Source organism: Falco peregrinus, chromosome 3 (assembly GCF_023634155.1).
Source record: "Falco peregrinus isolate bFalPer1 chromosome 3, bFalPer1.pri, whole genome shotgun sequence".
Classification (NCBI taxonomy): Eukaryota; Metazoa; Chordata; class Aves; order Falconiformes; family Falconidae; genus Falco; species Falco peregrinus.
Genome location: NC_073723.1, coordinates 46373531 through 46445619, shown reverse-complemented (window position 1 = coordinate 46445619; position 72089 = coordinate 46373531). Strand labels below are relative to the sequence as shown.

The 72089-nt window shown below is 40.6% G+C and overlaps 1 protein-coding gene across 2 annotated transcripts; it reads right to left on the bottom strand.

The window, feature by feature from the left end:
- Positions 1-21745: 21745 nt before the first annotated feature.
- CA8 (carbonic anhydrase 8) lies at positions 21746-68640 on the bottom strand. Of its 2 annotated transcripts, XM_055799996.1 has the most exons (9): positions 68483-68639; positions 67954-68145; positions 63874-63998; positions 44718-44813; positions 42259-42321; positions 40831-40879; positions 38089-38201; positions 31534-31706; positions 21746-22411 (listed from the first exon to the last, which is right to left on the bottom strand). In XM_055799996.1, the coding sequence occupies exons 1-8, from the start codon at positions 68559-68561 to the stop codon at positions 31572-31574; spliced, it is 852 nt and encodes a 283-aa protein (XP_055655971.1). In that variant the 5' UTR covers positions 68562-68639; the 3' UTR covers positions 21746-22411; positions 31534-31571. The 2 variants fall into 2 exon arrangements, with proteins under 2 accessions (XP_055655971.1, XP_055655972.1); XM_055799997.1 differs by lacking the exon at positions 44718-44813 and having other exon boundaries at positions 68483-68640.
- Positions 68641-72089: the final 3449 nt, after the last annotated feature.

Genomic DNA, 72089 nt, shown 5'->3' with positions numbered 1-72089 from the left:
AATAAATCAAATTATTTCCCCAAGTCAAGTATGTTTTGCCCAAGAAAGTAAATGTGGAGTCATCTCCCCATCTTTACGTCAACCCATGGGCTTTTTCATTGTAGTTTCTCCCCCTGTCCTGCTGAGGAGACAGAAGTGATTGAGCAGCTTGGTTGGCACCTGATGGCCAGCCAAGGTCAGCCCACAGGTATATACAAAATATTAATTAGCTCTCACTCTGTAGAAACCCTTTCTATTACACTCTAAGAGAAATATGGATATGAATTGAGAGTAAGAAGATTCTAAAAAAAACTAGCTCAGCTTTTATGCATGAGTAAAATGACAGGAGTATTCAGAGGAAAATGTGTGGTGGTATTAGCAAAGTATCCATGCCACTAAATGTTACTATGAAATAAAACTTGATAAACTGCTTGTGTTTGCTCAGTAAATCAAACTAGGAGACTACTATTTAAGTGAAAAGGGAACACATAAGAAAAATGTATAAACTTGCAGATCTGATGAATAAACAAATTATCAGTTATGACGCCAGTTAGGTATTGTTAATGTAATTGAGACAAAATTGGAAATATATTTTGGAATACATTCACTTGAAGGGAATTATTAATTAGTTTGTGCTTAGGTATGCTTTGCTTTAATTTGCTGGGAAGAAATTTTAACCAAACTTTTCTATTTACTTTTTGCAAGAAACTATTCGTCCAACAAAAAATCAAGAAAACCCACAGGTGTCTATTTTACACAGTAGCTGTCACATATGTAAGAAGATAATAAACAGGTAAGGAACTGGTCAGGTTATACACCTGAGCACAAACAGACAACTCAGAAAGAATGACACATTGTCTAGAAATTATCTTGGTGGAAGCAAAAAAATCTGAAATCTTCTGTAAGATTGTACAAATGACGCAAATAAGATTCAGTAAATAAACTACCTCCTACATTCAGATTGGATCTGTTCTTGCTTCTGAGGAGGTCAGGAAATATCCATGCTTTTAGAGCCCAAGGGAAGCTATTTTCTCAAATGAAGAAGCAGAACTCTTGGATCACACCTGTGTACAAGCAGGCATCCACATGTTTCAGTAAATCAAAGATGTGAGAAGTCTTAGTTATTCGTGCTCTCACAGAAGACCCTCTGTCTCCTGCCACCCAAGCTCCACAGATACTGAATGCAGACAATGATACCCATCCTCACACCTCACTACTAGGAGGGCAGATGCATAAGCAGTAACTAAAAGCTTTGTAGCTGCAATGAATCAGGCCAAAAATACCAGGCTGTTATTCCCAGTTCCTAATTTTCAGCTTTATTTCTCACTTGACAGGTAGCAAAATATCTAACCCCAGACTCTGCAGCGATGCTAAGGTGCGTTGGGTGCCAGGGCTCATCTCCAGCAAGGAACACCTGCAGGTGCTCTACCTGCTGAGGTGATAAGCAGCACTGCACAAATATCATCAGCTCCACATGCTCTTTCAAAGTACACAAACATGTGCCAGCTCCTCGGAGAGCCACAATCCCAGGGGTCAGTAGATTGCTGCCCAAAATGAAACAGCAACAGGCTGCCACAAAAAGCAAAACAGGTTGATAGATCTAACTGACCGTGATAATCCTCCTTCTAATTTGGTGAGTTTCACTAACAGATGTCCTTTACCTTTTTTCCTGATGATATCACACATAATAAAAACTTTTGTGCACTTGAATTAATGAGATCACCTAAAGAGATCACCTCTAGTGCCCACTTGGAGGGATCAGCTGAAGAGATCTGTGCTGGTTCGCGGCATCTCAGGCTGCATTAGACAAATGACAGCAGGCTGGATAAACTTCTCTTAGGAAAGGCTCAGGTACGTCTGCTACTAGTGGGGAGTTGGGCAGGTGATCTCTGGTTGATATTTTCAGCCATGTATTCTAAGATTTTGGGAAATCTACTGATAACATCCTTTTCTCTGTAACAAAGGATATGTGGGCTCCAGAAGGGCAGTGAACAGTCTAAAAGTGAAAATATTATCACTGGTGAATGATCTGCCTACTGAAAAGCCTAGATGTAGACAGCCTGTAACTCTCTTAACTCTTCTTAGTGAAAATTTTTATTTAATTTTAGCTACCTTTTCTTTTTAAAGCTCAATTCACTCACAGTTAAGTGGCTCACATTCCAGATTCGTAAATAGCTCGTCTGGTAAATACGGGAGAGATGCTGGCAGCAAGCACCCACCTTCAATGTTTTGATTAGTTCTGCTTGGCTTGTATTGTCAGTTGACTGAATGTACGATTGTGCACATTAGATAGACTAATGTCTTTATGGTGACTGGGCAATTATTTAACCACTACATTGTACCCCAAACTCCATCTTTCCCAGATAAATAAAATGAATCTGTTATTATCCATCCAAAGTAAGGCAGAATTATTATCACATACATATAACTCATAGGAAGACATAATAACACACTTTTAATATGCTTCAAGTTGAACTTGCAAATGCACACCCTGCTGTGGAAAGAACTCCACACAGACATTTTACACTGGGTTTCAGGAGGTGTCGTTCAAAAGTACTCAGAGTCTGTTGGATCTGTAGATACTCTTGAGTCTCTAAATCAGGCCCTGCTTACTTGAGATATCAGTAAAGGAAAGAAGAGGAGGAATTCTGTAAGTCTCCCAGCAAAGGGTGCAGAGCTGTTCAATTATTTGTAAAACGTTGGGGTTTTTTTCAAGTGGTGGATAGACTAGTTCCTCAAGATTGTGGGGCCGAGGGAGACAGACCACAACCTGCGGTATGTCACAGCAATCAGAATGCAATTTTAGTGTTCCTCTGTGCTGAAATAATGTACAAAAAAGAAAACATGGGTAAAATCCATCATAACCACTGTGAGGATTAAAAGTAACTTGAGCGAATGGCCCCAACTCCTTATAATTATCTTTTGAAAGCATTTGAAGACAAAAGAAAAAAAAAAACCCAAAAAAACCCCAAACTAGCTCCAGAACATCAGTGCTTGTTTTTCATGACATGTACCAATCCACAGCGTGGGGTGCGGGAGGTGGGGCGTAGACCAGGTGATCTTTAAAGGTCCTTTCCAACCCAAACTGTCCTGTGATTCTATGATTTCTGAAGTATCTTCACCATTTTTCTGAACTCCTCTGCAGATAAAACCTCAGCTTGAGCCTTGTAGGTGTGATGGTTCTAGGAAACCAGGCACAACAGGGATAGCGATGCTGTGTCACTGAGGCACCTGATCTGTACCTGAGCTGCACCGCTCGTCTCTGAGCACTAAATGAAGAGAGGGAGTCTCTCCAAAAGCAGGAGGTTAATTTGGTGTCTGAGACTGACATCTTAAATTTGATGAATAAGTAAGGTAGTGTGTGTGGTCTCATCTCTCTCTTGCTTTCCTTTGTGTTTGCTTGCATTCTCAGGCCATGATTAAAGCATTGGTTGAAATAACTTGGGGTTTCATAAAGTGCTGGTTTAAATGCAGAAACTATTTTCTATGAGCTATGCTGACTGTTCATTCAAAAGAATGGAATGCTGAAAAGATTCATTCTTTACATCAAGTTAAACTTATCTGGTCCATCTTTCATCTGCCTACTGAGTTTATCAGGATTTCATAATAACAGAAAAAAAAATTGTTAAATTAATTTGATTAGAATTGGTAACAAAAGTGTTCAAAACTTTCTTACCCCTCCTTTTGAACCATGCTGTCAAAATAAAAAAGATCAGTACTACAAAAATGTATCCTTATTTTTTTAATAATCTGTTAAAAGATTATGTTAAAAAAAATATATCTTTGAAGTAGCTATAGCAGCTACTGCTACTGAGTTACTTTATGTAGGTGGGCTCCCAGGCTGTGCACAAGCTTGTTGAAGACAAGCAGACGGTACCTGTGCTTTGCAATTCTCCTTGCGTGTATTTGCCTGCAGGATTGGCACTGTGTCTCATGTCTCTGAGAAATGCAACTGTTCCAGGAAAAAAAAAGAAAAAGGTGTATTTCCCATTTATCACTGTTGCTTTAAAACTTCAGAATCTGGCAGCAATATGAAAAAAATATTTCACTTTTTGTCAGTGTTCGTTTTACTGCTTTTTTGGAGATGTGGCAGCAATTTGCAATCAGACAGCTCAGTGCAGTTGGAAATATTTAATTTCCAGAAAGTGCAAGTTCTGGGCTCCTGTGGAGTCCTAAAGCCTGAAGCTAATATATAGGCCCCAACTTTACTTTCATTTAAGTTATTGGCAAAATTCCCGTTGACTTCAAGTGAAGCATGATTGGACCAGTTTCAAAAAAGGAGTATTATTAGGTTTAACATTTTAAACCCACAAACATAAGGACCAGACTTAACATTATTGTGATTGAGCATTTTATTTTCAAATGCATTTGACAGTATATTCAAACAAAGAAATGTGGCTTATCATTTAAACTTTCACATTGCTAGGTTGAGCAAAATGGGAGCTGCTTTCAATTAAATAATGCAATGAAAAGTATCAGGACCGAATTGCATTTGGCAGAAGAAAATACTGTATTTATCTCATTGTAATCCATTCATTGGTTTATGGCTCCAGAGTCCTCAAGCAAATATCATAAATCCACATGACATCCTTGCATGTTCTAGCAGATATTGCATTTGGGTCTCGGAGTTAGCTGAAAGATGTGTTAAAACTCATGTAACCTGGCAGCTTCTTGTCAGCCACCCATCTGAGAAGCCTCAGAAGTGCTAGTGATTACAGTGAGGTTTTGGATGAAGCTACGTACCAGAAATTGGCTCCAGATATGTCCATTACAGAGGAGTACACACGAAGTACAACTGAAATCCACAAGCTAACTGAAAACACTTTGGAGGTTTCTGGCATCACCATTGTGAGAGAAATGCTGTTTTAGGGACATGTATGTAAAGTCCAGAGCTAAAAGCATTTCCAGAATTAAAGACTGCTCTAACCAGCTCTGTCTGGCACCATTTACCTGACTGATGGAGTTTCTTAGGCGTTATCCTACCCTATCGTATCCTGGGAGCAGGGTGTGCCTACCCTTCAGTTGCACAAGTGACAATGCCTAGTGGCAGACACTGTGCCAATAATGAAAGGGTGAAAGAGATGTGCACCAGGTGCTCCTGAGGACAATTAATTGGATCCTGGTTTGACTATAGGTACAGTTCAGCAGGGAAGAGGAGGGAGCTGCAGGCTTTCCAAGCCCTGTGTAAAGGCTTCTCTGGAGGATGCTCTGCTTTAAGGCCCAGGCTCAGGAGGTGTGGGACTGCACGGCTGGGTCCATGATGGCAGCAAACAGCAATTACTTCATTGCAAGGAATGGCTGGACTAGTCCAGTTGTGCCTGGCTTTCCAGTCTCTTCATAAACAAGGACCTCAGAAGCAATCTCTTCATCAAGCTGCCATGTGGATCCTCTGGTGTCTGCTTACCTAGTGTTTCTGGCTGTAATCACAGAATCACAGAACAGCCAGGGTTGGAAAGGACCTCTGGAGATCATCTAGTCCAGCCCGCTGCTACAGCAGGTTCACTGTGTCCAGGTGTGTCCAGGTGTGTTTTGAATGTCTCCAGAGAGGAAGATTCCACAGCCTCTCTGGGCAGCCTGTTCCAGTGCTCTGTAAAATACTTGCTTGGTGTACAGCTGGGCACAGAGGGTCCTGTATCCAGAGGATACCTCCCCCTACCACACCAGTGTACTGGGATCTGTGCATGAATGGGCTTCTGAAAGGACAGATACTGTCAGGCTCTAATCACAAAAAAATACTAATATTTGACCTGTGCTCTTCCACTATGCCTTAGATGTTGACTGGGGTTTGCTTGCGTAGTTGTGTATAGATATGTATAAGACTTCTATGATGTGTTTTATCTCCTTTTATATTATTCAGATAAGGGAAACAGAAGATTCAAAGGCAGTCTAAGTAGGGATGTTATATCCTAACTTCTTAGAGTTAAGGGATTTCCAACAAAGTACCATGAGAAGTTTCTGATGCCAGCTTGTAAACAGCATGGGCCAAAGGATTTGTGCTGCCAAGGGCTCCAAATTCCCTCTCTATCTGCTTTCACAGATACAGAGGGTGAAGAATGACTTCACATTTTCAAAGGAAGTGATCAAGGCACCTGATGTGTTACAGGTCTGCCAGGGGCTCCCACAGTCATGGGCAGATACTTAACACTGGCCCTGAGAAGACAAGTATGAAAAAGTGCTCAGGATTTGCTTATTTGCCATTAGGAAGAAGTAAGAAAATACTTGTTTTATAATTGGCTACTCAATAAACAAATTTACTGCAACATTCAAGCTTCCTACTGCTTGCATGGTGATTTCAAATTGACAGGATTAAGTGGCTAGTGATAGTACCAGTAACTGAAAAATTGTATGAGTAAAAAATGAACCCTAGCACACTTCCAGCTGAAAGAACCTGATTGTGCTTTGGAAGACGAATCTGTTCATCCACTGCTTTCTACTACAGCAATTGCAGATGTTGTAAGCACTGTAACTGAAGGAAAATTATTCTGCTAATTTTTATACTGACAAGCCCATTCAAATAAACAATAACTGCAATTTACTATATATCCAGAGTAACTCTTCTCTGCAGACTTCAGCATAGACCAGTGAGTCTTTCCTTAATCCATTTGATTTCATGTTTGTTTATCATAATATGGAGAGGTCATGTACTGGGTGAAAAGGTCGGTTTAGAAAGTTAATAACTCCCACATCATTAGATGAGACTTTGTGCCTAAACAAACAGAGTCATAAATGAGTTAACAAGTCAAAGTCCATTCTAGGAAGGGATCACAACCACATAGCTCAGTTTATCCATGTAAGATGAAACTCATTTTCATTTCAGGGTGCGATGGCAAATAATTAATTTTAAAATATATTTTTAAAGGCTTGATCCCATCCCACTGAATGGGGTAGTTTGCCACTGAACCAGACACTGAATCATCAGAGCCAGACCATTAATAAGTCTGAAAATAATGAATGCAGAATGCTTATTCCTGAATGTTTCGCTACATTATACGCTTTCAGAATGTACATATTGAAGTACACCTGTGGCTTCCTAGAAATATTCAGTGCCTGTATAAGGGGCAAAAATGCTGGAGGGAGATTGATTAGTTTTTTCAGTTAAAAGTGTACACTTTTTCTTGATACAGGATGTAAATGCTAAGTAACCTTTGACATTTCTCTTTGAAAAGATTATAGCTCTTTCTCTAAAACACCAGTTTTAAATGCTGTCTTGTTATCTATAGTTGATGCTTTTACCATTCCTTTTTATAGCAACCATTTTTCAAATGGCTTTTGAGTCAGTGCCTCAGTCTAGTAGCCATTGTCTCTTTGAACAATCTTTATTCTGCCCAGTGCCTAAATTGCTGACTAGCCCAGATCTAGAAGATGAATTACTGCAATGAAACATATTCAACCATCAAAATGGCTGCTGCCTGTGCAAGAAACTGCATTAAAGACTGGAAGTGGCCTAGCCTAATATTCCCGGTATTATGATGTATTCAAGAAATCAGAAACGCATTTACCATTTAATATGTTAATGATTCAAGAGCTGGTGGGATAAATGCATCAGAAAATACAGTGTGCAACTTCTTTGCCTGTCCCCCTATATTCTCTTTTTCATGAACTGTAGTTTACACTGAAATTTTCTGTATCTATACAGAAGTTATGCTACCTCTGCCGGTAAATCCCGCTATTCTAATCTGTTTATGTGTTGATCCAGCAAAAATGTGCTTGGTACATCCTCTGGTGGCAACACTTGGAAACATCAGTTGGGTGTGCAAAGAACCAACTCTATATTCTGTCTTCGTGTATTAGAGCTGCCTTTTCCCTACTTAGGCAGAGGAGACCTGGTGGGCAAGAGGGTCCAGAAGGAGCCATTAGGGAGCAAAAGACCACCTCCATTCTAAACGGGGCTGCCCTAGCACAGGCTGCCAGCCACAGGGCTGTCTACCACACAAGTTCAGAGAGCCACGGCACGACCACACCACAGCTCTCTGTTTGCAGCTCTGTGCCATCCTGCTGCCTCAAACTATTACACTTTCAGGGAACAGAAGCAAAGTTGTGTGAGTCTTGGTTGTGGTTCATTTTCCCTGAAGTGCCCCTCATGCCCGAGGAAACCGCAGTGCCAGTTTTTGCCTGGTGCTCAGGCCAGGCACAGGTGGCAAAACCCCATGCCAGGGAGACAGGTAATACAGAATCATAATATCATAGAATGGTTTGGGTTGGAAGGGACCTTAAATATTATTTAGTTCCAACTCCTCTGTCATGGGCAGGGACATGATATATATAGATGAGAACACATTCCCAGCTCTCTGTATTTAATGCAAACAGGACAAAGCAAGGATTATTGAAGCAGTTTTCCACTAGGATGGACAAGCTTGACTGAGCAGAAGGTGACAGCCTGGCTGTTGAGAACCACCACGTGAGGTCACCTCACCTCTCCCTGCTTCTTCTTTCCAGGCAATGCTCCTCCTCACTGCTGAAAGCCAGTAAGCAGGACAGTGTCACAGATTAGTAATGTGCACAAGGAATGAAGAAAGAGCTATGAAATAGGTGTGAAGTGATACTAATTTCAAATTGGCTAGCCCATGATTGCCTGAAGAGCATGTGTAAATAGCTCCTTTTCTGGTCAGGAGGTTTTCTGCTTTACTCAAAACATAATTATTTGCTTTTCCTCTCTCTTACTCTTTTTAACTTCAGGAGATGGGTGACATACAAAATGTTTTATTGTACTAGTTTTCACTCTAGCAGTGAAGGGGGGTGTTACTGCTTAATCAGCTGCTTTTCTCCCCAAGACACATTGATGAGGCCCATGAAATCAAGCTGTGCACGTATTTCAGTCCTGGAGAGTAGATTGTTCTGAGGGCTTCTTCTGTCCCCTGGGCTGAGCCCCGCGAGGGAAGCAGAGAGGACGGGAAAGAGGGGCATCGGGAACCACCAGGAGGTGGTGCCACATGGGACTGGTAGCACCTGGTCATCACTTGCACCGCAGTTCTCAGGTGGGATGGTGGCTTCTCTGTACCACAGAGATTACAGATTAAACCAAAGTGCCTGGTGCAGAAAATAGCAGAAGTGGGCACAGATTTTCTTCAGAGGACAGGGCTGTTGGCAGACGAGCTCACAGCCTTGAGGTGGGTCACAGGCTGTTAGGCACAGGAGAAATTTCTGTGTCCCTGCCTGAGGGTGCTGTCAGGCCTGCCCCTGTCCCCAGGGAGGGGCCTGATGCTGGGACAGGGGCTGTCCCAGCACCCCTGGCTGTTCCTGTCTGAGGTGGTGGCACATGACAGGCTGCCAGGCTCTGCCCTGCCACCCCAGGGAGCCCCCAGTCCTCATGGTGCCCTGCTGCACTACCATGTGCCTACCCTGAAGGACCCAAGAAGGATGGGGAAAGGTAGGGGAACATGGTCACTGAAGCTGAGCATGGCTAGCCCAGAGGAAAAACCTTCTAAGGAGACAGGGAAGGCTCACATGGGAAGCTCCCTAAATCAAGTTATACAAATACCCATCAGCCACACTTTCCTCAGTGCTCATAGGACTAGTCAGTGCAGCTCAACATCCTTGCGGTTTTACAGCAGCAGCAGTCTTCGTGTACAGCAAGGGGAGAGCTCTTCTGGGAACAAATGTTCTTGTCAAGCCTGCTTGAAGGCACCCCATCAGACATCACCCAAGTAAGGCCCATAGAAGAGAGGATGAATCATTATTTTGACTACCCCACATTTCAGTGACCCAGGAAGGATCAAGCACTTCCAGCTCAAGAACTGGGCACCTGGATCCAGCAGTGAAACTTCAGACCTCCATAAGGTCCATCAGGGACACTGAGGCGGCTCTGCCTTTCTCTCCCAAAGCACAAGCAATCCGGCTGCAGGTAACAGTGAGTTCATCCATTTCCAGCCATGCCAGCAATCCCTTTTTCAAGAGACTGACTACATGGATAGGCAGAACCAATGCTGTTTTGTTGTAACATACTGTGAACAATCAGTAGGTAGTGCCTGAAACTCTAATATTTAATTATTTATTTGAGCATTTAACTATTTGGACAAATATTCATTCAAACTGCATTATTAGAAGGACAAACTATTAGATACTCTGGGTACCAGAAAGTCTTACTGCAGCTCTGGCAAACCTGTGCAAGTATATAACAAGCATGACAAGCAGACAATAAATAGCTTCCAGGCCATATCCTACTGCTCAGAGATGACTTGCCTGAGGTACTATGTAAGAGACAGATCCTGAACAGAGCTTTGAAAAAGTTAAACATTTGAACTACCCCTACTGATTCTGTAGTACCTGGAAAACAGGAAACAAAGAGAGATTTCCTGTTTAAAAACAAGAGATTTGTGAGTCAGAAGAAGAGAACAGACCCATTTGTCCTGCAGCTCCAGCTGCAGGACTAACAGGAGTGAGAAAGAGTGGAAACTTATATCCAGCAGGTGATCCCTGAATATGCACAGAGGTAGTAGACATTTTTGCTACATTACAAAGGTGACTTGTCATTTTCAGAGAAAAGTATTACACTTTGGCTAAATCCAATCCTTATACCATCAGATCAAGAGGTTTTATGCACTGAAGTGGGTAGAAAGAGATAAATATTTTTCCCAAGAAGTGCATAAACACTTTTATGTGTCATTAATCACCCATTTTATCAAAAGCTTCTAAAAGTAAAAAGATCTTTGTCACTCTTGGTGCATCCACAGAGATTCCTGTGTCCCTGTTGGAATTGGTCAGCGCCCCTTTTTGGGTCTTTGCTTAAGACCCATCACCTGGTTGCAGTGACAGGAAAGATACTGGATTTGTTTTGACTGATTTATGTCCTATTTTCCTTCTTATCTTCTCACTCAGCTGCCCCCTTAATTGTATACCTAATCTGCAGGCATACAAATGGGCAAGGACAACTTTTATCTCATAAAGTTCAAGCTTCAGCGTCAGTTGTGGCTTTCCCATGGTAGGGCTGGAGGAGCTTTTCTTTAGGTTACTCTTTTTTGCAGTCTCCGGTGCTGGTGGTAGTCTCTTAGACTGCATGTCCATCTTGTACCTGGCTGAGGCACAAGCCCTGGATGTGCCAAGCCTGCTAACCCCTTGCAAGAGTGGACTGCCTCCAATGGCCAGATGCAGATTTCAGCTGGCAAGCATCAGGCAATGGAATTACCCTGTGTGGCGACCATCTCTCTTATCCACGGCTGGTGCCTTACCCTAAGCTACAGACATCAGCCAGATGTGGGAGGCAGCACTGGCAGCCCCCACCTCCCAGCCAGGCTGACGCTGGCAGCCACACCACTCAGCCTGTAGCACAGCAATGGCAGAGGAGCACTCTCGCAGATGGGTTGTACACAGGCAGCTGTGGATGCCTGCCTCTCCCTGATAAGACCGGTGCTTGCCTAAGCTCCTCTTTCTGTTCTGCTGGTGGCTATCTGACTGCCAGCATTGGGGGAGCAGAGGGCTGCTGAGCCAAGCCGAGCAGCACACTCACTTTCTGCCCCATCTCTGCTGGCAGAAGGGAACAGGCAGTACTGTCTCCTGGTGAGGTCCAGATGAGTGACTTCTCCTCCTCAGTCCATAGGAGAGTGCCCATACCCCCGCCTCCTACAAAGCGGTTTTCCAGAAGGGAAAGAGCAGCAGAGCCCTCTCATAGAATGCTCCAGGGGTGAGTTGCAAATATCAAATGAAATGCAGCTGGGAGCGGTGTCCTGGGGCAAGTGTCTCACCAGCCTCTCCCTACAGCACAGTATAGATCAGCGTGCTGAGCTAAATATCCTCGGAAAGAAGGGTCTCAGGGAGTGCCAAGACTCAGGTTGAGGATGGCTGTTTCTAATCTAAAAGGTCTGCCAAGGTTCAGAGTGAAAGGGTGACTCAAGGTACAAACCCTAGACATGCTACCTAAACGATGTGTTGACTGTATTGGCCACACAACATTGTATTGCTGGATGCTTCACGTATTTTCTATGACGGGGCCTTAATATTAAAGAACAATGGGAGGTTATTGAACATAATGTGGATTAATGAAGGAATTTCTACCGTCTGGGTTGTTCAGGGATTGGGGGAAATTACCTGAAGGATTCTTTCTGGTCTTAATATCAGAAAGTTTATTACATTCTTGACACTGGCGTTACTGAGGCTGTAGTTAGACAAGATGGTAAACCTGTTTTAAGATGCTTATTACAAGATCAAAAACCCTGTGGCCATATGACACAAAACACTAAAACAACTTCAGTCTGTCAGTTCAAATTTGTTCCAAATATTCTGAATTCTTAGTACTACTTCAATCTGTCTTGACAGATCAGTTTTTAGCTCATCCTGCCCACTCTAATTTTATGCTGAATACACATCATCTGTTTACCCATAGCTGGGATAAAGCCTGGCATATATCCATACCCTATACCCTGGCTAATTCATCAGAAATATGCCTGTGCCTCATTCAGATCAGATTTGTACCATGGGGTGATCCAGGAGCACACAGATCTTATGCTGTGGAAACACAGCCTGTGTGTGCCCTGTTGACAGAAATGGTATGTGACAGAAAGAATCTAGGAAGAAAGTGAAAAGTATAAAAGCTGGAGGAAAGCTGATGAGCAAAAATTAATGAGATCTGACTTAAAAAATGAAAAAAAAATTTAAAAAGCACATGACACAGAAGATGCGAAACAAAACAGTTACACCTAGTACCAGAGGTAAAGCATTGAGAATATGGATTAAAGGAAACGCAGGACTAGGCAGAAGGTCAATGCAAGGTTCTCAACTTGATGAAGGAATTAACTGGGTGAAAATCTGCAGTCTATTGTATGAAGACCAGGCCAAATGGAGTGAATCTTTCCGCTTTAATGTTGTTGATCGTAAGTAATTACAAGTCACCGGTGAAGCAGTCTGGATTGCGCATATGGACTTGAATATATTTTTACTACAGCTCTGAATGTAAGTCTGTACAGCTGGAAACAAACAGGAAGAATGCTCCGATAAAATGGGAGGACTCTATCTGGAGGAGATGAAGAAAATCTCATTAAAATATAACGAACGACAATTTAAGAGACTAAGCAGATAAAAAATACCACATGATCTCATTAAATTAGTAATTGAAAAACTCTTGAGAGCAGTTTTAGACTTGACAGATTTCTAACTCCTTTCTTTCCTCTAGCCAAAAGTCCTCCTCTTGACAGGTGCCACTGCTTTGTTTTGGGTGAAAACAGCTCTACCCCTGCATGTGGACATCCATCACAGCTAAAATGTCAGCTGGAATTCATTGATGGGAAGAAGACAATGTTTTGATGGGGTTTTTTCTCTCCTTCTGGCTGCTAGGGACATGCATAAGGAAAGTGAGGGGAACGGGGGTATCTCATCACCTGGTCTCTTGCTGCCTAATGAGCCTGCCAAAATTGAAGATATTTGGGTTCTTCCTTAGAAATTGGTGGGAAAGCAGCATAATTAAGAAAACTGTAAAAGCAATATCATCTATCTGTAGCTAGATGTCTTCCTATATGAAAAGATTACCAAAGTAATACCAGATTGCTCTTTTTTTAAGTGGCTAATTAGCAAGAGGAGGTGTGTATTCAAGATCACAAAGTCTCTCCTATTTAGAGACAGTAATGTCACATTATCACCCTCTTCATTTACGGAACAACTGTCAGATACTTTCTCAAAGAGCATTAATATCTTGCCTCTCTGTCTTTGAAAAATAAAAAAAAAAAAATCAACTAAACAAGGGCAGAATGCACATTGGTCTAGAAAGGAGCTGGATACTAAACAAAAAGAGAAATTTAGCTGACAAAGGTGCTATAGAACATGAATAAAACTGGTTGAAATTTTAAATCTTGGTAATTTAGGGTATTCTGACATAATTCAAAATTCATTCTGGTTCAGAAAAATACTAGAAATGTCAAAAAGGACATTTTTTTTCCTTGCAGGTCAAACAAAGACCAATCATTCAAGCGCTTCACTGATTCCTTACTTTTGAGACCCCAAGATTATGCACACTGTAGGCTCTTCTCTCAACACCAATCATCTGCTCAAAATAATTTCGGGGGGGTTTGAATTAAAAAGAGTAGGTGTTACTGTACAGGAATGCAGTGAACACCACAGTTTATCATTCACAATTCAAAAAAAAGTGGCAATGGCAACCTATCATTTGCACCTCCACTTCTTGAAAACAGAAAAATCTCCTTGTCACTCTGTCCCTCAGCTTCATGAATTTGACACTCACTGTTATGGACAGTGAAAGAAAGTTTCTGCAGCTCATAATGACAAGACACCAATCAGATCTTCCTTCTCTGCATTTACCAAATGAAAAGGGTGTGAAATGAGCTTGTTAGCCTTTTAGTGATTAAAAACAAAGTTAATTGTGATGGAACACTAACCACAATTATGGTAATCAACTCCAAAATGAGAATGAATCTTTAATATTAGATTCAATTTTGTTAATGAGAAACTGGATTTAAGAACTGTTACTTGATTAACTAACCAAGAGATGTAAAGAAGCAGGGAAAGCCTGAACATAATGCACCACACAAATCCTTTTGGGAAAGGGTAAATACTATAATACCAAGTAGCACGCAAAAAGCAGCTGTGCTCTTCAGCCATCCACTACTAAATGCGTTTTGGAAAGAACGCACACCAGCAACGGAAAGTGTCCCATCAGGAGAAGCAAGAGGAGGTTGTATCTTGGAGCAAGCAAACAAAAGCAACATGATACAGGTGTCAAGAGGCTTTGGCAGGAGGAGGCAGAGTTCAAATTTAAGGGCTATAGGGCATGGTTAATCTGCCTCTATATTGGTGCTTATTTGAGGCACTGCAGGTACTGCCTTGCATAAACCAGTAATTTTCACAAAATTTCTTCACAAACTCCATTTGTTCTTAACCTATGAACACACACAACAGGGACCTCTCAAGCTGGGTGTCTAAACTCAAGCAATACTTGTTTTCCAGGCACTAGCAAAGGCCCTGAAAGCATAAGATACTTTTTCTCCCCATCCCATTCTTGGCATTTCAGCCCAGCTAGCACCTAGGAAGGGCTGCCGATCACTGAGCCTTGGGGAAATCCTGTGAGAGGACCATTTATGCCAGACAGATATGTAAACATCTGCCCATGCAGCACACACTTAGGCTGGGCTTTCCTATTGTTAGGAAAGATGTGTGTGTTGCTTTAGCGTATTAAATTATTACCTTGTCTTTATTACTACAAAGGAAGTCCTTGGGGACCTGGGCTCACAGCTCTCAGTTTTGCATTTCCTAACAGCACCAACTGCATTAAAATCTAACAGATGAGCTCCATTTTGCGAGTAAGAAGCAGCAAAAACCAGTGGGACTCCCTGAAGAGTTGGAAGCAAACCAGCACCGGGACTCACAGTGCTCCTCAAAGCCACTGACGGCTCTGCTGCCGCTGGCCCCAACACCACAGACATTTCTGATGCAACCATGGCGATGCTGGAAGGGCAGTGTCCGGAGCCACAGTGCTGAGCTGGGGCCTGCTGGGGCTGCAGCACTGACTTGTAACCACCCTTGCTCCTGGGGACAGTGCCACCACAGCTTGACTTGCCACTGTCTTTGTGGCGGGTTACTGCTGTTTCGTGGTGCCACTTGACCATGCTTAATTGGAATTTGATGACTTAGGTAGCAGCAATTTGGATTTGATTTCTGACGTTTATTTGTGAATTTTATCTGAGTAGATGTGATCTCAACAAATGGCTTAATCTACAGTTTTCTTTCCGGTTGTAGTAGAAAACAGCCTCAATTTTCACGTATGTAATTTTTCTTGCAGATTATGTCTTTGCTCAAAGGCCTCTCCTTGAACAAGGGGCATAGGTCACAAAAAACAGATACCAAATTATAATAGAGAGACATCTGCAGATACAAATATTCTTTGTTTGCTCTTTATGCTGGGGATCAAACCCTGCCTGAAGCTCTATAGTATGCAGACATCTAGTGGTTGGATAATATAGTGCAATTAAACATCTTTACAGGACACCTGTAATAATTTTGCGCAGTCACATCATCATCTGAAGGCCAGATACCTTGGGTCCTGTTGAAAACAGGCTCTTTGGCTCTGGAAGTCCTATATTCATTCATTACAGCCCTAGTCACAGATATTTTGAGATGCTCTGGCCTCGTGTGTTTCTAGGATTTCATTTTAAATTGTGTGGAACTGGGGTGGTCACAACATAAAATGCCAGGAAATCAGTAAGGTTCAAGATGCTGCAACACATCTGCTAAATCGCAGCCTATATTTCACACTGAGACTCATGCACTTGGTAATCATTACTGGCTTCCCTGCCAAGAGCACACAGCTCTCAGGGTTTTTTGTGTTTGTTTTTTATTTGTCTCTTGAGTAAACATCTCCTTATCTATGTGAATTACTACATGTTTCTAGGCCATGAATAAATCTTTCCCCTACCTTTGGTTTGCTTTTTTTTTTTCTTTTTGCTTAGCCACACATATGATTACCCCACTGAAGAGACCAAGCCTTTTTCTAATTATGATTCAAGACAATGAAATTCACTTCCAACTGACCTATAGTGCATCCAAAAAAAAAATAATCTGGTATCTTCACAACATGAGGTTAAACACATGTTTTCCAGAACTGCTTTACACCTGCTATTTAAAACACAGCTGACATATTGTATCATATGCAGTTGTATGTGTTTCACTGACATCACAGCTTTCATCTGTTTCACGCTCACCCCTGTCAGATGTTTACATGGGAGGCACTTCAGAAAGCACTGTTTGTAGTGCGTTTTTATATTAAAGCCTAAGGGAGGCAAAGAGTTTATGTCTATGTCAGATCAAGATGTTTTTATCTCCATGTCACAAACATCGCCTTACATTTTAAGCACAAGAGTTGCTTATGTGCTTGAAGGTCCAGTCTTCTCAAGTGCTGAAGAGTCAGTGTTTGAGATAAGGATTAGTGCCCGAGGATGAGCAGCCAATTCCCTGGCACTGGTGGGAGAGGGGCAGGAAAGCAGCAGTCTCGAGGAACAAGGCTTGCTAGATGTGATCTCTAATCATCGATTTGGGAGCCAGCAGTAAATCAGTCAAGCTGGGTTTACCCAACCCAGAACAGAGGGCTTCCAACACAAGTGAGTTGAGATACAAGCACAGCAGGAGTATTTCCAGCCACACCCCTGCTAGAGAAAATGACGCTTCAGGAGGTTTCTTTATGCTGTTTTTGCAGTATGCTATCTTTACGCTTTCTTTTTCCTTAAACAGCTCATTGTGTACTTTATAGGGCAAGTTCTTTTCAAGTTTATCTAACATTTCCCCTTCTCATACCCCATGTTCAGCTGTTTGCCTGATATCTGGGGAGGAGAAGGGCCTCTCTGGATCAAGATGGGGTCAGGCTCTGAGGAAGGGCAAGCAGAAATAAAGAGCTGCACTGCCACTGTACACAGCATGGTAAGAACACTGGTGAGAAGGACTTGAAGATACTTAACAGAAGGGAGACAAAAAATGACCCAGCACTGAAAAACAAACCTTGAAGTAGCAGTCATCATCTCAGCAAACTGATCAGGGAGAAGACTGAACAGGTGACCTGACTGCTGAGTCAATGCTGGGTTTTTAACTTTGCAGGTAAGGTCATAGCAAGTTCTCCTGGACGACGTGTTGCAGATCAATACAAAGAGTATCTCTCTAACACGGCTGACTGCTGGGTCTTTTTCTTATGCCTGGCATCATATGGATAGACAGTCTGTGATCAGAGAGCAGTCCTCACAGGATACAGGGCAGAAGGCATTCGCAACGTGAGTGTAAAGGTAAGTTCATTAATACCTCCGAAGCATTCAAACAATCTCCTTCCCCATAAGAAAACAAATTATTATGTCTTCAGAGCAAGTTCTAACAACATTCAGTGTAAAGGATCTGGGACTGAATAATGAATAATGGGGGAAAAGAGAAGGGAACAGGACTTATCTGTTCATTAAGCAAAGGGGAAATATCCAATTATACAAATACCAACAATATACGTACAGTACTGGTGAACTGATGTTAGGAACACAGTCTTCATACTAGAATTTACAAACTTCAATTAGAAGTCCTAAAGCTCATTTTAAATCGGCCTTGTTTAAAAAATAAGTTTTTCTATGTATAGCATGCTACAAGGATGTGCTTACAATGACAGGTTTCATAAATAGATGTCCACATAAACACTGGCAAACACATCCTGTATGGTTCAGACTCAGGAGATGCAGTAGATGGTTTTCCAAATGCCTGATATTTCAGCAGGCAGCACTCATGTACAAAGGAAGAACACACCTCAAAGCCAACTCCATGCTGGTGTTAAATCCAGCCAAGGAGGAAAAGGCAAGACAAAATTTGTCCTCTTTCCACAATCCTCAACCCAGAGAGGGTTTTCCCCTTTTCCTCTGCAGCCATCATTCACCATGGGGTTCCTCCATTTCTACAAGGAAAGAAACTTCTCTTCATTCTCACTGGAGTTGATGTGACAGCCATGAAAGGAGGAATTTGCACAAGACCATTACTGCGCCATTGGTGTGCCCACCAGTCAAACTCAATGAAGGCAAGTCTGAGCTTATGGCAGCTGCACGCTGGCAGGTTCTGGAGAACGCCAATGTGTATGACTTCTTGTGGAGCTGCCTGTGCATGGATCTCCCCATCCTCGTTGCTTCTGCAGTCTCAGCAAAAGTCAGCTGAAAATTCTCAGTAAAATTATTTTTTCTTTACATTGCCCTGTTATTAAGCGCTTTTAACTCTTCAGCAACAGTAGCCTCCAATTACCCTCAGGGGTGAATGAATCAACCTTTTGAAGACAGACAAGGAGAATGGCCAGGGACACTGGCCAAGGACCACTCTTATTTCCTTTTAGACTCAGTATCCTAGTTCACACGTGTTCCTATACACAGCTACCATACCATGTTTGCCACTGTAATGTTTGGGATCAAGCCTGTCCCTTAACCCACACCAATTTGTGCCTGGTGACCTCCCAGGTGTATTTTTGGAACAAGCCTAGTGTTCATTATTGCTCCACCTATGCCTTGATTTTTGCATAAGGGAAGGGAAATGTGGGAGCCAGGGCAGAAAGCAAACGTAAGGAGGCACAGTGCTCTCTAAGAGGCTCCTCTAACCCGAACAAGGAGGAGCCCAGGATCACATCCCAGGGTGCAAAGTCCATCTGTAGCCAAGCTAAGAGCTTGAAGCCTCTAAGTTTTCCCAGGAGCTCCAGAAAACTAGAGGAACCCAAAGAACACATCACCTGGAGAGGGAAGACCATTAACAGCAGATGTCCTGCCCCACCTCACCTGCCTTCTCCCAAGAGCTGGATTTCTTCCTATCCCCAATACCCACCTTCCTAAAATTCACCAGCAGGCTGCAGAGCCAGCTTTTGCCTCATGAGGTACACAGCTGCTTTAAAGTATTATGCCATTAATTTTTGATCAACAAGTGTGTAACTGCTCCACACCTCTTGAAAACTTATAATTCACATTTTTCATCAATCTTTAAAATTACGTCAAGCATTACACACATTAACATTATCTTTAAAAATAATTCCAGTGCAGATAGCAATCTGATTCTAAAGAATTTTAGTGGCTGTAGGCTTGAAGAGGAAATTACCAATTTAGGGCCTTACACTATCCTCAGAATACTTTTATCAGTTTTTATGATTTCTTAAAAATGTTAATAGAAAGGCAGGCACATGGAATTCTAACTGGAGAGTAGCAAAGGCTCACCACACTCAATAAAACCTCTCATGGGTACAGTACAACTGAAGCAATACACAGAGAGCCCTTCCTGCAAACTCTTCCCTGCAGATTCCTACCAAAACCAAAAAAGACTAATTTAACTTTTCCCAACACACCACGAATGTGGGCTGACCAATCTGTCACTAGAATGGGTGTGTTTTGTGAATTAATTTGTTGTTATAATTAGATGCAGGTCTACAGAAAAAACAGTTACAAGTATTTTTACCAGTGGAGCCTTTTTTTCTCTTTCAAAGCCAAGCCTAGAAAAAGAAAGTCTGACAAATGTTGACACAAATTTACTAACCTCAATTCCTCTGTAGCAGCATTTACACAACTAGAAGTTCACTTTACAAGGCAATGCAGGAAAGAACAGCAAACACAGGAAAGGAGCACAGGAAAAGGAAATAATGGACTTTTTGGTGGAGACATTACATCATTTGCTTTGCAATGTATCTGTATTTCACAGCCAGAATAATATCAACCAGCTCCAAGATAAGGAACATGTTTATTTAGAGAATAAATCTATTTCAGATTTCATCATAATGTCAATATTTGCCAAATTAATACTACAGTTCCTTTCAGTTAATACTCAGTAGTTAATAATGTGTTGTGTGCAAAGGGAGATCTTCTAAATGAGCTATTGCAGAGGCAACCTGGGAATTGCCTGGTTCAGAATGGGGTTCACTCCACTTTTGGGTGGCTCTGTCGCTGCTGGGTGCAAGGAGATAGGAATACGTCTTGAACTGGCAGAAAGCAGCTGACTTCCACCTCGTAAGGCTTTGTTTCGAGGGGGTTTTTTTCAAGATTTTAGTACCAAGCCTGACAACTAGGACAAACTATCAGGCTCCTGTCAAAAACCAGGGACAGTCCGGCCCAGCCACTGCAGGCCATTGCAGCAGACTTTATGCAGAGACTCCTCCCTGCCCCATGGCAAGATGTGGACCAGCAGGAGGCCAGGCTCTGGTGACCAGCGTGTTGGGGTTGGGCTCCAGGTTCTAGCTGCAGCTGCGTGGGGAATCATTGCTGAAGGAAGAGGGGCAGGAGCCGGTGAAGCTGCTACATGGACATTACAGAAGGGCTAGGGACCTTGTAGATGCAAGACGTGGTTTTGGCCAGCACTGAAACCTTGAACCCCTGGACTAGATAATGGGGTTATACTTCATTAAATTTGGGTGGAAGGTGGAGAGGGACTCCCTTAAATGTAACCCTAAGAAATACAAGTTTATATAGGCCCACAGAGCAATGTGCCAATTGCTACACTGCTAAGCCCAAAAAAAACAGATGACTTCATGGTGTTGCTGTACATCCTTTAGCATTTATTGCAATGCATGCTGTCAAGGGCAGCTGCATGTCTCTCCATAGGAAGCACGTGTTTCTGCAGTACGCACAGTTATGAACAAGGGAAATAGTCAGCCCTACCCACTCCCCCTCACGCAGCTCACATGTGGTGTGTGGGGTTGTCCTATTGTTTCTGCTGTCCCTAATATACACATAAATAACTCAGAGAATTCGTAACTCATTATTCAGCAGCAGCTCTCCCCATAACCCTTGACAAGGTAATTAAGCATGCCTTCTGACACTGCATTTACCATTGCCTGGTGATGACTCTGTGATTGATGACTCACCAATCTGCTCCAAGGGAGTAACGTCCCCTTTGTGAACCCTTGGTTTGCATCTCCATTGTGCCCTGGCCTGGAGCTTGCCATCTGTGCCTCCAGCGTTCTTCCACTCCTGTAGGTCTCTGCCTAAACCTGCCCTTCTCATGTTGGTAAAGTGGACCTCACTGACAGCTATGGTGATCAAAGCTATTGCCCACACATTGTTGACTCTGTTCTGCAGATCTTGGTATTTTGCAGGAATCAGAAGCTATGAGCTTCACTAGCTGCCTTGGACTGCCATTCCCTTATCTGTTCTGTCAGATGTGTGGCCCAAACATGGCAATCCCCATGCTGTGCAGTGAGCTCAGGGCATGCAGAGCAGGTCCCCAGACCACCCTCCACAGCAATGTACAGAACAAACAGAACAATCATAATTCACAGGAGAACAAAGGCTGATCATTTTCTGCCTGAACTGAACATTTCTTTGCAAAGTCCAACAACTCGTCAAGTAGAAAATAATCCAGATGATTTTGTTTATTGTTATACCAGTTAATTTTCCTTGCTTCAAAATTGTCCTTTATTTCAGTAAGGTTCCTAGTAATGCAAATGTCATCCAGCTTTATTCAGATAAATCGTGTTAAGGGCATAGGTTTGGCAGAAAAGTGCTCCTTTCTGCCCAAAAATTAATTTTGAATTTGTATAATACTCACTGTGAACAAACAATGTTTTTATTAGTTTTACAGAACGCACCTCCCCTCTACAGAAAAGATGGTTACTGACAGCACAAGAGATGATATGGAATAAAATTAAATCTAACATTCAAAATAATAATGAGTATTTCTACATATTAACATTCATACCAAGCTTAAAATTAATACTACTTGGATCACAAACCACTATTGAATGCTATGGCAAAGTAACTATATATAAGCAATGATAATTACCATTTTAAAATAGTTAACTGTGAATTGGAAGATTTAATGTGATTTCTTCTCTTAATGTACAGCCCCATTCCCAGAATTTCACTGGGCCAACAGAATTTCACACAGACCAACTGTCACAGCTGTCTATCAAGGCTGAATTAGATGATGACAAACAATACAGGCTTTGTGGTTCAACTGAAGCAGCCTCAAAAGTTTCCATTTCTCATCTGAGGGCACTGTGGGAGCATTGTCTTCCCACTTTCTGAAAAGAGAATGGAACAATTATGTTACTGAAATTCCTCCACAGTGGGTCTGAAAGACTGTTTATGTCCAGCCAGGGAGACAGGGAAAACTAAAAGCTGGGATTTCATGACAGCAGGTGGGGGCAGTTTCAGAGTGTATACTTCAGTGGCATAATGGTCCCGATTCTTCTCTTTTAGGGTAAAGCCAGAACTGGAAGATTTACTAGCAATGGAGGAAATGGCAATAAAAATTCAAAGTTAAACACAGTGATAAAATTATAAACTTGAAACAAAACTTTACAATTGGCTTTCTGAATTAGTCAGGTAACTGATTCTAATGTGGAGACCATGGTGGTAAATTAGGGAGGAAAATTTACTAGTCACAGAGAATTTTTTACTGTTTACTATTTTAGGGGCCCTACCAAGTAAAGTGCTGAGTACACAGCTCTCATGGGACTCAGGTGGGCTCAGGAGACAGAAAGCAATCACGCAATTTGTCCTTCCTAACACCAGTAATATTCTTATTAATTAACAGCAGAGAAAACTCAATTCTTTGTTTCATGCAAACACATATTCTTGTGCTTCAGCATAACCTTAGGAAATCAGCTGCTCAGGTTATTCCAGTGCTCTCGGTTCAGAAGTGGTAGGTATAACTGTGCCAAACCATTTCATTCTCTTGTACTAATAATCTCATTTTTTCCCGAGGTTATTTTAGTGCTAACTATAGCTCAGCACATACACACAAAAAATCAAAAAATGCATGGATGCAAATGGTCACCTGGGGCCACGATTGCTTGCAGGAAGAGTCAATGCATCTCTAGAGAGTTCCCACACTTTTCTTAAAGAGGAAGGGAATGTAGAGGCTGTCAGTCACCAGCAGTGCTGTTAAGAAATCAGTGTCTACCCACAAGACAATCGGTGCCAGGATTTCTATGTGCTTCCTGGTTACTATCCAATATCCCCAAAAGTCATGATGTCTGTCAGCAGGACTATTTGATGGTCAACTTGAAGAACTTTCTACCAGTTGCCTTCTAAGCGGAGGCTGTAAGCCCTTCACGGAGCAGCTACTTTTAGCCACAGTTACACTCCACGTAATAGCACAGAGCATTCCCAGTTCTTCCTGGGGTTTGGTATAAAGGTGTAACATCAAAAAAACCATGTAATAATAAGATTGCCATCTCTGGGAAAACTCTTGGCATGTTTTTCAGTGGGCTACTAACACAAGGATGCAAGAACCAACCCCCTCCCTGAAGTGAACAAAACAGTTCCTCTTGCTTGGACTGATGATACTGGATCAGGGAATTAAGGCTGAAAAAGCTGAGTGAGGAAGCTCAAAAGAAGCCACAAACTTTGTGTTCTTAAGGTTCCACGTAGGCAAACTAATACTGTGACACAGTGACACGTTCTCAATCTCAATTAGTGCTAAACTAATTACGAAAACTGTTTTATACACTGCAGTAAGTAGTATCTCTCTTCTTTCTTGGATAATCCCTAGTGTGATGTAAGGGTGATTGAGTATCTAATTACTCCTTAATTGAATGCACATTTTGTACATTTTTCACTACTTCAAGCTTAATGCTTTTGGTCCAAAAATCAAAGTCAGTGAAATTAAGTTGAACTGGGACTTGCGCAGCTATTGTATTAATGGATTACTTTTGGAAAGGAGCCTAATTATATGAGCCAGTCTGAAGTTTTCAGTTGGGTTTGTTACAGAAATACTTAACATATTGTCTGGTAAGACTGATTGTATATACTGTTAGTGTTGTTATTCATGTTTACCCTTTGTTCTTGTTTAAGAGTAATTTTTCTACCACGGTAAATTAATAGCACTGTTCCCTAATATATGTGGTCAAGTAACACTATGAAGTTAAAGGTTTAAGTAGATATGAAGATACCTGCTTCTCTTACTCTTCTGAAAAGTTTTTGGAAATGCAATATTTGAGCTACAATTGTACAAATGGGCATGTGTATTATAATCAGAAAATTGTCTAGATGTCTTGCTTGTTGTTTATAGATTATATTTCTGCCTCTGAAATTTCCTTTGCTTGGGTTGAGTCCTACATATATTAGAGTCCCATTGCTTCTGGTGGAGTCCTCTACAGATCAGACAACCGTCACCAAAGAAAAGCTTTCAGGATCAGTGCCATGAAGTGTAAATACCTGGGAAATCTGAGAGCTATTATCACAATACCCAAGGTTTAAAAAAAAGAAATATTAACAAGATCAATCACATTTCATAAATCATCCTCAGAATGTAAAAAAAATCATTATGTTTCCAAAAATACCTATTTCTAATTCTTTCATATGATAGTTTTATGTACTTAGATTCCTCACAGAGAATAAATTTTCTTGGACAAAACTGGAATAAATGCAGGACTGTAACTTTATCCCAGAAACATGAAGCAGCCACAGGAGCAAAGACAGGGCGCAGCTGACATATTTTTAAGAACCAAAAGTCCCAATGTTCCCATAGTAATAGACAGAGCACACTTCAAAAAGAAGATATAAGAAAATGTCAGTGAAAAGGATTATTTTTTAAAGTCCTCCAAACATGTTGAGAAAATGCAAATAAATGGACTATAGAGAAATTAAATAGGACGGCCATGATAATATGCCTTTCCATTTGATAAGGAGAAAATAAGATTCCTCATTGTAGCAGCCTTAGGTCAAGATCACTACACAAGATCAAAAACTTTCTTCTGCTACTTAAAAGTAGTCAATCTGCCTTCTGGAAAGGTTTTCCACCTCTCTTGTCTTACCATATTCCTTACCATTATCATCTCACATAATGTCTCTGTATTTTTCCTTACAGAAGCATCTTGCCTTCTCCTCTCTAACACTAGGATAAACCACAAAGTTTAACAGTTAAAAAAAAAAAAATCAAAGAACATGGGTGGCAAAACTAGTTTAACACTGACTACACATTACCATTATCCTACACCTTCCTAAAAACAGCACCTGAAAGTATGGTCAGGCATAGATTCCCAATGTCTCAGAAAAGAGAACTGACTATCTTCTGAATCCTTATCTTCCCTGAAACACTTTCCATTCCTTCCATGAAAAGGCCACCATTTATTGAGTCTACATCTAGTTCTGTGGGCATTTAACAACATCTAGCTAACTAAAGTGTACCTTTGTTTCTCTTGAGCTCTAGGGATGCATAAAAATCTTTGAGAAAATTACAGTAAGTTTTGATTTGTAACACTGCTTTGTCATAAACTGTAGTGTTAGTCATAAAATGTTGTTAACAAATGTCACTACTGGTATTCTCTATCTTGAGTGACAATTACCAGTTGCAAAAACATTTTCAGTAACCCAAAACAGTTCTGTTTTTTATTTTCAAAACATTGCTATCTGCTTAGCAAGAGTCTGTTTGCATAGTTTCATTGCATTGTTTTCATCCATATGAAATAACTAGAATCACAAATTCCAGTAAGAATTCCAATTAGCTACTCACTAATTTGAACCCTCAGCAGTGGGAAAACAGGTTAGGCTGACATGACAGCATTCACTTACAATCTCAGTGCATGCCTCATTCCATGCTATTACAATGAAACAGTGGGAGGCAACCTGAAAAGGTACCATCTTTCAGCCACTCCTGATGCTCTTGGTCTCCTGAATGCTCCAGAAGTTTTGGTATGTTTTCAGTAGGTCTCCAATTATGGTGTGTGGCTCACAAGCCAAAGGTGTTTGGCTGTCTGTCCTACGGTCACACATTCAAATACAAGCACATTCTCAAGTATTCTGAAGTGGCAGCAGAGTGTTGGGCACTTTACATAAGCTCTTAAAAAACAGGAGAACAATACTCAGTTTTGTTGATAATGTGAAGTTGAGTTTCTTTCAAAGATTAAAACTTAACAGTTAAACCAACCACCTTATAAGCACAAACCCAGAACACATGGAGACAAACAATGACTGATGAAAAATCACTTCCTAAGGAGTAATATAAATACTCATATTTCATCAAATCTAGGAAATCAGTGTTTGCATTTCTAAAGAACTAGTGTTGATAAACTTTGTGTTGGCTTTTTTTAAAAACAGGAAAAAGAGAATGGTCATAGTAGCCTAATGATGCATGGCTGCTGAAAGCTCACTCCAGCTCCGGAATCTACACAACAGGAATGGATAAAATTCCCAAGTGCTGGAACTTCTGCAGAGCAACTTCTTTGTGAACTTTAGGAACTACAAAGGCTACCAGTAAACTGAGAATAGGGAGACATATTGATCATACCGTAAACCTCCATTCAAATGCCAAGTTCACTGAGATCTGCTTAGGCAAAGAAATACAGACCATAGCATGTGCCTCTCCTATCTCTGTTTCTCAAAGACAAGGCCGAGTTCCATAGCTCACACTGTATTTGAATGTCCCTTCATATTCTATAATCTAGTTACCATACAGTGTGCAATGCCACAAAGAGGGGAGTCCACCACTACCTGTTTAGCACTAGCTCATTCCCACAGGCAACACTCATCCCCCGTTCAATGTCCTGTGGAAAAGGCAGCATAGTTTTGCTGCCACAAGAGCAGCTCGGCAGCTTCAAATGCAAGTTACGTGTGTGCTATCCACTCACTAAACACACCAGATGCAGTCAATACACTGCCCTCTCTCCTTACTGTGAAACTAACGCTGTGCTCAGACCTTTCAATGTCATGCAGACAGTCTCTGCAGTATCAGGCATACAGCCTCTGTTCCTCCCACCGTAAATTACTCCTTCCTGTCCTTCAGGCCTAGCACAACCTTGATATTTTGTCTTCTTTTTTTTTCCCCTCTAATCTTGAAACTACAAGTAGAAAAATGGTAATTATATCAAGAATGGGTTTTAATCCCAATTAATTTTTGCTATCATAATTTACAGGACATTGGATAAACTTGCAGCTGCTTACAATCTAAGGTCTACCAAATGTGTATGTGAATGTGTACATGCATTTATGTATATAAAAATCAATGCTTTTTCAGGAGTTTCTGAACGAGTCACACAAAAAATGTTCAAGAGAACTGGAGTAATGTATATAGGTACATGGAGTAGGTATAAGCCATCATCACACTTGGAGGACAATTCTTTATTTATGGATACAAAATAAATTGTGTCTGGGATATGCACTTCGGAGACAACACACTGGCAATCAAATTCTTTAGTTTATTAATTATGCCCAAGTGTAAAGTAAATTAAAGTTTATCACTTTCAAAAGAAAATACTCTTTCATTATTATTTTAGCAAGTTATTTTTTTAGAACTACCTCTTACTGCCTTCTATTAAAAGAATCTTATTGATTTCAATAATTTTTCTACCAGGCATTTATTTGACCTCCTCTTATTAAATGGGAGCAATGCTGTTTAACTATCCTATGCATGGAATCATGCTTATACACCCTGATTTATAAAGAGATGAAGATGTGTCGACATGCCATACGGAACTCAGTATCATCAGTTCAAGGTGATACTCAAGTGTTTGAAATCAGACATCCTGCACATTCACAGATTAGGCTGTTCCACTGATGTAATAGAGGAGAAAGGCATGTCTATCAATTCAGTTACATGTAAAGCAACAAGGATTAAAAAGAGGGTAATAAATCCATTGGAAACCACAAATTATGCTGTCTTCAGTGAAGAATACATGACTGAAAAAAAGTACTTATCCATTAGGTAAGGTGGCAAGCCCCAGAATAAAATAACCTGCTGGAATACTCCCAATTCACATGTTTAAAAACAGTCAGGGCTCAAATTTCCAAAAATCTAGCTTTTCATAAAGTGGAAGATTTAAGATTTTTATTATTTGATTTCTGAGTGGTAGCATTTATTGTCCCCCCTTGTGAAGCTTTGCTTCATATAACAATATGACTTAAAAATCTTTTCCCAAGATCACTTGAGATTGTCAAGAAATAGCCTGATGCCCATAGTAAGGGCTCTCAGTCAAGTATGAAGTATCAAAAAAAAAAAAATAGTGGTAACACTGAGGAAGTTACAATGTTATCCTTTCTCTGTTTTCTTTCAGAAAAGGATCTGGAGTCCTGGTAAACAAAAAGTTGAATATGAGTCAGTAATGACCCCACTTATACAAGGGTGGCCAACAGCCTCCTGGGCTGCACTAGGACAGGAGTTCCAGCAGCCTTGGCAGAGGGCCATTGTGTCAGAAAAGTCCACCTGTGTGTTTGTAATTGTAATATTCAAGACATACCAGAACTTTAAAAGAAAAGGTAATCTCTTTGAAAGGAAAAAACGCTCCCTCTTGGATCACTATGTAGATGCCACCCTGCGAACTATTACCTTCCCATCTGCTACTGAGCCTTCATAGCAATATTCAGCTGACGGTAACAGTCCCAGCTTAAGGACCATTACCCATTCCTATGAATGAGGGAAGGTGTCGTTTCTGAGGATGTCTGAGATCTGTATGAGGAGCTACTGTTCCTAAACACCTTCCTCCTGGAAAGAATTGTGTGAGGAAATCAGTACAAAGTAGGTAAGACTGTTTTCCTCCCATTCTGCCTCTGAAGAAAGGTGGTCAAAGCCACACAATTTCTTTTTACACTTCATTTTTCCAGCTCCCCAAAGACAAACTCAACAACAAGAATATATCGTGAACCTTTGATTGTTTCAGTGCTATTTGGACTGATGCATCCAAAACTTAAAAGAAGACCTGGCCAAATGACTTTCTGATAAATAATTCAATCTGGTGTAGAGCCAAGTGCCATTTCTTCTTGGGCTACACAATGCCAGGAGTCACAGTTCCCTTCTCAGTGCTTGAGAGTCCATAATTAGCATAGCCCTACAGTGAGGACCATCATTTTACATTAAAAATGCCATCATTTGGGAATTAAAACTGCAGATTATTTTGTGAAGCATGCCCAAGATAAATCTTATTATTTAAAACAAATCTTTATAAGTATTGACAAAAGTAATAAAATTTCAAACATGAAAGCAAAAGGGAAATTTTTACATTTCAATTCCAGCATTGTAAAGGAAACTCTTTCATGCTTAAAATTCAAACTCAGTGTGTCAAGTAATTTCACTGTTACAGACTCGAATTACCTGCACTGGCCTGAGGGCAATATTCACTCTCTGAGAAAAATCGTACTTTAATATTGCTATGATTTTCCCAAGTAATTTTTATGCAGAAGCCAGGATGAATTTGAAACATCCATTTCAAGATTAAAGTGACGACATTTGGTGACTGCAGAGAACCATGTAATTGAGAACTGGGCTCAGGGATGTGCCCAAAATTAAATAAGGGGTAAGAAAACAATTTTAATAAAAGGAATAATGTTTTGCTTTCTTTTCTTAATTTCTGGGATGCAGATATTAAATAGGGTTATAAAATACAAATAAATCCTTAACTTCAAAAAAAAACCTGAATGCTTATGCTGTATGGAAAGACCATTAAATTGTTGGCCACTGTCTCAGCCCATTTAATAATTTGTGTCATGTGCAGGAGGAAAGATAATCTTCCCACTCAGTTTTAATGGATCCATTTTTGGAAGCACTGAATTATCAATCTCTTTTATGGGTTATCTGCTGCCTGATCATTTGTTAACTTGATATGAAGTTGGGGGATGGACTCACAGCATGCTCTGAAGAGGTTTAACCACAACAGAGCCTGATATGAACTAAGGAGTTCCATCATTGGCCTAGACAGGGCAAGAATTTTACATACAAATAAATGTCCTTTCCCAAAAATGTTTAGCAAAAACTTTCAGCAGCATGCTTCCAGGTGAAACTCTGGATGAACTGGTTCTCCTGTGAACATATGGGTTTGAAGAAATGTGCAGAGAGAAAACCTGAAGCTTTTATATAATGGATTCTACCAGTAAAATAGGGTAATGGGAGTACCCAAGGTTGTTATTATTTAAATAAAGTTTATCGTAAGACAGTAGATGAAAAATGCTACGATATTAAAAAGTAGTAGGACTTACTAAACAAGGCAAGTGAACAGATTCATTCTTTTCTTGAAGATTTCCCAGATTAGCTGTCTTACTATTTCTGACAAGGTGGAGCCACCTCATCACAAAATCAGCCATAAATGTAGATGTCTTGACTCACTATTTTCAAGGTAACTAGTTGTCTTAAAATCATAGAATCATTTAGGTTGGATTAAGACCTTTAAGTTCAACTCCCACTGTTAGCCTAGCACTGCCAATTCTTCCACTAAACCATCTCCCTAAGTATCACATCTACATGTCTTTTAAATACCTCTGGGGAAGGTGATTCAACCACCTTCCTGGGCTTTAACTCTCATTACCAGGTTTTTTCATTCCAGTAAAACATTGATTCACTAAGTATAATGAGATTTAAAAGTAACTGTTGAGTATTGAGGGAATTTATCTTGTAACTGATAGGGGCTAGGGGAACATGACATAGCAGGTTTTAATAACTGAAGCTGGGATAATGCAGGTTCACATGTGTATTAGCTCTTAAGCACTGAATCCAATGACATCCTTAAATTCTTGCTCTGTGAGCCAATGAAGGCTGAAAACATCACTGAGGACAAGAAGCAGCAACTATTTCAATGAATGAAATATGAAAAATTAGCCATGACAGAAGTTAATTAGTTTCCTCTTGTATCTGCACTGGTTTTGCCCGAGATTCAGTCTTGCTGGGAACGAACAGCATTGTAAAGCAGGGAGAAAGGATCCAAAAAAAAAAGATCAACAGGCCTGCTTTGAGAATTATAGGCCTCCTTCCAGAACTACTACCCTTTTTTTTAACAGATAACACTATAAAGATTCAGCAATGACTGGTGTTCTAAAAACATGGAAAGAAATCAACCAGTGAAGAAAATCTACCATGTAGCCTAGACATACTGTGCTGTTTCTCACTGCATTAGCTGAAATTTAAAGCTGTAAGTAATTGTGCAAGATCCACTGCCTACTGACACCAATACGAATATTTCAATTCAGTAAATCGTATATTAGATTCCAGCCAGTAAAGAACCTAATAGTAACCAAACTATTCCAGCCACTAAAGAACCAATAGTAACCAAACTATTTTACTACAGGATAAAATAAAACAGTAATGTCAAAATTCACAGTTGTTGATACTATACAATAACATTAGCTGAAATGAACTCAATGAGTTTTCTCCTTTAACAAAAACTCCCCTATGAAAATTATTTCAATATTTTGAATTTTCTGCTAAGCTTTTACTTACTTGAATAAAGGATTATTTTTGCTGTTCTTCCTCTTCTGCTACTGAAATGCAGCCCTGATGATTCTATCGCTAAGTGGCTGAGTTGGTCTGAAGTTATCTCCTAGGATTCCATCACAGCCCTCTAAAAGTTCAGCACCTTTAACATGTGTCCTCAGTCTACGAAACTCCTCTATCTGAAAGGCAGAAAAACAGACATGAAGAAGCTGAGACACATACTTCTCTATGGAGTTATGATCAAAATCAGCCTTGTCCAGCCACTTCTGCAGCTTTGAAACTTGAGACTGTCAGGTATCATATACTAAGGTCAATATATACCATTAATAATGTTTCTAAATAGCTGTCAGCACTGTCAAAGCATTTAACATATAGAAAAATGTAAGAACTTTTATGCACATGGTTTGGCAAACAACCTTTGCTTTTTCGTAACTTCTTTTTGGATCTGTAACCTTCTTAGCCATTGCAGATTAAACCCTATGAATCACCTTTACAGTTGTGACATGAGAGTAATCACTCTGGTCTTCAAAGAAGTGCATTTCAGGAATAACTTGGTCGACAATAAATTATTTTGACTTTCATCCAGTGATTTATTTATTGCCTGAAATTTTTGCTTCATTTAAATAGAAATTATTTTCTAAACCAGGAGAATTCTGAACAGACTCAGCTTTAGAGGAAGTCTGTCGACATTTTATATGGAAAAATATGGTTTTTTCCAATCAAAACAAAATACCGCTTCAGAAGTTCTGTAGATGTAGGTGCTAAGTATACTTAGAAAACCGAATACAGTCAAAAATTAACACAAAACATTTAAATTAGTCCAAAACAAATGTATTTCTGGTTTATAGACTCTTTTTCAATTTTTTCTAAATCTAATCTGGTCTAGGGAAGAATGTGAGCAGCTTCCATCTCCATTGCTGGTATCAGCATCAAGCTCTGAGCGACAAAAAAACTAAGAAAATCAATGCATATCTCTGCAATATTACATCTTATCACTCAACAATGCCATTTTTAAGAGTCTGGTATTTAAAATAAGTAGTTACAACTACTGAAAAAATTGTGTTTGCTTTTGCTTTGGCATATTGACAAGCTACCTTAGCTGAATACAGCAAACCTACTAGAAGGCTGATCCCCTAGCCTGAGCCTTTGTACTTGTGCTGACCCTCTGATGCCTCACTACCCAGTTCAGCTGTAACATGAAACTGAAGCTACACAGAAAGCAAAACGGACCCTTAAGTATTTAATCATTTTATCATCCAAGAGATTATAGAGTTAATTTCTTCATGAAAAACACCCTATGAAGGATTATAGAGAGAATGCAAGTGTGATTGCAGAATTAAAAGAAGTGAGGTACTAAACAGCACGTAATGGCATTTTTATTCTTATACTGCCTGCAGAGAATACTTTCTTACTGCAACCTGGAAGACTACTGCCTTCACTGTTGTTTTCCACTCTACAGCAGAATTGATACAGACTTATTTATTTGATTTAGAGGCTAGCTCTGCTTTGCTTTCTTTTCCTCAAAAAAACTGTGCTTAGAAATCAACACTCAGCTTCTTGCAGCTAAGATATAAGGCAACAGCTTAAGACTCCAAAAATGAAAAGCAGAATGAACTGTAAAGCTCCTTGAAGGTGCTTTTAGAAGAAGAATCCTGTTTTGGAAGATTTTGTTTGTTTAAAGCAAGCTGAAAACAAACCCACTACAGGCTTGGAACTGAAAAAGTCTTCAGGAGTCAAGTGCTGGTAAATCACCGAATGGGTTTTGTAAAGGTAGCTTCTTTCACCATCTGCATCAACCCTGTAAAGTCTGAAATAATTGTAGTTTAGGAAGGAGCATTTTACAAGAACATGGGTTTTGTTTGATCTTTTGAGAGTAAGAGACTTCAAACAAACACAGATGAAGGAAAGGGAGAGCAGACTCTCTGCAAAGCTGACATTTGTGAGCTGTCTCCTGCTATAACTACAAATGCTCTGCCCCAATCCCACAGTGAAATCTTTCTCCAGGAGGTACTCCTCTCAAAGCAGCTTCCAGTTTCTGCAGTCAGAAAAGCAGGAGTGACCTGATCCCCATGTCTGCTCTTTGCTCTTCAGGGAAGTCAAGAATTGTAGCCCTGCTCCAAGGGGGAATCTCTTCTGAGATCACCAGGCTCCTTTTTCAGTCCTTCATACCATGGTTCAGACCACCATGACAAAGACCCTTTACACACATTGTGGTCTGCTTCACTCTTGAGAAATGCTTCTGTCAGAACAGCACACTAGCTGTGCTGACACTACTTCCCCTATTATATTTCTATGTGATAAGGCAATACTCATCATCTTTCATCTCATACGGAACCACTTACTATCTCTTCCCAACACCTCACAAGTGTGAAGTCTACCATGTGGGACTGCTGAGGAAACAGATATTTCAGTGGCACACAGCTAAGCACCCTTTGAATACTCACATACTTTCAATGGGGATAGCCACTTATAAAAGTTTTTCTCACGCCCAGAAGACACTAAGAATGACCTAGGCCGGCACACACCGAAATTCCAGATCAAATTCTAACCAGTGAAGGGGTAAATCTGCAATGTTATCGGCCACATTTCCACTGAATGAAAGAACCGAGTTTATATTTTGTAGAATTTCGCAAGAATGCTTTTACCACTTCCTTGTACTCAGATCCTGAACACTGCTTTCTTCTGTTTCACTTAAGTATTTGCTGAATAGAACACACAAAACAAAGACTTTTGTGTTTTCTACAAACACTTCTTCTATATGAGGCATAGAAGCATTATCCTTCTGCTTGAAAATTTCACAAGCTTCCATGACACCTTCCAAGAACACAGACCTGCTTCCCAGAGAACAGAATACCGTGAACCTCTCAGAGTGCTTTATTTCACAGATGACATAATTTTTGCACAATTCCCACTCCAGCTCCATACGCTAGTTACTATTTCTGTCCTTTAGGAGGTCTTGATTTTGAATGAGGTAGACAAAAGGACTAGAGACCTTGCCATTCAATACAAAACTAGTTAACTATGACAATGAGTATAGCAGAACAACAGCTCCTTGCTGCATCATTGTTTAAAATCCCTGCTCTGAGTGGCCTAGACAATGTACTTGTTGTGGGCTTCAGTGAACCACAAAACACATTATTCACAGATCTCAGTTTTTTTCAAAAGAAAGTAGAGGGAAGCACGAGGAAGTCTTTTTCAATTATTTCCTGCTCTTTGCTGGCCTAATAGGAGGGAGTTTCCTGTTTTCTCCCATTGCATTTCAGCAGTGTATGTGCATGAGTGAGATGTCTCACAAAGCAGTCAACATAGTTCTTTCTGGGCTGTATATTTCAACATAAGACAAGTGTGGATGATAAAAAAAAAAAACCAAACAAACAAACAAAAAAAAAAAAAACACCAAAAGGGGGCAGGAATATGCAAAAAGAGCACTGCAGGGTGCATCTTTCCAGACAAGCTCCTTTCCACAGAGGTCAGTAATAAAACTCCAAGAACCAGATTTGCAAAGCCTTTATTCTCCAGGGGAGAAGAGTCACCTGCACGCTTTATCCAGACTGCACAGAAAGACTCGTGAAGGAACTAGCTCTCTGATGGAATTGAAGCCTCACGTCAAAGAAAATTACTTCCATTGAGGAAAGAGCACTGGACTCCAGGAAAGCACATCCTGGTGCTGCAGTCCTGGCGTGTTCTTTTGCTACTCGTATAACCAACGCACTCAGATCCCAGCTGCTTAAGTGAGATGCATATGGAGACGAAATCTCCTCTCACTTAACACTGACTTAGATCAGTAGCAAATCAACTCATCAGTTGAACTTTACTGGCTATAAATGACTTCAGGAGAAACAGAAAAAGGTGTTCTACTTAGAAATGGCCAGCCTGTTATGCCTACGACAAATTAGTTGCTTCTCCATTGTTTCAAAATAAGCAAATCTAAAAATATATAGATGTAACCACAAACTAGAATTGCAATTTTATTCATTTTTCCCCTTATGATTCACAGTTTGTTAATCAATATTGCTATGTTAATTACAGAAAATGAGAACGTGAATAAGCATCTTGTCTCAAATATATTAACTAGCTTCATCAGAGGAAGGCAATAAAACCTATTGTATATCAGACTTGTTGTAACTTATTGTTACTTGTTGACTACTTACTGACACTCAGAAGTTGATTATTTTATGGCCTGAAAAATGAAAATAGAAAGCCTTGAATTTGTCTCTTACAGGCTATAACCACAGATGCTACTAGTTTATCACTTGAAGTTCCATATGCTGTGTTCATTAGTATCCCACAGAAGAAAATTCTGTGAGTTAATGACACATGTTAAAATAATGTATTTAAATCCATCAGAAATGAATTTGCACTGAAATCTACGCTTTAACACTACAAGCAGGCTTAATAAAATTAAATGCCTTTACCAGCCTTCCATGGATGATTCAGAATGGTCTATGCTATACCACATCCTCTTATTTTCCAAAGACAAATCATTTCTCTCCACATTTCTCTCCTTAAACAGAATCTCATAGGCACTCATGCCCACATGCACAAAGAGGCCAGATACTTAATTGCAGCCAAAATGCCAATTACACGTTAAAAACTTGGATGTCTAGGCTATAGCAAAATATTCTGGCACCTCCAAAATCTTATCTGGGGCATTCTGGAAAACTCCCTGTCCTTTTGAGTTCAGAATCTCAGATTCACCATCTCTCATTTACCTCTCCCCGTATTTATTCCCAACTGACACCTGAAAGCAGTATGTGATGCAAGTAAAATAGTTATCCCACCTTGGCAAAAGTCCTTCATGTTCTTCGTAAGTCTTTTATGCACAACCTTGCCTTTAATGCTGCTGCATTCGTAACTACCAGTGAGGACTTTTTTTCTAATTGATGCTGATCTACAACAAGTACCAAGTATCATACCTGGCCTAAGTCCATTCCAGTCTCTCACTCTGCTGCAGTGCCGCATCTCACCTGCATACTGTGTCAAAGGCAGGGAAAAAGCCCCTCCATGTCCTGTGCATGTCCTTCATCACTGCAATGTTCTTGTTGGATTTGGTTTATACCAATCAAAGTAACGCAGCAACTCAAACCAGCTACCCTTCACCTACAGAAGGCCATGGTGATGAATCACACTCCTATCCCTAGGCACTATGGGTCACATTTTTCCCCAGGCACACTATTCTCTTCCGGAGACTTATCCCTGTCACATCACATTCCAACATCTTGTTTGCTATGGTAAATGAGTTTTAATGTTAACTAAAGTTGCATTTCTCTGCTTTTTCTTCTTCTTTCATTCACCCTCTCACTGTCTCCCACCGCATACGGATGGCTTTGTACATTGACTGGATTAAAAGGGAATAGACACTATGAAATCTGCAACTAGCACAAAATAACATATCCTACAATGTCTCAGTGTAATAGCTATGGTCTTTATACTGCTGATTAAGTCCTCTTACCTATCTATATCACATCTGGACAATTAGCTGCCAAGTTACAAAATGCACTCTGTCTTTAAAAGTTATTCTGAAACTAATAATGCCAGCAGAGATCTGTTTCCATTTACTCAGCAGTAAGCAGCCATGAGATCTGTCATTTCGTAAGTAAATACCAGATTCATGATGGGATACATTTAAGTTGCAGCTACCATAGAAATAACTTTATTGGGAGTTATTGCTTTTAAAATATGATTAGAACTAGAATTCAGTTTTCATATGAAAAGAAATACTGCCAACTTCAAATTGTTAAAACTGTTCAAATACTGTGCTGGGATTACTAGAAAAATGTTAGATTATTAAAGCTGAAATAATTTAAACCTGAATTTATCACCTTTTATACTTTTTTCCCTTCTGTCTGCACGTGCTTCAGAGCAGGCAATGAAAATTAACACATTCACCTTCAAGGATTCTAGATAGTTTCACTTAAATTAAACCCGTATTCCTCCAGCTGGGTTTTACAGACTGTGGGAGGATACTCATCAGGAGTTTTCATTGTTTTCACAGATTTGCAATGTTTTCCATGGAAACGCTCACATGACTGTTAGATATAATTAAAAAAAAAAATCACCTTACAATAGATAGCTGTGAAATCAAATTTAAATAGGTAGTTTCTATTTGACATTATAAAATACTTAAAAAAGAGCAAGGTAAGTTAAATATAGTTCAATGCCATCTAGGTAGTCTGTATTATGTTAACATTTTTCATTCTCCAGGACATAGTGTCTCCCTGTGCTTTTTTGTTCCTTTAACATCAAAAAGCAGTGATATTTGAAAGCTTACAATTACAAAGAAATGAATTTCTTTTGCCCATTGACTTCTTTCTTTCTTTTTCTTTCACTTAAATAAAGAATTATTTTAAATGCAGATGATAAATGATAACAAGGTTTTTCATCTCTGACCTTTGCATTGCTTTCAGTGACTCAAAAGGCTTAACCTTTACTTGAAAAGCCATGTACTGATCTAATGGGATCTTCAAGGAGAACAGATATAATGTCCTGATATATGTATTTGCACGCTATAACCTTTAGCTCATAACCATATTCCAAGGTCACTTTAAGCACAGCTGTTACCTGCACTTGGGACACAGTCAAAGGATAACGGAATAATATCCAGGTGACACCTTCACTGCAGGGTGGAATGGTTAGAGAGCCCTCATACACCCAGTAGTCACGCAACAGAGGATCTGAAATGAAAAGGAATGTGGAATTTTAATTGCATTAAGGAAAATAATTGTGGTCTTCAATTAAGACAGCTTATGATAGCCACGGGCTTGCTGATATGATGAAGTTAATATGCAGTAAGCTAAGGTGTGAATTTATAACCTGCCAAGCACTGGTCACGACTTTCTTATGGGAACATACACGAGCTTCTGGTCATTATATTACAGTAACTTCCCCCTGTAGATGAGTCTTTTAAAGTTGAAAATACCACTTTATAGCTGTGAAAAATAACATATGCACAACTCCTTAAACTAACACAGAAAATAAATAATATGGTGGGAGAGAACTCCTGTTAGTATCAGAAGCTACAAGAGACATCCCATATTGAAGGCAGAGGAGCTGCTGTAATCAAATTTTAACCAACTTTTAGATTTAGGGTACGTCTCAAGGATTAATTTATTTTCATTTTTTAGAAAAATTCATTGAAAACAGCTCAAGCCAAACTCTTCAGTTCTCAAGTCTGGTGACGTGTTTTTTGAGATGCACTGGTGCCTCCTAGCTTTGGAAAAGTGGGTTGAATTTCACAGGAGAAAAAAAATCAAAGTTTATTTAAAAGTAAACTTCTTCGTAAGTTTATAAACTAATAGGTTTATGAATAACTGTTAGAATAAACAGTTGTCTCTCAAGAAAATGTACAATGGTTTGTCCAAGCAGAGTTTTTTTAACTCTACATACAACACACTTTATTTTAATTATTTTAATTCCTCAAAGATTCCAGTCACACCACACTTCGTAAAGTGAGACTACACAGGGCTTTCATTTACTGCTGTAGGCCATACTCACAAACGACTTCCTGACACAGCTTGAGAAGTACAGAGAGGAAACTGCCTGACTATAAAAGAGGGAACAAGAAACAAACCTAGAGAGGAACTGGAGACAATGAGTGGTTAATCATGGCAGGGAGAACTAGGGGGAAAGTTGTGACTAGCATGACAAGGACAGAATGGGAGACTGGAAACAAGTAAACTTGCTTGGCTGACCTAACCTGTTACTTCTATTTCACTACTAGCTCAGAGGAATATCAGTAGAATTAAATCTTGCTAATAAAGCCTGTGATTGTCAGTGAATGGATTTTGTCTTGTTGGTGTAACTTTCTTTCTCAGTTAGGGAATTACATAGCAAATCCATTGAAAGCAAGTTGCATTATCAAACACTCAAAAGTTAAGAACTGCAAGAATTAATTCAGCCTGTCCTGTGCATGCATGCATTGTGATCCTGTCTTGTTACATGATTATGTATGTCTTTTCTAGAGAACTTCTCATCATTTACTTGCAAAGTAATGATTTCATTTTGAAAAGCATCCAATAACATTTGGATTTCTTAGCACAATGTGTGGCCCTTGGTCTTCTTTTTCCCATGCTATTCAAATCCTTCTTGTTAGGAAGGACCACTTTTTCTCATTTTTTCCTATTTCTAATGCACTCATTCCTTCAGTGTCAGAGTGCTTCACAGACATGAATTAAGTTCTCCTTCCAGCAACCCAGTGTGGTGAGGAAGGATACATTAACCCCACATTTTAAAGCTGGGGAGCTGAGGCACAGAGAAGTTAAGGTCAAATGCATCTATTCATTTGAGGTGTTTGATACGAGATGCTTAGAACCTGATTTCTCAGAGTGGTTAACTTTCTATAGCACTTAATGCAGTCAGAGCACTGCTCCCATTGACTTCAGTTGGAGGTGTAAGCACTCAGCACTTCTGCAAATCAGACCCCATGATCTCAAGTCGGGCACCTAGAAAATGAGGAACACACAGTTAGAGATGACTTATGAAAATTTTGGGGTTTGTGACTTGATCAGCATCAAACAGGAACTGTGAGGCAGGGGTCCTGTAAAAAATAACTTATGGTCACAAAGTTAAAAGATGTTTAATAATGCATATGCATGAAGGGGCACAGGCGGCCTTAATTCCTGCAATTCCTAATTGTTGAGCACTTGACTTTGCAACCTAAACAATATTCTTTTGATGTAACTAATATAGTTTAATGTAGACCTGGATTACTTTGGAAAATTAGAGCTCTTGCCACTATGAAATGGAATTTAGCTCAGCAGGATTCCTTGCAGAAACATCTGTCTTGCAGAAATGCATTTTTTTAAGTCACATTTTTTTTCAAGACAAGGTAGAGGAAGTGGTTGTTCTTTTAGCTATATGAATTAGAATCTGCCTCCCTTTGTCACTACTCCTATGTATGCTATACATATAACTGTCATTGCATTATGGTATTGTCTTTTGATGCTGCCAAAATGCTACCGTGGTATGTGGGTAACCTTATGCTTCGTATTTTATGCCAAAGTAGAGAAAGGAGTACACACAGCTCCCTCTCTAAGTAGGATGATAAATAATCAAGAAAACTAGCCACAGCGCTGCCAGCAGTGCATGGACCACAGTATCACATCCCACTCACAGGACGAAGGTAAGTTCCAAAGAGACTTCTTCATCCCTACCCCTGTTAGCACCACTAGGTGCAAAAATGCATTAACACCTTACAGGACTCGCTCTCCGGCTTGCAATTAGGCTATGCTTTAGATCAAGATTGTCTCAGCCTCTGCAATTAGCTAGTAATCCACACACACAAAAGAAAGCAAAGGCACCTACCTGGTAATAAAGAGTTGGGATTAAAACAGGGTATTGTTTTGGACTTTCCCTGAAAAAATGAATACAAATCAATCTCATCTCTAGTTTCTTATTAAAATGCTGATGAATGGAGAGGTAAAATACACTGTGTGTTCTTGTAACACTAAGCCTTGAATTTCTGCACAAATCAACCTCATTAATAGCCCCCATTTAATGATCATTGCATTTGTTCTTGCAGCTACACAAACATGTTTTTTTTATTGTATTTTATATTTTACTTCTCAGGTTATCTCAGCAATTTGTCAACTTTCTGCCTTTAGTACCTGGGCTCCTTCCAGGTCCCAGCCTTGAAATTCTCTACATGAAATTCACAGGTTCCATACAAAAGGAGTTTGAAAAACAAGGGCCAAAGTGAGCTTTTCCTTGGCTGACATGGATAACAGTTAATAAATAAAGCCAGTTCCACACATTTAATGCAATAAAATTTCATGAATGCCAAAAGTATGTTCGATGCTGACCCTGTGAAAGTCATTGGCATAACATACATACTGACAAGGCCTTTCATGACCTTCCTCTACTTGGCTGTCCTTTCAGTAATGAAACTGTATACAGAGTTCCATACACTATTTTTTCTCCGACACCTTCATAAACAATGAGTATTGGTAATATTAAAACATCATGACTGAAGTTTACCATATATTATTTGACTAAAAGGATATTTTCAGTTCCCTTCTAATAACAGCTTCTAATTTTTCTATGCTTCAGCATCCACTGAAGTGAATGGCTAATCTCTCCAGACCAATACAGAACATCCCATTAATACATCTCAAAATCCTTTAAAATCAAAAATAAGTATGATTATTTCTATGTTACAGACGGAGACCATGAAGCAGAGAGATGGAAGTAACTTGCCCAAGGTCACTTAAGATAGTATCAACATTCTGGAGAGCACTCCTATCTCCTCAGTCCTACTAGGTTATTATCCACCCTTCAGGATCCCCACACATAATCCACCCGACAAGACAGCATTATGGATTTGCCAGTTTCCCACTGCAAGTTACTATGGGAACTCAGTTCACCTCTTTTTTTCCTCTACAAATTAAAACCAGATAAGTCTGGAGATACTGCGGCCAGTGTTCACTAAGCATACTGCAGTACTTGCATTCACACTGACTTAATGATAATCACTGAAAACGTAGTATTTGCAATCAGCTATCGGTACAGGAGATCAGATTTTGCGGCCACCAGAAAAGGAAGTAACTACAGCAACTGTATGTTATCTGAATACTGTAAAATGTTGAGGTTCTGGTGTAAGGCCACCAAATGATGGTTTTCACATATGGTTTACTACAGACATATCCAAAACCCTTCTCTTGGCTTCATACAGACCCATCTCTCACTTCCTCTCTCTGGTCAGTGAAGGAAGCATTTCTTCAGGCAATGCCTTACCTTGTACTGGATGTCCTGGAGAATTTCAGTTACAGCCTTTAGGCCTACATGCTCTTTTCCTATCTGAAATACAGCAAGCAAAGGCGAGTTTCAGTATTTTTCTATTTCAGAAACTGTGAGGCAAGATAGAGGGCAACCAGAACAGTAAGTTCCGTAGCCGTTTTTAATTAATCTACACAACCTTATGTTAACCAAATACAAACATGGCAATTCTAAACAATTAAATCACTAGAAAGCCATCAGTCAAAAGTAAAAAAGGTGCAAATAACTTTAAAACAGAGATAGACACTCACAGAACAAGAGTCACAGTTAAGTCTGGTAAGTTTTTACTAACCCCGTTTTGCAGCATATACTGCATATGGAGTCCAAATCATGCAGCACAATGACATAAAAAAGCCAAGGATACAGTTTGTCCTTACCAGTTGTTGTCAGAAAATTACACAGAAAGGAACAGAGTAAACAAGCACAACAGACACTTTTTGAATTTGTTCCCACAATGCTACAAATCTGGCTCAAGGTATCTCTGAAGCTCAGAAGAGTTTTTCCCTGCCTGCAGAAAGCAGAATGGCAGTTCCCCTCCCTCACGGTGTCTCTGGAAGCAAAAGTCAGGCTTCCAGCAGCCTGCTGCAACACTGCCCTTACTGAACACTTTTGAGGCACAGAAGATGGGGCTTCCAAAAGAAATTCACTGTTTACATAACAGATTCATATTTTCTATGAACATTGTTCACTCTGCACACTGATTTCAGCTGCTCCTGATCTGAATCACCCATTCTAGGACCCTACCTTTTACCTTCAGAACACCACTGTCAAAACAGGAAGACTCAGAACAGCCTTCCACTTGATTTCTTTGCCAACGTGCACACGTACAATGTGAGGAACAAAGTGGACATGAGTGAGAATGGGAGAGCTAGACCATGAAAAATTTGTTTACTTTTTGTTTCTCTTGGAATGGAATGGCACAGTTGTCACTGGAAGGAAACAACCAAATGTCAGCAAAAGGTACTTTGTTATTTCTAGAAATTTAAGATGATTTCCTTTTGTTTCAAAATGGGATTTCAATTTAAAACTTTCAAAGCGCATAAAAGATAGAGAAATAACTTCAAATATGCTGTCTCTAAATTAATAATCACCAAGGGTTTTCGCTTAAACCAGTGAAAATATTTTCACTGATCTTAAAAATGTGTTTGAGAACTGTGGTGCAAAACTTTTGTATTTCCATGCCTTTAACGGGGCGGGGGGAGCAAATTCCTCTCCCTCTTCCTTTAATAAACAGCATAAATACTACTTTTCCTTGGTCAGTTGTAACTATATGATGCCTTTCTCAGCTAATGAAAAAGCCCTTTGGTATGCTTAAGAGCTCTGGTGAAGGTGAGAGACCAGAAATGGAAAACTTATAAGAACTTATATATAACTTTCTAACTAACTCGAAGGTTACCTCTGCTGGAATTAGAAGGTGACTTACATAAGCAATTATCACACAGCCCTCTAGGATACAAAACTGAAGACTTTCTAACTTCCATTTTTAGCAGTTCTATCTGAGTGCTGGAGCTGTAACCAATGTACCTTTAAATTCAAACAGAGGTAAAGCTCAAAGGCACTCATAAACTCGTTATGAAATATGACAAATTAATAATATCACTGTGAAAGAAAAACCATTTGATCTAAGCATGAACTCTAAACCTCTTCCTCCAAACCCATTTAAATAAAACAGCTTGCCATTTCTCATGAGGAGGATGAGAATTTCGTGTTTGAGGACTAAAACTGAAAATCTTTTTTATAGAGTGTAGCCCTTGGAAAACCTTCAACAGCAATTAGATTATGGGGCTAACTTCCCAGCTTGCATTACACCTTGCCAGGAAGCTTTAAGCCTCTTCATTGCAGGCTTTTCTGAGGGTCTATGGCAAGACTTGTAACACTCAGTCTGGCATCTCTGAAAAAGCTAATATGACCCCACCTCACATTTGTCCTGTATGAAGAAACACACTTATCCCTGTGTTCAGAAAAGTACAATTCTACTACCAGTTTTTGGCTGTGCCAATGGGATAGTAGGCTTTTATTTTTCCTCTTTCCTCCTCTCCTCTGTATATTTCCTCAACCCCTGAAGAGCAGGCCTGGCCAGGAATGGAGAAAAACACCGTACAGAGATAGTGAAGTGCTTGGACCTCCTGACAGCCCTCATGAGAAATGGAGATTGGATGTCTGCTTATAGCCAGAGTCACAGAGAGATGGCCAACTATCCCCTTCTTTAACTAACATACCTCAAATATCCTGTTTGAACAAAAATTACTTAACACATACACAGAAAAGATGACTGAGAAGTATGTTTTGAATAGAATACCAGCAGTCATACGTTGTTTTATTTAATGAAATCATCAAAAAATAAAGAAAATGGAAAGGAACTCATTTCCTCAGACAAATGATAGAGCATGGTAATAAGTGCAACACAGGAAACTTACCTGCACAAACAAAGCAATAATAGCTATGCCGTGCTTCTTCCCTACTGCCTCATCAATGCTGCTGTACAGTGTGGAGTTCCAGTGCATTAGATGAAGCTAAAACAAAGCAGTGCAAATAGACCAATAGAGAAATACGTTTTGTAATAAAAAAACACCAGCAGTTAATGTCAATTAATAAAGCCTCAGCGCGCGTGTGTGTGTGTGCGCGCGCGCGCGCGCGCGTAAGAGAATATATGTATGTGCATGCCTATGGGTGTGCATGTAAGTGCATTCCTATTGTAAACATCAGGAAACTCAAGAGAAAAAAAAAATCAGCTGTAGAGGAAGTGATGCATAGCCAGTTCCCAAGCATCTACAATCAAGGTGTGAATAACCGTGCTAGTAATGCTAAGGATGATTTACCAAATCCCTCACTTTGAAACTGCAATAATATCAGCTAATGAAACCCACCAACACTGCCTCTCAACCAGCCACCTCTCTTCCAAGGCAGGAGTATGATTATGGACATAGGCTGTCCAAACACACGTCTGACTGGCTGACTGTACTATCTTAATGTCACTTGTCTCACATATCACCTCCCAAGATGAGTCACTCAAATGTCAGTAGTAAGAGTAGAAATTATTTCAGGAAAGGTTAAACATAGAGAAAGTCCAGCAGAGAAAAGTGGCTGGAGGATCACCTTAGGGACAGCAGCGAAAGGGATGCTAAAGAGTAAAATATGAGCCCCCAGTTGCCTTCTTCCAGAAGGTAGCAGGGCCCGTAGGAGTTAATGCGTGGATATACATCAGGCAGCAGACACTGGATAGTAAACACAAAGTCTGTTCTGGTGAGGTGTCATAGCATGATTTCAGCAGTGGCGTTTGAGAAAAGTACTGGAAGAAAGACCAGCAGGTTGCTGGAAAGGAAGGGAGGGGACGGAGGGGAAGGAGGAGGGTGGGAAGGGAGATGGGGGCAAGAGGGGAAAGAGAAAAGTGTTGGAAAACAGACTGAGGGAAAGAGAGAGAGAAAGGGAGGGAGGGACAGCACTATCTCCTGAGAGGTAATATGCATTTCAAACATGCGTTTTTCCAGCACTAATGCTAAAATGTAATCTCTGTGGCTGGGTCTGATAACATTGCAGAGCTTCAACATCCTAAGCACAGCTGCTTTGAAGTTTATCTGCCAACAACTTTTTCACATTCCACATAGATAAACCAGCTAAAAAATACAAACTCTTAGATTTAATTCCTGTTGTAAAATAATGATCAATGTTTTGCTCCATCATGTGCCTAAGAAGTTAAAATGTCACCCTGTTATCTAATATTGTTTCCACCTTCAGCAAAATCAGTTTTTAAAACAGATAGTGTGTCTTCCTATTTTGTGTTTTATTTCTGCACAGTAACAGCCTCTGTGAAATGCTTACTGCCCCTTAGACAATAGGACTTCACTTGGGCATCTCAGCATTTCAGAATACCAGTTCCTCAAGCACTCACTCTCCCCTTATTTACTCTCCAATGGGAATTTTGGGCACCCTTCTTGATGACTGTCACTGCAAAATTCAATACAAAATTTTAAATGAACACATTTAAAATTTAATTAAATTCCAAACTGTCATACAAATAATTCCATTCATAATGATCAAAGGCATCTGCTGATGAACACGAAACATTTTTCTTAAAAAATATAATAATTCATTTACACATGAGAACACTAATACAAACATATTTGCCCACGGCTACAAAACTTCTAGACATACAAATGCTCTCTGTTAGAACTAAGCTATTTATTGCCCATGGATTTACTTGGTGTCATGTATTTTTTTCATCTATACAAAGCTTCATTACACATTTCATTTGCCTTCGGCTTTTAAAGGAACAAACCCACAGGATCAAATAATGAGATTTCATTCTCCAACACTCACATTAGCAGACACAGAACTACCATCGCCCAAGAAGATGAAGCCAAAGCACTGCATTTTCCGACAGGAGCCTGGCTTTTGCATCAGCTACCCACTAGAGGGGGCGCATGCAATCCCACGAGCCTCACCAAAATCCTAACGTTAAGAAGGAAACACGAAAGAAAAAGGGTGGGCTGAATGCAGTCGGGACGGCAACGTCCCTGGTGCAGCGAGAACAGTGCTGCATGCCACTGCAGCTTGGCTGAAGTGTCAAAGCAAGCTTGTCCTTTGGTGCTTGGACGAATAACGCTGAGGGCAATTGCCGAATGTAAAGAGACCATGCCTTTGACTGTGTCAGCAGGCAGGTCTTGGCTAAAGCTGCCATGGCATTCAGTCTGTTACATTCCCTTGGAGGTGAAGTCTAATCTGAGATTTGTCTGCATTCTGAAAACAGTGGGGTTTTTTCTGAAGATTTGAAAGGGAAATGCTGAGCCTCAGCAAGAGGAAAATGAGCAAGCGCTTCAGACTGTACCAGCAATGACCCCAGTTTATCCAGAAACAGACTGTTGTCCTGTCTTAGGCAGCAGGCTTATCAGGGCACAGACTTTCTTATGATAAGGCTATATGTACCAGTTAGAAAAATTACATCAAAACCTATGTGTAATACTATAAAACATTAAGAGGTCTAGAATTAGTCTGTGCAGCAGCATAAACAGCCTAACGGGAAAATGTGCTGCGAAATACACTTAGTTGCTGCAGAAAAGTGGGGGACCACAGTGCAAGAAGCCCTGCAGCTGGAACTGCTTTCCAAGGAACATACCTACTGGCCAGCACCTCTTCCCACATCTCCAGAGGACATGGGAAGAGTAAGTTAAGTATTAGCTAAGCATTTTAAGAGTATCTTTAGGTTCCAGAACTTCTTCCTTTCCACCAGCTCAGCAGAGGTCAGGATAGTCTACTAAAAAAACAAACCATAACACAAAGACAAAAAAGGGATGTACTTAAAGCTAAGGTTGACACCGCTATGCTAGGTTCAGGTTTAGTAATCAACAGTACTGAAAAAAGGTACTGAAAGAGGCAGTCAGCACTTTCTGGTCCAAAGGTTTCTGTAACTTTGAGTTTCTGCTCAAGGATGCTTAAAATACATAGTAGGCTTCTTGAAACAAGAATCATCATTTTGTACTGGGCTGTTAAAGCCCAAGGTAGACCAAACTTCTGGTCTGTCTTTAAGATGCTACTGTGTTACTTTCTTAGAGGTGGTGATAATTACAGTGCATTAGTAATCTACTTTTTACACAGCAGGTTGTAAACCTGCCGTCATAAACACTGTCATGCCAAGTAGTATCAGCAGGTTCATAAATGGATTGTACAAATTATGGAAAAGTCCAAAAACAAACACTAAAGAGAAAAGGTAGAGATGCTGCCTCTAGCACTCCTACTCCCATGACGGTAGATGACTGGGGAGCTCAACAAAAAGTGGTCAGGCTTATGCACTCTCCCTATAAAGCATCCTTTACTGACACTGCTAAAGACAGCATACGGGATGGCCGCTGGCTTGATCCAGCAACATATCTATTATGTTCCCATGTTCTGAATCAAGACGGTATTCAGAATAGCTATTCATAGAAAAGGCTCTGTCATTAGGTATTCACACACTGAAATTAGACATGCAGCTTAATGGAAAATAATGATTAATAATGTAGTATTTCCTAACAACAGGCCAGCAGGCCTCACATCTTTTGCCCTAACTCTTATAAGCCTGTGCATGCACAGTGAAACATATAAAGAGATGTCAACATGCACTTAAATAAATGGAAGTCAAATCAAATCAATTCTTCTAGAGCAGGAAAAATGCAGGTCACATGGGAGCTGGGTAAGTACATGAAAAAGTGATTCAGGAAGGGAAATACTAACAAGGAAGTAGTAAGTCCTGAGTACAGAAAATTGTTGCTTTCAAATTGTGTCTTATCCTGTGTATTTGTGTGGTTCTCTGGAGCTGTTCTGCCTTCTGTTGGCTCTTTTTCTGTTTGTAATGTGACATCAGATGAAAACATCAGATAACAGTTTTTTTAAAAAAAAAGATGGCAAAAGTCTACAAACATTATGGAATTTGAACTCTAGAGAGTACATTCCACAGACAGCATGGCCTGTAGCTCTTGTCAATATTTATGGCAATGACATACGCACAGAGGAAAGACCCCAGTGCTTTTACAAATCTTGAAACTGTCAACATAATGTCATGCCCATGCACACTGACAACTTCATAGCCATGCGTCTGTACCTTACAAGCAGCAATAGCCAGACAGGCTTATTAGATTAATGCTCTGTATTTTGCTAACCTTCAGTTTTATGTTATTTTGAGACAGCAATATAAAAAGTGCATACTCACAAGGGGTGCCAGTTTCCAGTATGAACATAACCATGTGGGGTTCTTTAAATAATCAGCTGCAACCTATTGGCAGCTTACCATTGTGTGGTTTTCATCCAGAGTACACACAAGCTGCACCTGCCTGTATGGCAGGAGAGGCTCTGCTCAACTTGATAGCTAATGTTTTGGTACTCGGCAGTTATGACAGTTCTAATACAACCAAAATGAGTCAGCTATGTTGTTACCGATTATCAGTGCCTGGCTCAGCACTCCAGAGAGTCTGTTTTTACAAAATAATCAGAAAGCTATGAGAAACTCCTTAGCACTCAAAAAATACATTTTTCTCTTGTATAAAAAAATAATTTGGGGCCTTTTAACACTCCATCTGTAAAACAAAGAATTGTAGCAGTGAATTCCTTAAAATCAGATAAACTGAAAACTCATGAAGGCAAATGATAATAAAGGCTGATAAAGTTGATTCGTACTCTGAACAGCTGGAAAGACTCTCCTTCACAGGAAAGCTTAAGAAATTACTCCAGGTAGCAGAGCAAACCCCACAGATGGAACAAATTCTGAGAATCTTCTCAATTTTCATACAGTCCCCGCTCAACCAGGAAACTACCTATCCCCGTCCTAATTTCCTTGCTTATGAAAAGCTAATGCTGACACTTTCAAGGGGCCTGCCTCAAATCAAGACTTTCTCAAAACTGAGCAAGGACCTGAGATTCTGGCTTTAAAATCAATAAACAAATGAAAACCCTACACTTAAATCCATTCCTTTCTCTACCACAGATATATCTTTTATGTCAATGTGAAAAGAAAAGGCCTGGGACAACAGACTTTTACACAGAATCAGAGTGCCTGGGATGACAGATTCTGGCAGGAATCAAAGTTGCTGTATATGACCCAGCACATTTATCTGTTCTGGAAGCCAGCTTCTCTCAATGAAAAACAGAGTTACAAAAACACATACATTTTTCCCCTGTCTGGGGCACTGGCTACTCTATGTAAATCTGCAGGACCCTAAGCTCACAAGAACAAAAATGATCTTTTAAGCTCTGTTGCTGACCTTACTTCATTCCCCGCTCGCACGTAAAAACATATAATGACAGGATAATTTATGTTGGAAGTGGCCTCTGAAGTTCAACCGTCTCCTTCCCCCATTCACAGCAATACCAACTTCAAAGTTAGCTACTAATTCGAAGTCAAATCAGGTTGCTCAGGCTCTTGTCTGACTAAGCTCTGCATATCTCCAGCGATGGAGATCCCACAACCTCCCCGGGTAACCTGTTCTGTGTTGGACCTCCCCCACAGTGGAGATTTTTTTGTCCTTCTATCAAATCAGAATCTCTCTTGTGTGACCAGCATCCCTCGCCTCCTGCCCATCCACACTCCCCAGGAGTCTCTGTTCTGAAGCCCACATACGAATTGCCTGTGGCTGCCACAGTGATGCCTTCTGATTGACTCCGGACCGATGACTCTTTCTCAGACCTTCTCAGCCATCCACCTATGTGAATGACCATGTTTCACCTAAGCTTACCGACTCTTGCAGTGTCAGGAAAGTTGCTACTAGCTCTGTCCCTTACTGCGACAATGTTGTTGTGCATCTGTCACCCAAGTGCCAGACCAAACATGGGACAGGCTCATTCCTTACAGGAAAATACACTCTGTAATAAATCACAGCTCATCTTTTGTTATGACGTATCTGATTAATGGTAAGGGGAGAAGGACTCCGCTCCAACATTTCTGTACACTTATATGATCTTAACGTTACAAATTTGCTATAAACCTGCACAATCTAGAATGACTTGCTGCCACAAGGAGTCCATATACTGTAACTGCTTTCTTCATGAATATTTACTGCAAAACTACTGAAACCCTAACTCGTTACAGGGGTCCCTATAAAACACTTTGCAATGTGCAGTGTTTCCACTGGCTAAGCCAGGCAGTCTGGAAGAAAGCACCAAGCCTACACCTCGCTGGAGTCAAGGAAAAATGAGCCAACAGTAAAACCCCTCCTGACCTCCCTGGCACCAGAACCAGGCCCTGAAAGGGACTTATGTCTGATAAAACCACCAGCAGCTGAGGCAGCAGAAGACAAAGTGAAACAGCTGCCCAGCCTGGGTGTTGGTCCTGCCTCAACCTAACTGGCAACCATAGCCCATATTGCAAGAGCTTGTGACACTGGGGATCCTTCTGTTCAACAGGCTCCTGCTTGTGCTCTACATACAGTAGAAGACCGTCATTCTTAAATAATTCCTTCAGATCTGCATGTTAAACTATTAGAACATCGGACTGTGACACTATGTCACTAGGCTTGCTTGAATCTATGCTGCTGTTGCAATCTCCCATTCTACTTTTTCCACTCTCTACACCCTTACTCTTTTACCAAGGAGCTCATTATTACAAAAGCTTCTTTCTACAACACATGCTGCACCATGTGTAAGTTAATCTTCTGGGAAGCTTTTTTCCTTCATCAGAACTAGGTTATACAGCTACTTATTGCTACCTGTGCAACTAGAAAATACAAGGTCCAGAAAAGGCTGCTTAGTCTAGTAACATTACAGGACAAGAAGGCATCTAAGGATGAGAGATAGGTTACTGCTCTTATATCTTCCCAACTCTTATTTCAATTCATACGGGCTGTACCTCAAAAGACTAACAGGTGAATACTACATCACCACATCTTAACCAGAGTTACATCTAAAACATGTGAATCTAGAAATTTCTAGCATATTGCTTTTTGTCATATTTCTGTCACATCCAAGAGATTGGAGCTGAAACTCTGGTTTGATTCCACTTAAATATCATCCCATGGATTAAACTGCAACCCTAAAGTAAATTAAAGCAGATTTAGAGCTGCTCTGCTAAAGACTGTAGAACTAAGAACTGTTCTGGACTCACCCAAGTTTGTTAGAGTTCAGTGTAATCCAGTTTCATTCACAATATGCCTTAAAAGCTGAGAAGGGAACAGCACAGGTGGGAAACTGGTTACCTAACTAGGCCACCATAAAGTCTTTTTCCTGGTTTGACAGAGATGAAATGAAGCTGAGTATTTTAGCTAGTAATAATGGAAGGAAACACAGCCTAGTCATACAATAATGACATGTAATTTCAACAACACAAATACAGCACATCACAGGAGGACAAAATGTGGAAAAATTGTGTCTTGCTATTATTGATGTACACAAGAATTTATGAGTTGATACTTGACTTGGCACTGAATTGTTTCAGGAAGCAATTGAGTAAGCTGTTGGCAGTGACCACAATATACAGTAATTAAGATCCAAATCCTCACAAGGGGACAGAACCAAGGATATGACCAGGGCACACAGCTTCAAAAAAAGTGATTAAAAAAATAGAAAGTTAGTTATTAACAGCCTGAAGGAGAGGTTTAGGAAATTAAAGTTAATGGAATTGATACAGAGGCTGTTTGAAAATAACTTGGGAGAACCAGGAGTACGTATACATACTCCTGGCCACAGAAAAAAGAAACAAAACCCCATAAAGTAACAAACTCTGCACAGTTAAACATTACAGTTCAGTCAAGGTAAATATGCTTCCTTGGAAAATGCAACTGCAAATAAAAGCAAATGACTAGAGCATGAAATCTGGGCAAAATCAAGAGAAGGATGAGGAAGTAGCCAAGCGAGTTAGGTTATTAATCAGTGTACTTGGTTTATGCTTGTAGATTTGAATTTTTTAAGTCTTCTAATGTGGATAGGTGCCAAGATGCCACTGAATTTCAGTAGAAATTAACATTTCATACATAGATCACTGTCATTAAAAAAATGACATCAAAGGAACTCTATGCCTATCTTTGAAAGCAATGTTAATTTCAGCACTGAGACAAGCTGAAAGCAGCACCAAGAAACACAGATGACAACAGTGTTAGCATTAAAAATCTCCTGATTAATATAATGTCAGAGAAGGGGCAACACTGCTTCTGCTGAACTTCTGCTTGTTACAGTTTATTGAAAGTGTTATGGATCTAACAGGTCTAGTCTGTGAGTTAACCACCAGTCTCCAAGAACGTACAGAACAAGATGACATTCACTGAATAAAGACTGCAATCTAAAATCAAGAGGAATTAGGTCCGAACAAATCAAGTTGGAACAGAGTACAAGGTATTCTGGAGATACTGTTTAAACAACTTCACTGTCATAGTGTGAGCTATTGTATGTCTCAGGTCAAAAGCTAAATTCACGACTAAAACATGCAGAATAAATGCCTGACTGGGACATCAGAGTAGTACAGAACCTTTGTGGACTGGTGCTCTACTTTCCAAGAACATCTTTGAAAGAGTGTGGAACTATAACATGTCTGTAAATCAAATTATTCCAGTTGAATCATAAAAGGAACGGTTGAAAAGACACCTTCCAAAATGAATTCTCTTTCCAAAAAGCCAGCTAAGCGACAGCAAAAGTAGTCTAGGCAACTGTGCAGCATACCTTCAGGTGTGCCACTGAAAAGGTCAGGAATAGTGGGACTATTGAATTATTTGCAGCACCTCAGGAAACACTGTTGCAGTTGCTGTGGCAAATCGCTTGTGCTAAAGAATTATCCAAACTGGTAAGCCATACTTAAAAAGAACAATAAAAACATCGCAACATCTAATATTAAGCAGGAATCTGTGTTCCCTTTGAACAACCTAATCACAGGCAGTAGGCTCATTTCATGTAAGACAAAGAACTGCTGGTCTGTTGAAAAAATGAAATTAAGAGCAGGAAGTACTAACGTGTATGGAAAGACTCAAAAGACTACAGCTTATGCACGTAAAGGCAAAAGGTTAAAAAAAAAAAAAAAGACAATTAATTTAAACTTCCCACAAAATGGGAAAACAGGTCAAATCTTGTGTCCTTCTAACCAGAGATGGACTAACTCTTCAGAGAGAGGCTTCATTTCTACCATATAAAAGGTTGGGAAACAGGAAAGGGACACAAGGAGGATGGCACAAAGCCAAACACAGCAGTTCTCTCAGCACTCACAGGGAGGCAAGATATGGGCATAAACTATCTTCATGGTTAATGCAAACACGATGCCAATGTCTTCACCTATCTTGAGTTTCTGTCAAGGGCACTAAAGGCAGAAAGCTTCACAAACCCCATCTAGACCCTTTTTGTTCAGGCCTTGAACAGAAAATCAAAATATCTCCTCATCTGCCCACAGAAGCTGCTGACATGTAACATTAGCTTGCCTGTTTCTTAGGAAAATCACTGGCAAAACATTGATGGGTATTGGGGAAACTGTGAATGCTGCAATTTGTAATTTGTGTGTATTTATTTTTTCTTCCCATTTGAAAGCACAAGCAGTGCTTATTTCTACCGGCACACATAGGAGATGAAAAGAGATCAGGAATTAATCAAAAAATAATATTTTTTGAACTCTAATAAAAGTATACAGGCTAAGAAAAATAATGAAAAAGTCAAAATACCCTTGTTTCAAGATGGCTGACTTTCAGTATCAACCTAATCAGTAAGAAAATGAAAAGCTACACAGTTATTACTGTCAGATTCATAGGTCAGGCTCTTCACTATGCCAAGTTTCTGCTCAGTGCGTGAAGCAAGGAGCACCATAGAGCAAGTCATTGTTCCCTGACACTACATCTGGCCCCAGCAAACACATAGGCTGAGGTGCCCTGGACCTACCCTTACCTGCGCTAACAGTAACAAATACACATTCAAGCCCTTCTTTTTCCTTCCCTTGAACTATGAAGGCCAGGAAGGAAAAAGCAAGGATCCTAGTGTAGGACTCCCCAGCCTGCTTTTACTCTGGATTCTTGCCAGCCTGAGTGGGTGCATGTGTGTGTCTGCATGTGCTTTTATAGCTCCACAGTTAGAAAGTGCAAAGCTTGGAAAAAGGACTGGCTCTTGATGAATTGTTGATGATATTACAGACTAGCAATGCCATCAAGAAGACAGAAAACACAAAGTGTTATGGGTTAAGTGTTTAATTCTGGAAGTGTTATTTATATGACTAAGCCTTTAATACAAGCATGTCCAATTCCACAAAGTGTTGGATGCAATCTGTTGTCTTGGATTTAAAACTAGACTGTTTGTATGTAGAACACTAAATCACTGATTTAATTTTCAACAATGGATTCTCTAATGAAGGCAGAATAAAAAACACTCCTTCCCTCATAATTTACTACGTTTTATTAATAACTGATTTGAATCCCACAGTCCTCTGTGTTTCAAATTTCTCTGAAGAGATGAGAATCTGCAGCTGCATATTATCTTAAACCATAACCTTGACTGTTCTCCAGTCACTCCACTACTCTAGGAAACTCAGGGTTTTTTCTATAACGTTGGCTAAGCTTCTACTGAAATAATAAACTTCATCATGCACCTCCAACAGTCTTCTCCTGAATTGCAAGTCTGCAGATAGCATAACGGTGTTAAACTTCCCTCCTCTCCCATAGTTCCATAAACTCCCCAAATTCTGTTAAACTTTAAGTGTTTTCCAATCCAGCTCATTATGCAGCTTAATGCTGGCACAGCAAAATGGCAGTAATGACCAGTGAGGTTATCTCATTGGCATCAGTGTGGTCTACAGACTAGGCCCACCAGATAACCCTGTGGTTAAATCACTGAACTCAGATTTACAACCTAAGTTAGTTATTTCTCACTACAGCATCAGAAAGTCTTACTAGAATTTAAGTACCCAGGAATCATGAGTCATTTCTGAAAATGGCATCATGTGTGACCATGGCCAAACAATTTAATCCCTTTGAACTTGTTTTCTACCAGTTTGTTGGCAATAGCAGAACTTGTCTCCCTTGCACTGATGTTTTAAGGATTACATTATTTGTGCTCGTGAAGCACTCAGGCTTGACAACAAATACTTGTGGAACCTTTCAAAGGTTTTCCGCTCTTATGATGATCGACAAGTTTCATCCTTTAACTCTTAAGAGCCATGAGTGCACTATTAGCACAAATAATACAAAATTTGTGGGGTTTAGCATCAGAAAGCTATTCTCTTTCTCAGAGTATTCACTCTGCACTGGGGCCAACCTAGGAACCGGTCCTGACTCAAGCATGCAGCATGGAAAATAACAAAATAAGGAATCTCTTTCCCAGCTTCTTCCACAAGTGACAGATCTTGGATAGAGAACAGTTTTGCCTAGTGGTTAGGGCAAACTGCTAAGGAAAACAGAACAGAAAACTGAGGCACCAAGAAACTAAAGTAAGATGCGAGCAGAGTGCCAGCAATGATTATGGCAGAAAGTAGAAAATTATGTACAGCTGAAGCAAATCACGCCAAGGACACACAGCCAAGAAAAATGGCAAGAAAAAGACTTGAGCAGCCATCTTGTTGTGCTCAAACCTGGATCTAAATCCCCTACAGAAGTTCCATCCTCTAAGTGACTACACAAGCTCTTCTCCCACAGCAGAGAGAAAACATAAGTAGCCATCTTGTTAGATTTGGGAATGGGGTTTGCAATAAGGGATGTCACCATAGCAGCTTCTATACCCATGAGTACGAGCACTGTCACCACAACACTTGGGTGAGAAAGTAGAGTAAGGAGCAGGCAAACCTGTAATCCTGCTCAAGGAGTTGAGAAGATTCACATCTTTCTAAAAGGTATCAGAGGCTATATTGTTTCAACCGCAGACAGGGATTGCTAAGAGCTATTTCTTTCAAGGTTACTTGCCTGCCTCCACTAGGATGCAGTGCCACCAAACCTCCTGCTACAAGTTGCAACTGAACATTGCAACTTAGCCCAGCACAACTGCAAGAAAATTTGGTGCAAAATGTCTTCACCTGTAGGTGAAGTGCAAAGACTGCAATTTCTGGCAGAACAAAACCTATAAACTGAGATAAGATGGAAGACAGAGCAGAGGATTCCCCTCTTGAGTCACTCACCATTTTCTTCTCATTCTCCTTTCCTTCACCCAACTTCTCTCCACCTGCAGTATTTCTCCTTAGAAGAGTTTTTCCTAATCTGCTCAGTCATTTCTAGTTTGTACCACTTATCTCTCAAAAGAATACCAAAATTCTCCATCCTGGTAGAAGTTACAAATCACAGACTATGGCAACTGCTACCTCAGAAGTTTTAGGTACATATGAGCCACAAAGCCTTTCCACACACAACTTACTGTAAATAAGATAACTCTTAAAAGAGAAACAAAAGGATAAAGAAACTTCAGTATAGACTGCTGATGCCACTCTTCTTTGACCTGGTGTCTGGCAGCTTGTACATCCTCCACAACTGCAGAGTTTGCACAGAAAGGAAATCACATTTGCTACCTCTGAAGACGTGTACAGTTCTTTCACAGAGCTTAACTGAGCATTACTTAGGTGCTAGCCAAGCTAAAAGCATGTTTGTGCTAGCACATCAGCCCATTTTTGCACCTGCTTTCACAAATCCACGATACAAAGCACACAGATACATACCTTCAAAAACTCAAAACTCTATGTGACTGAACAAAACAAGGGCCAACCTAAGCTCATACTGACAAATTACCTAGAAACAAAGTATACTTCAGAGACTGCATGTGCCTATTTAGGTAAAACTAACCCTCAATCACAATAAAAATATAATAATGAAAGAGCTTAGCAACTAACGATCTCAAAAGTCATAGGCCACTCATGTGTGCTTTCACAATGATGGTAATTTGGGGTTTATGTTGTTGCTGGTTTTCCGTTTCCCAGTATACTGAGAGGGGGTGGAGACCTCCCAGCTTTGTACCACTACAAGAAAACCAAACAGAAGTCATATCAATTAGGGGACCACAGAGTGTACAACAGATAGATAAATGCATAAAGATACTTAAACACCTGCATATATGAGGCTACGATCCCATGTCATCATTCACTGACAGCCTTGGAACCAGTGCTAGGACTAATTTTGCCCATGGAGTGCTGTGTAAAGCTAAGTCTTATTGTTAGATTCATAAACGGCATCTACATAATGTGTAAAAAATTGTTTTTGTATAAATCATTGTAGATTTGGAAAACAAAACTGAAAACATCTGCTTAGATATTGACCTGATTTTCCTGTGGTTTTCCACAATTCTCCAAAATCTCCAAAATTACACAATGTCCAATGGGCATATCTACTTTAAATGACTATTAAACTGTTATTGATAACCTGTCAATGATATAGCTATTACATGAATTTTGTAATTTTGTTATAAGACACACTGTTTTAATCACAGGTTGTAGTATTCATATGCAATGATTCCCAAATTTAGAAAATCATCCAAGTCTTTGAGTAACAAGTTAATTTTCCACCAGAAAACAGCTAATTTCTGAGCAGAGTTCCAGACCACAGCACAAAGCTATGTAAACCTTTCTGGAATCTGGTTTTTTTTGCCTCTTGTTAGATTCATGACTGCCTAAGCAAGATATTCTCCATTCATAGGTCCTATGCTGCCAAAGTAATGCATAATGATTTTTTTTTTTTTTTTTTCCCCGCAAGCAGGTAATCAATGCAATCAGCTAAGGCAACAGAATTTACTCCTTGGTTTAACACCTTTTCTTTTAGGGTTTATGACTAGGATCATAGTCCCATTAAAGCTACTGGCAAAAATCCACAAATATCAGAACTGAGCTCACATATTAGAAACTACTGTCATTACAGATTAAATCCTGCTTGCCATTCACACCTACCCAGTCCCACTGCAGTTTGCAAGTCTCTGCATAAAGCGGGAGAGACACACTTGCTTGCACACTATCTCACAGGCCTTCATTACAATTACAAATACTCTGTTTTATTTTTAACCCAAACAATTTGCTAACAAGCTAATAAGGAACTGATTAAAACAGACAGCAAGATTATTTAATGTTGGCAAAGAATATTAAAAATTGGCAAAGAATAGATTTGCATGTTTAAAGCATGACACGCCCTTCAAGAAACGCTGGAAAGGGGATGCACCATGTGCAGGTATCTGATTTCAGAGCCAGGCACAGAGAAAACCCCACATCAAAGAGTGTAAAGATTTGAGTAGATAAGCATAACCTTAACAGCCTAACCTGAAACCCTACAGCTGTAATACTGTTTGATGAGATCCTTAGGCAAGCACCATTTCACATCAACAAAGGAACACTTAATGGTTTTAATCGGACTGAGCATAGGATATGTTTTTTGCATTACATTTAACTTCATTGCAGCATGTGTTTCTGTAACTCTGAAAGAGTCTACAGGATGAATTAGCGTGCTCCTCATTACACAACAGAAAGGAACACTTTTCTTTCCTGTACAGAACTGATTCTAGTCCTTCGGGCAACTGGATTTTCTTCAGTTCTACTCAAAAACTGTAGAACAGACAACCAATACAGTTTCTAATCTGCCTCCACATCTTGGAAATATTTTTTAAATTATTTTCTGCCAACAGTCTTCCACTGAGCGCTTTCACATGGTTTACAGCTAATATAATCCTACGTTTTAAAGAGGATGGATTACAGCGAATTATCCTCCCAGTTATACTACAAATGGTGAAAGGAACCTTTTCATTTTCTCAGATACAGTTTTATTTCAGAGCGGCAGCCTGGAAACAACTGTTCCCTTATGGTCAGGCTGTGTTGGTCACACCACAACTTGAGTAACTAAGAGGAAGAGACACCTTTAAGGCAAAATTTTCCCTGCTTCCCTTCACTTCAGAAGCAATGAAAAAACATATTTTCTTTCCATAAAACAGCACTGATGCAATCATACAGTTCACTTTCTTCTGCTGCCTTTCCTGTCCTTTTTTGACTGTAAGCTGATTTGACCTGGCACGACAGCTTATACAGAGATGCTCTTATACAGAGATGGGGTACAATGGGACTCCATTTTTAGCTGCCCCTGTTTTACCTTTGTTAGCAACAAAAATAAACAGCAGTAATTTGCTATTCCTGTCCTTCTCCATCTCCCTGTTATACACCAAAGGTAAGGGAAACGGTCAGAGTTTCGTTAGATCTTCATTTGTTCTTCCTCCTTCTCCAATCCTTACTCTTGGCATGAAGCAGAGGAATAAAGATGTCAAGTAGTTCCTCTTTCTTACACCTAAATCAGGTTCAGGTAAGTCACATGTATAAGTGTGGATTTTACTGCTCTGTGGAGCTATGTACTGTAAAGCACAATCTAATCTTTGGTACCTTGTTCCATTTGCTGGCAAGAAACAGTCTCTCAAGGTTAAGACCATTACTAAGTATGGTCTTAACACAAGCAGTGGCCAGAGTAACTTTGGCCAAAAGGCATACACTGTTTACATGCAGTTGAAGTACTTAGCGAGAAAGATTTCCAGAGAAAGTTGCACAAACGTCCCTTTCCAATTTCTGGCCAAAAGCATCCTTCATGCTCTTGTTTTCATGGAACAGAGAGAGGAGTATTGTACTGATACTTAACAGCCCTCTGCTTTTCCTTTGTTTAAAAAGACATGTTACAGTATTTACCTTTGATAACTATTTATTCTTTTGTCCTGCTTTCCTGACGGATTGCAAACACAGATGTTTCAGTGAAAATGATAACACTGTTGTATTACTGTCAACATTTTGGATTCTTCAGTCAAGGAAGGTGGAAAACCCACCTTTGCTGAACTTCACAGAATAGTAAAAATAACAGTGAACTCAGCACCCAAGCCACATGAACAATGTTTTTTGACAGTGTGAATTGTTTCAAAAAACTGTTCCAGATGTTACATAAACTTAGTAGTCTAACTCATTTCACCATGAACCTATATATCCTAACCACATGCAAAGGCCCCAGCTAATAAGTCTAATAAGAAATAATAGATTTTTGCACTAAAAGACACAGAATATTACCCAGCTAATACAGGATACTGCCTAATAAAAACGGTTATGGTACCACAGGTGAAGAGACTAAGGAAGTAACCGAAGAGTGCTCTTCCAAACTTTGAAAAATAACACTCTTTTTTAAAGTCATCCTTTACAAAGATCATTACACTGACAATCTGAAGCTGTTCCACAACTATTTGGTCCAATGTAATAAAATAAAGCCTTACAGTCTTCAGTCCAAAAAAAGCAAGACTGCTGCTCCAGTCAATAAATAGTCTTAGATATCTCAGTTCTCTTCAAACTCAAAGTTGTTTTTTGTAGAACTGCTTGGGGTTTACAACTGTGTAATGGAGTATATAATCCCGGCTTAGTTTGTTGCATTGTTAATGTACCCACTTAAAACAAGCACTTGTTTTCAAACTACTGCTTATCCCCTTGACTTGTCTTCCTCCCACAAAGAGAGGAAAAATCCCTATCATTTGCTTTGTAATTCATTTCTAATTTCTCAGGAAAATGTCCTACCAGATTTACTCCACTGGCAGAAGACCCAAATTTATGCACTTGATGCTCAACATAAGCATGCCTCTGTGCACAAACAACTGCCAACTTATTTTGTGTTTAGTACAGGACAAAAGTATAAACTATACCAGACTGCTTGTATACAGCCAAAATAGGCACCCATCACTGTGAAAACCAAGCCCAGTATGTGCTCTGAATATGGTGACTCCCAACAACTGTATAAACCAATGCTAATGGTAAAAGTTAAGAAAATTGGATTTCCTGGTCCCTTCATCAAAATGATTGTTCTCCACAAAAAGAATTAAATGGGGCAACCCCTGGAATGGAAACGGAAAATCTTCCATTCTGGAGTCTCAGTTGCACTACTTCATAAACATTTATAGTGATCACAAGCACCTGTTTTATTATTACTCAAGTATAATTTTTTATTTGGACAGTTTGAGATGGATTTTGTACAGCAACTCTCTGTGCATATAGCAGAAGGAAATGCAGCTCAACTGATGAACAAACTGCCCTGCACTTTCTTGCAACATGGGGCAGATGATGATGAACTGGCTCAGCCAATACACCTGTGTGCAACTGGCCTTGGAGACAACAAGCTTTGCTGTCATTTTCTGTGAGAATTAATCTGCATAAGGATCTGCTGGCAAAATTAAACATTCACACTGTATTTCAAGTGCATTATGAGTCAATTTTTTCTGCTACACAATTTTTGCATCAGTAATTATTTCTTGGAAATTAGAGTCTAGCTGAAAGCTGCTTAGACGCAAGAGACAGGGTAACACTGGCTTGCTCACCTCCAGGTGATGTTCTTCCACTGTGCCAGAATTCTGTTTGGGCAGCAGGTGTGCTGCTTTTAAAGTAGGTAAAGAATGATATCCCTTCATGACTGATTAAGTTTGTTGCTTTGCATCTCTGGGTCAAGTACATTTTTCTCTGGACTGATTCAGAGTAGAGAATTCTGGGGTTTCTGCAGATTATCAATAGACTGTTCCCACATACCACCAAGACTGTCTGCGAAGTGATCCTTAATAAACAAGGAGACAGAAGACTCTGATAGACTCCCAAGTTCAGTTCTCAACATAATTCACATCAATATTTCTTTATCACCACATGCTGGATCAGCCTTGAGGAAAAGCACTAAGCAGAGCTGTTTCATAATGAACAAGCTGCTTCCTGCCTCAGGGGAACACTGCAGTATCTTGAAGGCCTTAACTGCCCATGTAAATCATGTTGTATATATTATGCCGGGTAACCAGGATGCAGAGATGATTCTTCTGCTTTCCCTTTGGTTAACGAGTCTTCCCCATTCAAGTAATTCTCCTGCGTTGCCAGAACCTGCCTGAAATCAACGCGCAAAGAGGATCTACGTGTAGATGTGGCACTTAGGGACATGGTTTAGTGGTGGGCTTGGCAGTGTTAGGTTTACCGTCAGACTCAATGATCTTAAAGGACTTTTCCAACCTAAATCAGTCTATGATCTGCCTCAACTCAGCCTGCAAAACCCCTACGAGTGACTTCATATATGTAGGGTTTTTTTCATGGACCAGTGCAAAACAGCAAACAGCACGGACCAAAATCTGACCTACAACTCTTAAAGAGAGGACCTGAACAACCCCAAGAATTAGATAGATGGTGTAAGTCCACAAGCTTTTTACATTTAGCTCTGCAGTATTTGCTCTAATACTTTTTATATCCTTTTCCGTAAGGCAGTTCTATTCCAGTAGTCTGGAACTCATGAATATAACGCTACAGTAACAAAATTCCCAGCACTGAACAACACACAGAAAACAGAAACAGAATTTCAGGCCAGTGAGGGATTATAATAGATAAATAAGGCAAAAATAACTCAAAGAAAGTCAAGATTTTTTTCAGAGGTCTTAAAAACCAATAGTGCACAACAAATGAAATAAAAGATGCAAAGCTGCAGTCACCAAACGTCAGGGTTGGTATCTGTTAAAACTAGTCTTGCAGCCCAGGGTCTAAGGGATACTCCAAGACACTCCTTGACAAGTGTAAGCAACGGGACAGTGGGAAGTGCAGTAACATGATGGATGGCTGCTGGAGAGCAGAAGAGTTAGGTCCCAGCATTTTGGGTTGCCTAGGAGCCCAAACTGACATCCCATGAACAGCTGAATTTTTTCCAGGCTGCATTATAATTTTGCTTATGTTTCAAAATTTGGTAATTCATTGAGACATTGTGGAACATACCCAAGAATATCACCGTAATCTTCAATTTTCAGGTACGTAAAGCTATTTCATTAAAATTCACTCTACACTTACTCCAAATTTACCTAAGTTGTTATTCACCATGGAAATACTCCCAGTAGCTAGTTCTCCCACCTATAGCTATTAGTCAAGGTGACAAAGGAAGTGTTGAAATGGCAGATCTTGTTAGAACACTAACATTATTAAGACACAAGTTAATAATTCTGCAGCTTAACTTTATGACCACTTAATCATACAATGTGATGAGTGCTGGAGGCATTTTATTCCAGAGGCATATCCTAATTTACCTGCACTAAAGCACACCTCAGCAAGATAGCTTTCTGGTTGAAATATAGAGCAATAAATGTTGAACTAAAACTTGCTTTTGAACTATCAGGAATTCAGGCTATGAAAGAAAATCTTTTGCATTTAGCAGGTGTTATGCAATGCAGTGTCACTCTTACCTCCATGGGAAAGGCCTTAAAATTAACTGTGTGTTCAGAACCACGCTGATTTTCTCTCCCCCAGTGAAACCGAACATCATGTAGTTCAAACTCATGTCCTCGAGGCAATGGCCCCCCTATTAACACTGGGAAAGAAGACAAATGGTAAGGAACTTGGCTTTCGAAGCAGACAGGCTACTGAATATATCCTCCAAATACAATGGGGAAATTGTTGCAAGCTTCTTTACTATCAGCGGTACTAGAGAGGAGACGAGTAAAGTTGACAGACTCGACACCTTGACTTTTGAAGTACCGTGCAGGTACAGAACACGAATCCAGGCAGTTACAAACAACAGTGAAATTGCTGTCATGCTGCGCTCTGTTTTATGAGGCAGAACAGCTGGTCAAAACACCTAACAGAAAAATTGTACCTTTATCAGTCAGAAGAATGAATACATTTATTGCTCTTATCAAGACAGTAGCTGAGTGCTCCAAACAGATGGTGGGGGTTCTGGACTGAACTGGTAACTACTTTCAACTTGTCCAAATGCTTAATCTCCATCACCTATATTTGCTATGAGTAACAGAAACGGATAGAAAACTTTTGATTGCCAATATTTTGCTAGGTAAAGGTGTTCAGTCATATACCACCTGTCAGGCTTCTGAGATACAGAATGCCTCCATATCCAAATATAATCAAACTTACACACAGCAACCACAACATACCTAGTTTACTTAAAAACAGCTTCTAGGCAGCCATGGCTTGGTTTTTTACTCCAGTTTTTTAAACATCCGGGACTTCTTAAAAGCATCTGTCCACAATTGCAACATACACAAACAAAAAACTTATACAGTAGCTCAATACGTTTTTAATGGAGACTTCCACCACAAGGAGTAAAAGCAAACAACTGTACCTTGTGAGGCCCAATCTACTTCGGAATTAATCAATGGAAGCATTTTGCCCAGGGATTTCTGAATCTGCTTCATATCCAATGTTACTCCACAAGCTGTAGGTAACTTCCCACTGAAATCACTGATTGTTAGCTTCTTGGCAGGGCTGGATTTTACTTAAGGGCATTCACCATCTTCCCCAGAATACATTAAATTCTAGCTTACTTTTCACAGACTTTGAATGAATCTTTTACAATCTCTGACCAGTGATAAGGATTATTTAATCACATCACCTACAGCTTTAGGGAATTAGCGTTCCATGATATGAAGTTATTTTGACACACAAAGTAAACAGCCTTAGTTTGAAACACTAGACATGGTGTAGTACTAAAAAATAATTCAGCAACTGAAGCATATTGCAACTGTACAAACACAAAAAAAATAAAGGTACAGAACTATAAAAAGTCTGAAAGATAAATGATCAGTCATGGTTTCCATCAGCAATTACATTAGAGAAAAAAAGCGAAATGTTCCAACTAATCCTCCTTTAATAATTCTTCATAACTAATCTAATAGCTACTAGGGTTTCTAAAATGAAATATCCTAAATGTAGCTACTGATTCAGATTTGCTCCTTGAGCTTGCTTTATCTGTATTCTATCTATACCTATATCCTATATAGAAAACCTAAAAATGCGGTGAACATTGGGGGAAACAACCAAATGAAGTCTTTAGGAAAATTTGGACAAATAAAAAGAAACACGATATTCAATTAGTGCTGTTTCTTAGGGAAATGGAGCATTTTCTCTGTTTTAAAATATTGCTCCTTGAGAAAGTGTAACTAGCACAAATGTTCGCTGTATGATGTAGTTCTCTATCTCCAGGAACTTCAAAGAGTTTATTTCTGAGGCTTAAGTTATAACATTGATCCCACGATACAAGCATTTCAATTCATGAAGCATGTTTATCTTTCCTCCACCTTTCACCAAATCTTGATCCTTGTCAATGCATGAAGCATGTTTAATTTGCTTTGCCTTACAGCAATTTTTGATCCTCATTAGAAAATGATTCTGAAACCATCATCCACTGTGCAATCTACTGCTAGCTTAAGAGAAGCCTCTCTGTTAGAAGGATATCCTCTACAGCATTTTTTAATATACACTTCCATTACACAGTTGGTCATGCTTCTTCCACCTAATACATAACACATGTATAATGATCATACTGGAAGCAGCCTCTGAAAATGTTTGCAATTAAATAATGAGAGGGATCTGGGAATTCCAGATGGACTGTTTGTCCCGAATTAAAGGATAAAATCAATCCCAGTAATGACAAATAGATTTTTAATATGTATCTTAATCAGTTTACTTTTTTCCACAAAGAAGTTTTTCTTTGACTGTTAACTTTACAGTAGATGAGGATCTCTTGCACATTAATTGGACAGAGTTTCAAAAGCATTTACTGCTCAACAGTTCCCATTAAAATAATCTGGCTAAATGGATTTGTCATCAGACATCCCCTGTGAGCAAAAGAAGCTGCAGGAGTTTCCGCAATCCCTGAAAATTGGCCAGAATACTAGGTCAAACACAGCTTATCAACTCTTTTCTCCTCTTGGTAGGGATAATAAATGTTGCCTTCCCCCTCTTAAAAATGGAAACATTATCCCCAGTTTACAAATGGAGAATCAGAAATTAGGGAACATGAATATCAAGGAAATGCTGAAACTAAAACAAGATTTCCTAAATCATAATTCCATACCACAGTCACAAACTTTTATTCTAATTTCACATTTTCTTCTATTTCATGACTCATCAATCTGGCATCACCCTGCATTTGAGTTTAAAAAGAAGTCTTTCCTTCTCCTAACACTCCCAACAGTTTTGCACATGAATTTAGGTGCGTTGGTCCCATCTTATTAATTATTGTAACTAAGTTACAAGCTGCCCTTGGGAAAGGTAGGGTTGAAGGAGTTGCATTTTGGCCTGCAAGCGGTGGTGTGGTTTGCACTCACCATCACTTCCTCCACAGGAGAATTCAAGAACTTCCCTGATTCTGCAGAGAGAACCTTACTCCTTGGGAAAAGAGTTCTGCTTCTGACGAAGGCAGTAAAACTGACTGGAAGTACAAAATTTATATTCTATTGGAAATCTGCAAAATTCTGCAGAAATAAATGTTCTGTGTTGCAATAATACATGGAGTTTATCATGGAAAGGAAATTATAAAGGAAAGCATCCTTATTAAAGTAACAAACCCTTCTCAAAAATTCAGTGTAAAACTGAATTGACTCCTTCACTGTCAGAACAGCTCTAGCTCCCAGTACAACTGGGATTTCAGAAGGCAACAAAAGCTGGAATGTCTCATAGTTTCACAATGTTCAGCTGTTTAAATGCCCCCAAAAGGCTGTTACTAGCTAAGACTGGTTAGAGTAACTTGCATGCTTCTCCAAACACATGGGAAGAACCACCACTGCATTGGACAGCACAATGTACTTTTTTTCTCCCTGCTTTCTGGCCAGTTGTCTCCTTCAGACAGAATAGTCCACCCAGATGCAAGGTCTGAATGAGATACTTCACTTTCATTTAAGGCATGCGATTTTCACTTAAGTTGGAACGGTTTCTTTTATTATTTGTTTCTAATTCTTATTTGATAAATGACACCAAAAAAAAAAAAGAAATAAGGACTGCTTTGCTACCTGCTCTTCTTCATTATACATGTAAGCACATGTAACAGGACTATCTCTCTCAAGCTGCCCCGTTCTGCTGTTAGCGTTCAGAACCCACTCAAATTAATGGACAAAGCTCTTTTAACTTACATGGTCTTTGGACCAAGGACAAATTTTGCCGGCTATACAACCTAGTTTGGCATCACACTTTCTTAGCGATTGTCTCGGGCTGCTTCTGAACGCGGTTAATGCCAGCGAATTAGACGACACCACCGCACGAGGCAATTCTGGAGGCGCTCTGAAGCAGCCCGACCGACCACCCAACCCGGGTGCTGCGCTGGAACCCGCAGCTCCCACGGCAAAGCTCGCTCCTTTCCCTACCGGAGCCAGCAGCCAGCAGCCAGGCGCCGGCCGGGACCGCCCGTGTCCCCGCGCCGGGTGTGCCCGTGTCCCCGTGTCCCCGTCTCCCCGCGCCGGGGGTCCCCGCGCCGCGAGCCCAGCCTCGCGGCGAGCCTAGGCGGGGAGGGCAGGGGCCGCACTCCAGCCTACCTGACTTAGACTTCAGGGCAATCTGAATGGAGTGCCCGTCGTTGATCACTTCGCAGTCACGACACACCACGTAGTTCGGCGACAAACGCACTTCCAGGAGCGAGGGGTCGTATTTAGCTTCTCTCGAGTTCAGGTTAATCGGTGACTGGTACTCCCCGTTAGCATCGGGAAAAATCAGCCCCCACTCCACGCCTGAGGCACAACGGAGAGCTGTTACGGCACCCGCGGGCGCGGCGGCTCCCGGGGCCAGCCGGCCCCCCGCCCCCCCGCGCTGCTGCCCACCGGCGCGGCCGCGGGTGCTGCCCCCGCCGGCCCCGGCTCCGCGGCCGCCGCCGCCCCGCTGCCCTCCCGCCGGCAGTGGCGGAGCTGCCGCCCGCTGCGGGCCGCCGCGTCGCCGCCCCGGGCGCCCGGAGGGCGACGCTCCCACCGCCCCGCTGCGCCACCGAAACCCTCCCGCCACCTCCTCCTCCTCCTCCTCCCCCGGCCGCCGCGAAAGTTTCTCCCCGCCGCAGCCGCCGCCCGCTCTCACCCTCCTCGTAGCCCCACTCCGGAGCCTCCTCCCGGCGCGGGCAGGGCTCGCCGCCCTCGACGAGGCTCCTGTCAGCCATGGGCGGGCGCCCTGCGAGCGGCGCGGCGCGGCGGCCGGGCGGGGTGCCTGTGTGCGGGGGCGCGGCGGGATGGCGGCGCCGCGCCTCGGCCCTCCCCCGCCCTCCCGCCCCCCGCGGTGCCGGCCTGCGGCGGGGCAGGGGCGCGGGGCGGCCGCCGGGCGGGCCCGGGAGCCCATCGCTGTCCCAGCGGCGCGGCGGGGCGGGCGAGGTGGGTGCGGTGAAGGCGGTGGAGGGGCTGGAGCATCGCTCCGATGGGGAAAGGCTCGGAGAGCGGGCACTGTGCGGCCCGGAGGAGAGCAGGCGCGGGGATCTCACCCGTGGGTACCGATACCTGAAGGGAGGGCGCAGGCAGGAGGGAGCCAGGCTCTTCTCGGTGGTGCCCAGTGCCAATGCCAGAGGCAGCGGGCGCAAACTGGAACACGGTAGGTTTCCTCTGAAAGTCAGAGAACACTTTTACCGTAAGAGCTACTGAGCCCTGGTGCAGCTTGCCCGGGGAAGTTGTGGAGTCGCCATCCGCGGAGATGCTCATCCAAGCGCGGTCCTGGGAAACTTGCTCTGGGTAGCCCTGCTTGAGCAGATTTGGGCAAGGTGACTTCCAGAAGTCCCTTCCCACCTCAGCCATTCCGTGATTCTGTGGTTCCTCCTCACCCCACAGCACTGTGGCACCCCTTATGGGGGGATGGAAGCCCTCAGTGAGGATAAGGGAGCCACCGAATATGCAAGGGAGCCCAGCTCTGTTCCTTCTGTTCTGAAAGAGGGTTGAGGCCTCTACACTATTTACAGCGACGCCTTCATTTAGGCCACATCCAGGAGTGTGGCTCCAACTCCTCCTGCAGAATGTACAGGGTGTAGGTTTGGAGGAATGTCTCTCCCCAATACAAGGATGCCTCAGTTCAGGGACATGAAAGGACTCTTCCTTCTCCTTTGCCAACAGCCATGTATGGACCATTCATTCTGTCAAGAGCAAAAGGACCAAAGGGACCTCTGCAAAGGGAATGGGAACCCAGCACTGGCAGTCTGCACTGCCTGACAGCAACCAGGAACGGTAACAGAAGCGCTCAAATAAGAGTTGCTATGATGGTAAATGAAAGTGCCCTTTGCTGACCAACCTTGGCCACTTAAACACAGTGACCAGACCTCCTTGCACTCTGGTATCCCAAGAGTATAACATCCTGATCCTGTGCTGTTGGTCCACAAGGTTTGATCTTGGTATGGACCTCACCATGCTTCAGTGTTCCCCAGCTCAGCAGTAGCACCTGTGATTCCTGCAGGGCTGACACTGGAGCAGAAATTACCATCAGTGTGAAGGTGAGATGGAAGGAGAAGTACTGAGCTGGAACTTCATTAATGAAACAAGAGAGTACTGCTTCATGAGCTGCATGCAAGGTGAAAGTAAAATGGGACAAAAAAATCAGAATGCACTGGGTTAGGGTTTTTCCAAGATCAGAACACAAACACAAGTTTCCTCCTGCAGGATCATTAATTACTATCTTCACTATTGATGGCTGAAAGGAATACATACTGCCCAAACAAGCTACAGATGTGGTGCAGCTTATTGAAGCAAAAAAGCAAATAGACATTTTTCCTCATACAGTGAGCATCTGGCATCAGTACAAACAGAAAACTCAGGGGGTTTAACATGAATTTTAGTCACATGGAATATCATGTTGTATATGCATACCCATCTCCCATACTAAACTGTCTTTATTGGTTGGTAAGTTTTATTCCCTAATCATTTCTTAAACACAGACTAGTCGTTTCTATTAACATTTGGATCATTGCTCAGCCACATGGGGAAAAAACAAACATTCCCCTAAATCATCACTGATCCTGGTCCATCTGACTGGAAATTCATTTTCCTCTTCAGAGAGTCTCACAGTTTGAGAAAAAAAAAACAGTCCTAGGAGGCTGGGTTCATTCCCTCACTCCTTGAAGCACAGTACTTCATTCATGCCCTCCATTAAGTCCTTTCCTGCAGTAGCTTTCCTGTGGGATGCCTGTTCTAGAATTTCATACTTATGAGGGGCAACATTATCAGACCTGCAAGTTCCTGTTTTGCAATAAATACTTTGCACGGCTTTCCATAGTTTTCATGGCTTCCATTCATAACTGAACTTAAGAACCTAAGCTACTTACATTTGTTGCCCTTCCTCTTAACCTTCCCAATCTTCTCATATCTCTCTGCAAAATTAGGTGTAGCAGGTAAAGCCTTACTGAATAGTTGGCATTTCTTTATTCCCATATGTCTGCTGAGGTTTTTCTGTGCAAATATCCTATTTCTTCCAAAGTGTCTGTCAAGCATAGCATGATCTACTCAGCAGATTAGATTCCACTGAAGATTCCTATGACTTCCTTAATGGTGAAGTGTGTAAGTAACAAAGGCATTCAAGGGTATGTCCTCCACAATGAAATGGAGCATGGGACAGAGCCCTCACATTGAACTCCAACCATAAATGCAGATATTGAACTGATCAATCTCTGCACAAACCAACTCATTCATTTATGGACCAAGTTTCAACTAAAAGGATGGAGACAATCAGATGGAGATAGAGCCTTGTTTAAGATCAGTGGAATTTGGTCTTCTTTAATGATGTAAGCACTCTTGAAAGTGTTGTGCTGTCAGTCCATTTTTTTTTCTATGTACAGTATAATAGTGGTGCTCTATGCACTCCCCTTTGCCACATATTGATGTACTGTGCAATCATCGAGAACTACTCACTGTTGTAGTGTTATGTTACCTCATACAGTTGTCCCAAGACATCCACTTCCACTTCACAATTCTTTCCTCTTTAATTAAAGTGCACTCTTTGTGGGGAATCACATGCTTTATGACAGCCGTCTGTGTTCCATCTCTCTCTTAAACTGACCTTATATCAATCTTCAGAAACTTTTTTGCTAGACATCTAAAGTTTAAGTTTGTATAGAAGCTCCCAATAGTTGACTTTACTATGAAAAGATGCTAAATATATGATATAACACACATAAATACACTATTCTGTAAAAATGCATTGCTTGTGGTGTTTGCTACATTGGCTTAGCATAGTGAAAAATCTGTGGGGAGGAATTGCTATGGCCTTCCAGCTAGTATCAAATTGATGGGTGAAAAGTAGAAGCCCAGCCAATGTGACCTTCATAAAATGACATGGCACCTTCACCAGCAGCAGGGCATGTCTCTCCTGAATCCCAGTTCAGCCTGTGATTCTGTGGAATATGCTAACTTCTTGTTTAACCAAGATTAATGATCACAGTCTTTGATGATACCAGGGAAAAAACCTTAGGCACAGATCCAGGGCTTAACAATTCCTCTGAACTCAGAGGACAGCAGTTCAGAAGCTGTAGAGTCTCTGATATTCTCTCTTGTCAAATGAGAAATGGACATTTTGAAACATTTGGTATAATATTTAATCCTGATGAGATTGCAAACGACTATTCTTGTATTTCCTATATCTAGATAAACTTATTATTTGTTATATAGTTACTGATTTTTTTTTCAAAAGACAATATACCTTCCCTAAACACCTTAAAATG

Bases quoted from the DNA above. Each gene is read 5' to 3' on its own strand.
- CA8 (XM_055799996.1), bottom strand. From the start codon at position 68,561: ATGGCTGACAGGAGCCTCGTCGAGGGCGGCGAGCCCTGCCCGCGCCGG. The intron at 68,146-68,482 runs GTGAGAGCGGGC...GTTGTGCCTCAG, and splicing joins GGAGTGGGGCTACGAGGAGG to GCGTGGAGTGGGGGCTGATT. The intron at 38,202-40,830 runs GTAGGTGCCTTT...TTTTCATTTCAG, and splicing joins TCCCAACTCTTTATTACCAG to ATCCTCTGTTGCGTGACTAC.